Source organism: Thamnophis sirtalis, unplaced genomic scaffold, assembly GCF_051295495.1.
Source record: "Thamnophis sirtalis isolate CommonGarterSnake01/CBP01778 unplaced genomic scaffold, rThaSir2_p1.2 scaffold_14, whole genome shotgun sequence".
Taxonomy (NCBI): Eukaryota; Metazoa; Chordata; class Lepidosauria; order Squamata; family Natricidae; genus Thamnophis; species Thamnophis sirtalis.
Window position 1 is genome coordinate 43,177,995 of NW_028261394.1, and position 69,985 is coordinate 43,247,979.

The 69,985-nt window shown below is 42.5% G+C and overlaps 2 protein-coding genes and 1 non-coding gene across 4 annotated transcripts; 2 read left to right on the forward strand and 1 right to left on the reverse strand.

Moving 5' to 3' along the window:
- The first annotated feature begins 8,334 nt into the window (after positions 1-8,334).
- On the forward strand, positions 8,335-8,441 carry LOC148042819 (U6 spliceosomal RNA). The gene has a single exon (XR_015695098.1). It is a non-coding gene; the product is annotated as a U6 spliceosomal RNA (small nuclear RNA).
- A 3,592-nt stretch (positions 8,442-12,033) lies between these two features.
- Positions 12,034-18,619, reverse strand: SNX20 (sorting nexin 20). Its single transcript, XM_087728997.1, has 3 exons — positions 18,436-18,619; positions 14,651-14,793; positions 12,034-12,721 (listed from the first exon to the last, which is right to left on the reverse strand). Exons 1-3 carry the CDS (start codon positions 18,596-18,598, stop codon positions 12,053-12,055), a joined length of 975 nt encoding a protein of 324 aa, XP_087585123.1. The 5' UTR covers positions 18,599-18,619; the 3' UTR covers positions 12,034-12,052.
- A 12,419-nt stretch (positions 18,620-31,038) lies between these two features.
- Positions 31,039-57,069, forward strand: CYLD (CYLD lysine 63 deubiquitinase). 2 transcript variants are annotated; one of them, XM_087729338.1, is made up of 17 exons: positions 31,039-31,178; positions 35,641-36,311; positions 36,978-37,280; positions 38,315-38,420; positions 40,683-40,778; positions 42,124-42,234; positions 43,948-44,330; positions 46,388-46,553; positions 47,131-47,272; positions 48,179-48,301; positions 48,966-49,057; positions 49,458-49,524; positions 50,333-50,465; positions 52,047-52,155; positions 53,461-53,579; positions 55,242-55,458; positions 56,619-57,069. In XM_087729338.1, exons 2-17 carry the CDS (start codon positions 35,802-35,804, stop codon positions 56,801-56,803), a joined length of 2,862 nt encoding a protein of 953 aa, XP_087585464.1. In that variant the 5' UTR covers positions 31,039-31,178; positions 35,641-35,801; the 3' UTR covers positions 56,804-57,069. The 2 variants fall into 2 exon arrangements, with proteins under 2 accessions (XP_087585464.1, XP_087585465.1); XM_087729339.1 differs by having other exon boundaries at positions 36,978-37,145.
- Positions 57,070-69,985: the final 12,916 nt, after the last annotated feature.

Below are 69,985 nucleotides of genomic sequence, written 5' to 3' on the forward strand. Positions count from 1 at the left end.
ATTCCAGTTCATTTTTATGTTTTAGCCTCTAGTTCCCTAATCATCCTGGTTGCTCTTCTCTGCACTCTTTTTAGCGTCTCAACATCTTTGTTTTTTTTTTTAAGTGATGGAGCCGAAGGAGCTGTAGAGTTTGGAAACCTCCGATGGGACTTTTGGAGTCGCTTCTGTTATTGTCCTGCTGCTTTCATTTCTCCTGCCCACAAAACAGTGGTGGGATTCAACCGGTTCGCACCTATTCGGGAGAACCGGTTGTTAACTTTCTAAGCAGTTCGGAGAACCGGTTGTTGGAAGAAATCTCCTTTTGTTTTTTTCCCCACTTTACAGGGCTAATCCTGTAAGGAAGGCAGGAAGGAAACATTCTGGTGTTGTTTCTAGCCTCATCTTTATTGCCCTGCTTACATAAACTGCCTCTCCGGTTAACCCTTATGACATTGTAACAGCTAAGGCAAGGCATCCATCGACCTGAGTGACCTTGAGTTGGCCACGCCCACCCAGTCACATGACCACCAAGCCCTGCCTACCCAGCTGGTCATTAGGGCAGAGAACCGGTTGTTAAATTATTTGAATCCCACCACTGCCCCAAACCCCCGCCCTCCAATACTTGGAGGCCTTTGTACCTAACATTTTCTTTCACTCCCCCTCACTTCTTCCCTTAAAAGATTTGATGATGCATTGTGATTTCTCGCTCCCCTCTTCTTCTTCTCCTCCTCCTCCTTCTCCTTCTTCTTTCTTTTTTTTTCTACAGGGGTTTTATTAAGAAGGCTGGAGACAGTTCTCATTAGTCTCAGTGCCACCTTTTATCACTTATCAGAGGAACAAGCAAACGGAGAGCTGATTCCTTTGATCACGGCAAAAGGAGAAAGAGTATTAAAAACCCTATGAAGATCTGCTAAGTAGGAACTGGGAGAGACAGACTGAGGCATGTTTCAAAGGAAGAAACAGGATTGAAAGTTGCCAGATTTGCTTGTACATATTAAAGAACTGTAGACGAAGCAACATATCCAACTGCTCCAGTTTGCGCTCGGTCCTCCTTTCCCTCCCTCCCATCCTCCTCCTTTGGTTTTTCATTTTTTAAAATTTTCTTTTTTGAAACGGGCAAACGGGAATTCATCCACGGGAAGGGCAAGTGATCAACCAGAGCTGGAAGAGGGGGGGGGAGAATAAACCTTGGGAGGTGGGTTTCAAGGGAATTAGGAAGATGTAAGTGAGGAGAGGGCTGGAAAACAAAAGGAGAAGATAAGATTGGCACGTCAGATTGGGCTCCTGGGAGACTAAAGCTCTGTAGTGTTCTTTCCTTTGAGGGAAAGTGGAGTCTCTTTCTTTCTTTCTTTCTTTCTTTCTTTCTTTCTTTCTTTCTTTCTTTCTTTCTTTCTTTCTTTCTTTCTTTCTTTCTTTCCTTCCTTCCTTCCTTCCTTCCTTCCTTCCTTCCTTCTTTCTTTCTTTCTTTCTTTCTTCCTTTTTGTTTTGCAAAATTAATCACGGTATGCGACCGGGTGACTTGAGGGATTTTCTCTACTTTTCTTCCAACATCTACCCATCCTTATCCATCCCTTCAGGTCAGTGGTGAAATTCATTTTTTCTTACTACCGGTTCTGTGGGGGTGGCTTGGTGGGCATGGGAAGGAAGGATACTGCATAATCTCCATTCTCTCCCCACTCTTACGGGAAGGTTACTGCAAAATCTCCACTCCCTCCCCACTCCTAGGGGAAGGTTACTGCAAAATCTCCATTCCCTCCCCACTCCTAGGGGAAGGATACTGCAAAATCTCCATTCCCACCCAACTCCAGGGGAAGGATACTGCAAAATCTCCATTCCCTCCCCACTCCTAGGGGAAGGATACTGCAAAATCTCCATTCCCTCCCCACTCCCAGGGAAAGGTTACTGCAAAATCTCCATTCCCTCCCCACTCCTGGGTGAAGGATACTGCAAAATCTCCACTCCCTCCCCAGTCCTAGGGGAAGGATACTGCAAAATCTCCATTCCCACTCCACTCCTAGGGGAAGGATACTGCAAAATCTCCATTCCCTCCCCACTCCCAGGGGAAGGATATTGCAAAATCTCCATTCCCTCCCCACTCCTAAGGGAAGGATACTCCAAAATCTCCATTCCCTCCCCACTCCCAGGGGAAGGATACTGCAAAATCTCCATTCCCTCCCCACTCCCAGGGGAAGGATATTGCAAAATCTCCATTCCCTCCCCACTCCTAAGGGAAGGATACTGCAAAATCTCCATTCCCTCCCCACTCCCAGGGGAAGGATACTGCAAAATCTCCATTCCCTCCCCACTCCTAAGGGAAGGATACTCCAAAATCTCCATTCCCTCCCCACTCCCAGGGGAAGGATACTGCAAAATCTCCATTCCCTCCCCACTCCTAAGGGAAGGATACTGCAAAATCTCCATTCCCTCCCCACTCCTAAGGGAAGGATACTGCAAAATCTCCATTCCCTCCCCACTCCTAGGGGAAGGATACTGCAAAATCTCCATTCCCTCCCCACTCCTAGGGAAAGGATACTGCAAAATCTCCATTCCCTCCCCACTCCTAGGGGAAGGATACTGCAAAATCTCCATTCCCTCCCCACTCCTAGGGGAAGGATACTGCAAAACCTCCATTCCCATCCCACTCTGGGGCCAGCCAGCGGTGGCATTTGCTGGTTCTCTGAACTACTCAAAATTTCCGCTACTGGTTCTCCAGAACCTGTCAGAACCTGCTGAATTTCACCTTTGCTTCAGGCCCATCAATCAGGATCCAATCAAGATCAAGGGAGGTACTAATAGCGCTCCATTAAGCCTTAGTAAGACCACAGCTAGAGTACTGCATCCAGTTTTGGTCACCACACTATAAAAAAGATGTGGAGACTCTAGAAAGAATGCAAAGAAGAGCAACCAGGAGGATTAGGAGCAGGGCTGAAATTCAGCAGGTTCTGGAGAACTGGTAGCAGAAATTTTGAGTACTTCGGAGAACTGGCAAATGCCACCTCTGGCTGGCCCCAGAGTGGGGAGGGAATGGAGGTTTTGCAGTATCCTTCCCATGCCATGCCCACCAAGCCATGCCCACAGAACCGGGAATTTAAAAAAAAATGAATTTCACCACTGATTAGGAGACTGGAGATTAAAACATATGAAGAACAGTTGCAGGAACTGGGCACATCTAGTATGGTGACGAGAAGGACATGGGGAGACACAATGATAGCAGTCCTCCAATATTTGAGGGGCTGCCACAAAGAGGAGGGGGTCAAGCTATTTTCTAAGGCACCTGAAGGCCAGACAAGGAATAATGGATGGAAACTGATCAAGGAGAGAGTCAACCTAGAAATAAGGATAAATTTTCTGACAGTGAGAACAATCAACAATTATGGAACAGAAGTTGTCTTCGAAAGTTGTGGGAGCTTCGTCACTGGGAGCTGGAAAAAAAAACTCCATTGTTAGATCCTCAAACCCTCACAGCTTCAAGCTTAAACTGTCTACTGTGGACCTCACCCCATTCCTAAGAGGTCCTTCAAGGGGGCGTGCATAAGCGCACCAGTGTGCCTAATGTCCCTGTCCTACTGTCCGCATCTATTTGTATTCATTTCTCACATTTATATCCATGTTCTTATTTATACCTGATGTCTTGTACATGTTTGACAAACTAATAAATACAAATAGAAGAGTTTGGACTGCCATCTGTCAGAAATGGTGGAGGGTCTCCTGCTTGGGTGGATGGGTGGGTTGGACTAGATGACCTACAAGGTCCCTTCTAACTCTGTTAATCTGAATCAGGAGAGGCCAGCTCTGGGTGTCATCTAACTAGGGACTGCGGTCGTAATGGGTAGAAGGTATAAGAAGTTTATTTGAGGGTTGTCATTTCACGTAAGCATAGCAGCTTAAACCATCTGTAGATATCCCAGGTCTTCATCTAACATCCTTGGATATCGAAGATGCTGCAGGATTGGGTTCCCTCTTTTATAGCAATAGCAGTTAGACTTATATACCGCTTCATAGGGCTTTCAGCCCTCTCTAAGCGGTTTACAGAGTCAGCATATCGCCCCCAACAATCCAGGTCCTCATTTTACCCACCTCGGAAGGATGGAAGGCTGAGTCAACCTTGAGCCGGTGAGATTTGAACCGCCGAACTGCAGATAGGAGTCAGCTAAAGTGGCCTGCAGTACTGCACTCTAACCACTGCACCACCTCGGCTCTTTTCCCCTGAGACTGGATTCCAAGCAACCTTGGACAATGAAGCTGATGTTTCCCAGAAGGGAAGGGGGACCTAGTTAAAAGCTACGGGAACCAACCACAAACCCATACATTCATAGTAGGTTCTGCAATCTCTTCAGCTTGGAACCCTGAATGGTTTGGCTGTGGAAGCCTGTCCGATTCCCGTAAGAGGTTCTCCCAGGGAAATAAGAAAATGACATGCTGTGCCAAAGAGAAAGCCAAGCTAAGTTTCCATATTGCACCACCCCATAATGTGGCTTGTTCAGCCACTGTGGTTTAGTGCGCCCTTAGCATTTCATGTAAAGTCAGCCCATTGCATCATACACAACAAAGCATGGCGTAAGAGTGACTTATGAATCTGGCCTCATGAGTGCGTAATAATAATAATAAATACCCTTTCCCCTTCTAATCAATCTTGGTTTCCGGTGACTGTACAGCCACATCCCTGAAGTTGACTTCATCTCATTTTAGAAGTGGTTTGTCAATGTCCGTTGAGATTTATTTGGATTTCCCAATATGACCTTGCTACTTTCTATAGTTTTCCTTCCAAATATTAACCAGGTCTGGCCTTCTTGAGCCAAGAAAAATCAGTCAAGTGCAGATAGAACCTCCATGCTGTGACAGATCGATGCTGCTTTTATCTGAATTAAGGGTGTCCAACCTTGTTGTTGTTGTATGGACAACGTTCCTCCAGGCCTTCCTGTCCTCTACCATCCTCTGGAGTCCATTTAAGCTCACGTCGACTGCTTCAGTGACTCCATCCAGCCACCTCATTCTCTGTCGTCCCCTTCTTCTTTGGCCCTCCATCGTTCCCAGCATGAGGCTCTTCTCCAGGGAGTCCTTCCTTCTCATCAGGTGGCCAAAGAACTTGAGTTTCCTCTTCAGGATCTGGCCTTCTAAGGAGCAGTCACGGTTGATCTCCTCTAGGACTGACTGGTTTGATGGTCTTGCAATCCAAGGGACTCTCAGGAGTCTTTTCCAGCACCATAGTTCAACGGCCTCTATTCTTTGGTGCTCAGCCTTTTGCCCTTTCGGCTTTGGCCCAGTTGCTTCACTTTTTCTGACGCTATTAGTACTAGCCCTCTGCTCTTCCCCAGTAGCATATCGGACACTTTCCGACCTGAGGGGGTTCATCTTCCAGCATCAAATCTTTTTGCCTTTTGGTACTATCCATGGGGATTTCATTGCAAAGATACCGGAGTGGTTGCCCTTTCCTTCTCCAGTGGATCACGTTTTGTCAGAGCCCTCTGCTGTGACCTGTCCATCTTGAGTGGCCCTGCATGGACCATAGCTCATACCTTCACTGAGCTACACAAGCCCCTTCGCCACGACAAGGCAGTAATCCAGGAAGGGGCCCAACCTTGGCAACCTTTAAGACTTGTGGACTTCAACTCCCAGAATTCCCCAGCCTCTCATGCTGGGGAATTCTGGGAGTTGAAGTCCAGATGTCTTAAAGTTGCCAAGGTTGGACATCCACTGGCTCTAGACGTGTGATGGCGAATGTATTGCATGCGTGCTACAGGTGGTACGCAGAGCCATATTTGACGGCATGGTAGCCCTCAGCTCTGTACACGCCAGCCAGCTTATTTTCGGCCTTCCGGAGGGTCAGATGAGGCTGTTTTTCACCCTCCCCAAGTGCCAGAGGTTTTCCTGAAGCCTGGGGAGGGTGAAAAAACAGCTCGATGGGCAAACCGGTTGTTCGTTCCCGACTGGAGGTTCCAGAGGTGGGTTCCTACCAGTTCGCACCTATTCGGTAGAACCGGTTTGTCAAATCTACCGAACCGGTTAGAAGAGGTTCCACCAGTGGACCCGGAAAGCAGGCCACACCTACAGAAGAGGTTCCCAAAAATTTTGAAAGCCACCACTGGTCCTTGGATATGATTATTCTACACTATCATATTTCTCATATTTATAAAACTCAGTGCCTCTGTGAAAGGTAAGGATGACGACTGCGTTTGTGGTGCAATCAGAACATTGCGTGTGTTGAAGTTGTTTTAACGCAAACCAAAGATGCCTTTTAAAAAACAAGTTTATATCATATTCTTATGCATGCCAGTGCTGTGTGTGAGGCAATTTAAGGTGGTTCTGACAAGTGTCGTCAGCATCTTCATATCTGGTCACATGGGTGGCAAGCCACTCCCATCCGGTCACATGGAAGCAAGCCACTCCCATCCGGTCACATGGGAAGCAAGCCACTCCCATCCAGTCACATAGAAGCAAGCCACTCCCATCCGGTCACATGTGTGGCAAGCCACACCCATCTGGTCACATGGGCGGCAAGCTACTCCCATCCGGTCACATGAGTGGCAAGCCACTCCCATCCGGTCACATGGGAAGCAAGCCACTCCCATCCGGTCACATGTGCGGCAAGCCACACCCATCCGGTCACATGGGTGGCAAGCTACTCCCATCCTGTCACATGAGTGGCAAGCCACTCCCATCCGGTCACATAGGAAGCAAGCCACTCCCATCCAGTCATATGGCAGCAAGCCACTCCCATCCGGTCACATGCGCGGTAAGCCACTCCCACAAAGGAGGCCATACCCATAGAGTAGGTTCGAACAATTTTTGAAACCCACCACTGTTGTGCATGCACAGGTGAGGGGGTTGTGTGCGCAGGTGGGGTTTCGGCACACTTTTAGAAAAAGGTTAGCCATCACTGATCTAGACTTTCTGGATTCTCAACATTCAGTGAGGTTAAACAATCTCTGGCAACTTCTGATCCCAGCAAAAAAAAAGAAAAAAGAAAAAGTCAGCCCAGGCACTTGAATCGCAACTGTCCTCTGAAACGTGCAACGAGAAAGAGAAAAAGGAGAAAGGCAGAGAGAGAGAGAGAGTTCACTTTTGTTCTTCTCCTCCCCTCATTATCTGATAGTTCTTTAAAGAGTTTCAAGTTTTACTTTGCCTCCTTTTGATCAGGAGGAAATGGCAGTCTAGGGAAGGAAGCGCAGCTGTGCCTCTGGCTTTGAACTCACCAGGTTTAAAAGTCTGCAAGAATATTTCCCCCCCCCTCCCTTTCAGCTCGCTGCAGCCTCGCTCGCGCAGCCTCGTGATAAAGGGAGATATTAAATTGTCCACCAGGATTACTAGAAAAGTAAATCCTTCAATCCAAAGCTCACAGTGGAATGGTGTTGGGTCTGTAGTTTTCTTTTTCTTTTTGCTTTCAAATTTAAATCCTTAATAAAGTAAATGGCCTGTTTTTTTGTTTTGTTTTGTTTTAATTGCAGGTCTCAATTCCAATTGTGTTTCCCTCCCCCCCTTTTTTTGGGAAAAATAAAAAGTTTAGCTCCCCCCCCCCCAAAAGAAGAAAGAGGCTGGTTTTACGGCAGGCGTCTAGAACCACAGATGGCATTTAATGTGGCAGCACCATCTAGTGGCGCCATAAGTTCATAATCAACTCAAGGTTGACTCAACCTTCCTTCCATCCTTCTGAGGTCGGTAAAATGAGGATCCTGGTTTGTCTACGGTCATTCTCAGTCATCCAGATCGGGGTTGTCCCGAATGTGCTTTTTTTCAAGAGGCAACTGGACTTCCTTGGTTTTTCTCTGAAGATGTTTCGCTTCTCGTCCAAGAAGCTTCTTCAGCTCTGACTGGATGGTGGAGGGATGGAAGGATTGATATTCCTTGCAGACAACCGGTCATTTGCAAGAAGGCTCCACATCTATTTGCAGCACTCAGGTGATTCTGAGGACACAGATAATCCTCCAAGTGGTCTCAACGGCCCTCTAAAAGGATGCAAATGGCCAGCTGTCTGCAAGGAATAGGAATCCTTCCATTCCCCACGATCCAGTCGATCCAGTCGGAGCTGAAGAAGCTTCTTGGAGGAGAAGCCAGACGTCTTCAAAGAAAAAACAAGAAAGTCCAGTTGCTTCCTGAAAAAGCACATTTAGGACATCCATGACCTAGATGACTGAGAATCCCTACAGACTTTCAGCTATACAATTTGGGATGAAGACCCTTTGAATGGTATGGGAGTAGGAATGAATTTCGAGAGGAAAAAATTGCATACTACAGGAACCAGGAGCACCACTCAAGTGACCCTGAGGACAGCGATAAACCTCCAAGTGCTTCAAGGACCCTCTATAAACGGATGCAAATGGCCAGCTGTCTGCAAGGGGTATCAATCCTTCCATTCCCGTGCTCGCTTCGGCAGCACATATATTAAAATTGGAACAATACAGAGAAGATTATCATGGCCCCTGCGGAAGGATGACACGCAAATTCGTGAAGCATTCCATATTTTTTGGACTTGTAAAAAGGTAAAAGCATTTTGGATAAAAATATGGTGGATTATGCAAAATGTTCTTTAAAAAAGGATGAAGTTTACCCCTCAGTTATTCCTGTTAGGTATAACTACTGATTGTACTGTTATAGAGACGAACTTGATTTTGTATTTAATAACGGCAGCAAGACTGTTGGTGGCGCAATACTGGAAGAAGGAAGACTTGCCTACTATTCAAGAATGGACATTAAAAGTCACAAACTTAGCAGAGATGGCTAAAATATCAGCATATCTCAAGGACCGCTCAAATGAGAAATATAAACTGGAGTGGAGAAGATGGATTGACTATATTCAAAATAAATATGAGACTACGAAATTCCAGATAGTTTATGACTGAAGAAGCGAGGAATGATATAATCTGTTTAGAGCTAGCCTAACAAAAGAGGAGTTAAAACTCAAATAAAAGATGATACTAACTTTTTTTTAAGTTTATTTTAGAACATCTTTGTTAAAAGATGTTCGTGGGAGAGGGGAGGTAAATATTTGTAAAAGCTTTTTTTCCCCAAAAAATTTTCAATTAAAAAAAAATCCTCCCATTCCCCTCCATCCAGTCAGAGCTGAAGAAGCTTCTTGGATGAGAAGTGAAACTTCTTCAAAGAGAAACCGGAAAATCCAGTTGCCTCTTCAAAAAAGCACTTTTGGGAGGATGTAGATTGTTTGGGGCAATAGGCTGACTCTATAAACTGCTTAGAAGGGGCTGTAAAGCACTGTGAATCAGTATATGAGTCTAAGGGCTATTTGTCCCCCTGACTTTCAGAACAGATAATCCAGTGGTGCTTTCACTTCGAGAAGGATGGGCATCTTTTCTAAGTCTATTTAGAAAATGTATTTACGCTGGCTGGGGAATTCTGGGAGTTAAAGTTGCCAAGGTAAAGAAATACTGTCCTAGCATCTTGGGTTACTCTAGACCAGTGTTTCTCAACCTTGGCAACTTGAAGATGTCCGGACTTCAACTCCCAGAATTCCCCAGCCAGCATTCGCTGGCTGGGGAATTCTGGGAGTTGAAGTCCTGACATCTTCAAGTTGCCAAGGTTGAAAAACACTGCTCTAGACCAGTGTTTCTCAACCTTGGCAACTTGAAGATGTCTGGACTTCAACTCCCAGAATTCCCCAGCCAGCATTTGCTGGCTGGGGAATTCTGGGAGTTGAAGTCCAGACATCTTCAAGTTGCCAAGGTTGAGAAACACTGCTCTAAACTTCTTGGCCTTGATTTCTGGCTTAGCGTTTCATCTTATCTAACCGTATTCACACAACATTCTCAACATCTTTACCATCAAAGGTGAATATCTCAATTCCCAGTAATTTTAACGGATGGGAAGATGGGCTCAAACATGAATAACTTGTTGCACGGATCCCAGAGGACGTTCAAACTGTTCCAAGCCAGATGTTACACGCTCACGATGGTGTCATTGGGGGTTTCTGTAAAACATCAGGCAGATTTTAGCCATCTCCTGTCTCTTTTGAGATGAAATAGCATAGGATTTGCATTTGGTCTGTCACCCGTGATTGGTTTCTTTACAAAAGCTCACAGAAGCTTCTGAAGTGCCAACCCCAAACTAAAAACTAAAATCCTAATCAAAGCGAACAGTTTATCTCTATATTAGTATACTTGGCCCTTCACTGCTTATCCTGATATGACCAAGCAGAATTAACTCCATTGCTAATATGGGACATTTTCTAGGTTTCGGTGAATCATAAATTAACCACGTGGACTGCTGTAGAACACATGAAGCCATAAAAATCTCTCTTAAAGTAAAGGTTCCCCTCACACATGCGTGCTAGTCATTCCCAACTCTAGAGGGCGGTGCTCATCTCCATTTCAAAGCCAAAGAGCCAGCGCTATCCGAAGACGTCTCCATGGTCACGTGGCCGGCATGACTAAATGCCGAAGGCGCACGGAACGCTGTTACCTTCCCACCAAAATGGTCCCCATTTTTCTACTTGTATTTTTTACATGCTTTTGAACTGCTAGGTTGGCAGAAGCTGGGACAAGTAATGGGAGCTCACTCCGTTACGCGGCGCTAGGGATTCGAACCCCAAACTGCCGACCTTTCTGATTGATAAGCTCAGCCTCTTAGCCACTGAGTCACTGCGTCCCTATGTATTCACACAACACAATTAACTCGGTTGGTAATATGGGACATTTCCTGAATTTCAGTGAATCATAAATTAACCACATGGACTGCTGTAGAACACAGGAAGTCATAAAAAATCTCTCCTACCCACCCATAAAATGTTAAACATTATCCCAGGGTAATATTGCAGGATCATACATACATACATACATACATACATACATACATACACATACAGACACAGACACAGACACAGACACAGACACAGACACAGACACACACACACACATTTGTTTTCTAAGGTTTTCACGGGTGTTGGTATGTAACCCAGCCTATGGGAAACCATAGCCGGTCACAAGCCCGGATAAATGGGGAGTGTTGGTTCCCGTGGCGACGGAACCGTGAAACAAGCTGAGAACCCAATGGCAGGACAACACACGGATAAACAACTCTGTAATCCGTGACGTTCTGCCTTTGGCCTTCACAATGCAACGGTCACTGCCTTGTGGACGTTGACATTTACGAAGATTAAGTCCAAGTAAGTCCAAAGTAAGTTGGTATGTAGATCTTTAGTTATTCGGGTTTTCTCTTCCTAAGGAGAGAAACAGCCGAGATCTCACATTGCTCCTGGAAGCACGAAGCCTGAAGATGACGAATGAGACTTCGTCGAAACGTCGCCAAGACACCTCCAATTTTACGCGGGAGAAAACCCAATAACCAAAAACAAACATACATACATACATACATACATACATACATACATACATACATACATACGTTCTGACCCCCCCTCCTCCATCCAGTAACGAAAGCCAAGATAAGCTTAACTGGAATGTACTTTAATAGCAAGAAACCAAAACCTCGGTGGCTGAAAGCCAAGCATAGCAAACAGATAAGGACCTTGGCAGCAACTCAGGCAAATCTTGGCAGCAATCCAGCCTGCCAAGTTAGTTACAAAAGTTCTCTTTAGTCAATGTGTTGACTTCTGCAAGAGGAGTGTGTGCACAAGCAGTCTTTTTATAGTCTGGAGAGGAGCCTAATGACCACCAGCTGAGTGCAATTACCTCCTGTAACTGCTCAACTGTTCCTGACGCCTATTAGCTCTTCGATTCCGAGCATCCAGGAAGAACTCACTGCTGGCTTCTGGATCACTCTCCCTTGTCTCCTCCCCACTGATCCAAGGCTCAGGCGCCACCTGGTGGCCAACCAGTCTCTCTGCGCCCTGCTCAGAGCCGGAACCCTGTCCAGGGTCCTCCACATCCTCCAGAGCCGACTCATAGGGCCCCTCGCTGTTGGAATCTGGTGGCAGCTCTCCAACGGCTCCTGCTGGGCCACAACATACATACATACATACATACATACATACATACATACATACATACATACATACATATATTCCCCCTTCTCTAAGTTCCCAATATCTTTCAGTCTTTCTACTATTGGGAAAATGTTCCTGTCTCGTCAAAACCCGCATTATATTTCTCCCCCTTTCTTCTCCTCATTGCACATATTCCTGTACTGTCAGTTCCTTCAGTGTCAACATTTTCCGTGGTAGCTTTCTGGTCTTCCTCTCTTCCATCTTCTTTTGGAAGAACAAGAAGTCTCTCCCCAGCTCGTAGGCTAAGGAGATCATCGTTTCTAGCAATGGCAGGTAGTAACGGTGGCCAGGGTGTTTTTCTAACCGTTGTAGGGCCTTTTCTCCAAATTCGAAGGCACTTTTGAAGTTCTCCAGATCTTTGTGACATACAAGGATGGCGCAAAGGGTGGGAGCCAGCAGAATGGGTCTGTGCTTTGTGAGCTTCTCTTGCAACGCTATGGCCTCCAGAAGACCTTGCAAAGCTTTAGTATATTGTCCTCCCCGAAGGCAGCTGTAGGCCTCCTCCAGCTCCGGCTTCGTTAAGAAGTCAATGAACACCTGTGAGGTCCTGATGAACTCCATGGAGTATAGAATTCGCAGATAATCCTGGAAAGCTAGTTTCCTCTCCAGGATGACTTCGTCCAGGAAATTGCCAGTCAGGATCTTTTTGGGAAAGACAATGTCTTCCATTTCGTCATAAAACTCCCTAAATAGGCTCGTGTGCAGCTTTTCAAAATCAGAATACCGGCGTTCGATCGTTGATACGTTACTGTCGAAGCTGCCAGTCTGGAGGATGATGATTTGGTACTTCTAGAAGAGAAACACAAGGAAAAAATATTTTAGGAATGTCAGATGGAAAAGGAGACTCAGTCAACTGGGTCTCCTTTTCAAGTTACCCTCAATATGGTTCGTATTACTTTGAATATTTGCAATTTTAGTTTAGCACAATATGCTGGTTTTTCGCCATGGTGGATGGTTTAATCTTATGTGTTGATTTATATCCCGTGGTTTATTCAACAACCCATGATCCAAGTACTTAGGGCTTAGTGCTTTGTGTGAATTACTGGCTCACACATAATGCTATGCTACAACCTATGGTTTACAACTGGGGTACCACCCTATTCAAAACCACGTTGCTTGTGCTAAGGTGCAATGTAGCTTAATCCAGTAATTGCTATAATCATTATATTTGTGTCTTATAATGTGGCATTAAGCTAACCATTGTATTCTTAACCATGATTTAGTACAACAAATAAAACTATCTTGTCCTTAAAATGTTTTTATTTTTTCCATTTTTCATTTTCATACAGTCACAGATATACTGTTCATAACCGGGGCCATACAACATTAAACAATAATCACAGCAGTTCCTCTTGTCAGCAATACCCCCAGAAATATAAATAAAATAAAACTCAAACTCAAATAGAAACCCAATATACCTCTTCCGCTCTCCATACACCTCTTTCTTCCGCCCCCTTCCAACTTACTATCTTCCCTCCATCATTCCCCTCTACCCTACTTCCCCTCCCCCTCTACCACTCCTCTCTCCCAGTCCACTCCCTCCCTTCCTTCTCACCCTCCCTCCCATCCTCTCTCCCGCCCACTCTACCCCTCTTCCTTCTATCCCACTCCTCCTCCCCTTGGTGTATTTCTACTATATGTCAATGTGTTCAGCTTGTCCTATTTTTACGGAGAAATTAAAGAGAGACAGTATACATGTGAAATCGCGTTACGCTGAAATCTAACTCATAGTATATGTCCCCCCTCCCCTCCCCTCCCCCCTAACACCCCACCTCCCTCCCCCCCCCCGACTTCCCGGAGCCCGTACACGGTATAGATTTTTAACAAACACAGTCTAAAATATATTGAGACAAAAGAAATAAAAAAAGAGGTTAATAACATCTCTACATTGATCTTAGCTTCTTCCTGTTACACTAACTTTGAACAGTTTAACGCAAAAAAAAACAACAACAACTATCTTGTCCTAATGAAGTAGTTGTGATTGACTCAACTGATGAAATAGGATTTATTCAGATAAAGATCTGAGACACGTTAGGTCAAAACAGGTTGTTCAAGCCCAGGGACGTGCAGTCAGGGGAAGCAGGGGAGGCGGGGCCTCACCAGTCTGATAAGGAAAAGAAAAGAATTTTTAAAATAATTAAAAAGGCCAAGGTAGTTGCTGCCAGACTCCAAGTCACAGTGACTCTGAGTCTGCTTAGTGCTAACTGTAGGGTGAGGCGAGAGAACTATGGGCCTCCTTTGCATAAGGAATTTTTTGCCTTTTAAGAGTTAAGCAAGGTTTAAAAGGTGAAAAATTCCATATGCAAAGGAGGCACCTGATTCTCCCGCCTCCTGATCTGGGAGCAACAAATCATTCAGCGGGAATGGCCAGCCCGGAAGGCATGCTGGCACTTTAAAGTTCCAGCGCGCCTGTCCGCCATAGAGTGGGCTTGTTCTCTGCTTTAAGTGGGTTTGAGTGGGAAGAGGGGCTCTGCTTGGCTTTCCCCCCTCTCCTCAGGTGCAGCTGGGGTGAGAGGGGTGGATGGCGGGTGCGCGCGCACTATTCTGGCTGGTGTGGGGAAGGCGAAATCCTGCCCGCTTGCCTCACTAGTGGTGAACCTCACCGCACGTCACTGTTCAAGCCCTAGGCTGCTTCATCATCATCATCATCTTCACCACCACCACCATCCTCATTTCCTTCTTCTTCATCATCACCCTTTTGTTAGCTTATTAGCTTACCACGTATTTCGAGAAAGGCTTCTCTACAATTTTGGCTGATGGGATTTCAAAAAGCACCTTGACTTCTCGGCAGTTTCGCTTCTCATTCCGCCAGTACTCCTGAAGTTCTTTAGTTGTCATGGAAGAGTTGGGATTCTTTTCATCTAAAATTAGAATCGCGGATTATAGACAAGGTGCTGATTTAGAATAATGGTGTGGCTGATAAAAATTTTATATCACCTTTAGATCGCATGGAGGATTCGTACAGTTTTAACCCCAATCAAATAGAGACGGGCCTTTTCTAGATTTTGATTTGACCCCTTATCCTCAGTTGCACTGTAGGAAATATTTCATAGTATCCCTTATTCACCGTGACCCGTCAAAACCGCGGTAGACTAAAGCGCGCCCGATTAAAGAGCGTACGTGACGTCATCAGCAGCACGACAAATACGACCGCGGAGAAAAAAGGGCGCTTTAAAAAGGGCTTTTAAAGCAAGCCGATTCACATAAAGGTAAGGGTTAGGTTTAGGTTTAGGTTTAGGTTTAGGTTTAGGTTTAGGTTTAGGTTTAGGTTTAGGTTTAGGTTTAGGTTTAGGTTTAGGTTTAGGGTTAGGGTTAGGGTTAGGGTTAGGGTTAGGGTTAGGGTTAGGGTTAGGTTAAGGGTTAGGGTTAGGGTTAGGGTTAGGGTTAGGGTTAGGGTTAGGGTTAGGGTTAGGGTTAGGGTTAGGGTTAGGGTTAGGGTTAGGGTTAGGGTTAGGGTTAGGGTTAGGTTAAGGGTTAGGTATAGGGTTAGGTTTAGGGTTAGGTTAAGGGTTAGGCTTAGGTTTAGGTTTAGGGTTAGGTTTGGGGGGGTTAGGTTTAGATTTACGTGTTAATTTTAAGTTTACCGCTCACAGCGTGCTGTTTTTGTCGCGCTGTGATGACGTCACGTAGGCGCTTTCGTCGAGCGCGCTTTAGTCTACCGCGGTTTTGTGGTGGAACCCTTATTCACAAAACTTTGCCTATGTGGTACTCAGGAAGTAGAAACTCTATCTTATATTCCCATATGGTGTTCTTTCTGTGATCCTCCAAGATCTGCTCTGATCCACCCCAAATCAGAGGTGGTATTCAGCAGGTTCTGGAGAACCAGTAGCGGAAATTTTGAGCAGTTGGGAGAACCAGTAAATGCCACCTCTGGCTGGCCACGCCCCCCATCTAGTCTCTGCCTCCCGAGTCCCAGTTGATCAGGAGGAAATTTTGCAGTATCCTTCCCCTGCCACGCCCACCAAGCCACATCCATAGAAGCGGTAGTAAAAACATTTGAATCCCACCACTGCCCCAAACATTTCCCAATAGAAGGGTCATACATTTTATGCTTTTATGCTCCTCTCTGGGAGGAGGTTTTGAAGTATTTCCAGCAAGTCTGCCAGTTTCTATAGCAGCTTTGTTTCCTACGCCATCCGTCTGGTAAACTCGCAAGATTTGTTTTTCTCGCCATTTACATGTATACATCCGAGATAAACCACATGTCAGGCCTGGAAGTCATCTTTTATATTGAGCCGAGGTGGCGCAGTGGTTAGGGTGCAGTACTGCAGGCCACTTCTGCTGACTGTTATCTGCAGTTCAGCGGTTCTAATCTCACCGGCTCAAGGTTGACTCAGCCTTCCATCCTTCCAAGGTGGGTGAAATGAGGACCCGGATTGTTGGGGGCGATATGCTGACTCTGTAAACCACTTAGAGAGGGCTGAAAGCCCTATGAAGCGGTATATAAGTCTAACTGCTATTGCTTTATTGGACCTTCCGGTCTGCCACATTTAATGCTGTGGGAAATTGGGGGGGGGATTATATGGAGTATGGGAGAGATATAGTCAAAATAACATTCCTTTTTCAAAGAGTCAAGGACATCCTGCCCTGCACCTGGAGGGGTGTGACTGGGAGGCATCTCCAGTTGGGATAGTGCCTGATTGGACCATGGGATGGACATGTGGGTGCTGGGCAGGGACTTGAACTTTCGTTTGGGTGGGGAAAACCCGGAGGCTTTCAGATTCGGGTTTTCCCAGATGTGCCAATATGACACTTCTAATAAAGTGGAACTTTGAGGAACCTCAAGCCTCGGAGTCTTCTTTCATTGGGGGTGTTACTTTGAACCCTGACACTTGATGTTTCTCCATATCATACAGTATATGTGGGCATGTGGGTATATGCATAATTTTTTTTTCGTCATGTTTACGTAGTGTATATTGGAGGTGGTGACCCTTTGAGAGCTGTATGCAATGAAATTTCATTTTAATGTATGCCGTTTAGTGTACATTCAAAGTGAAAATGAAGTTATTCTAAGTTCTGCTTATTATTTTTGGAGAGATGCTAACCCTATACTCACATACCAGCAGGCCAAATATTTCCCTCCAGTTACACAACTATGGAAAAGTTTTCTCTAGCTAGGCTGTTCTATTGCCCTTTGACTATTTTGCCTCTTCCTTAATAACTGCTGTATTAAACCATTTCTCCTTTTTACTGCACTCTTATTGCAAAGCTGAGTCAAAGACTGTAGTAAAGATATTTGATATTATCTTTAAAGCAGTGGTCTCCAAGCTTGGCAACTTTAAGACCTGTGGACTTCAACTCCCAGAGTTCTTTGCTGGCTGAGGAACTCTGGGAGTTGAAGTCCACAAGTCTTAAAGTTGCCAAGCTTGGAGACCACTGCTTTAGAGCACTGAAATAACTTTAACTTGGAATTCTAGGGGAAGTTTTTATAGACTACATTTAGTTAAGTCACATGGTTTACAAACCACGATTGCCGGAGGCGTGCAGTAAACTGAGCAGAATTGTCATCTTCTATTTATTTTCGAACCTGCCATTTCTCCAAATATTTTAATATTCTCTAGCAGGTCTTGCAAAACCAAAACCAAGTCATCAACAAAACCATGAAGTTTATACTTGACGTGCTTTAATTTGTATTCCTTTTACTCTTCTCTAATGTCCCAGTTTAGCAGTTCCAACACAAAGTTAAATAATGGGGATAAAAGGCACCCCATTTTGTTCCTTTCTGGATTTATTCAGTTCTGTCAAATCCCCATTCACCATCGTCCGAGCCAGAGGTGGGTTCCTACCAGTTCGCACCTATTCGGTAGAACCGGTTCGTCAAATCTACCAAACCGGTTAGAAGAGGTCCCACCAGTGGACCCGGAAAGCAGGCCACACCTACAGAAGAGGTTCCAAAAAATTTTGAAACCCACCACTGGTCCTTGGATATGATTATTCTACACTATCATGCTCATATTTCTAAAACTCAGGGCCTCTGTGAAAGATAAGGATGACTACTGCATTTGTGATGCAATCAGAACATTGCGTGTGTTGAAGTTGTTTTAACGCAAACCAAAGATGCCTTTTAAAAAACAAGTTTACATCATATTCTTATGCATGCCAGTGCTGTGTGGGAGGTAATTTAAGGTGGTTCTGACAAGTGTCGTCGGCATCTTCATATCCGGTCACATGGGCGGCAAGCCACTCCCATCCGGTCACATGGGCGGCAAGCCACTCCCACAAAGGAGGCCACACCCACAGAGTAGGTTCGAACAATTTTTGAAACCCACCCCTGGTCCGGGCTTTCTGGAGTGTATACATGAACTTCAATCCCTGTAAAAGGGATTCAAAATCCAATTCAGAATCAGAATGAACCAAGAAGGGCCACTGAATTCAGAACCATGGGTAGGTAGTTGTGTTGGATCACAGTTCTTAGCCGTGCCTTCCCAATGGTGGGGCTGATGGGATTTGGGATGCAAAACATCTGGAGGGCAGCAAGTTGCCTATCCTACAAAATGTCTTACCTGGTTGGTTGGTGGCCTCTTTTGCTTCTTGGGTTGCTTGACATGAATCCATGTTTTCATAATCGTCTTCTTCACTGGAATGGGTGACTTTAGGAAGTTTGGATGTCTCTGCAGCATCTTCCTGTCCTTCTCCTGCTCCTGAGTAGGACTGGTTTTCATCCATCGTACAGCTTCCAGAGACAAATGTAATTCAGTACGTATAATGGTAGGTGAGAATGGCCTTGAAAGGTGGAGAGAAGAGATGCTGTCTAGGGAATGATCAGATAAGAGAGGACACGGCCCACAGATGCATAACAGGCAGAAAAAAATGCCTCTCCAATTTATCAAAGAGATGGCGGGAGATTTCTCCTATCAGACTTGCAAGGTTTAGTTAATGTAGCCTTACAGTAATGTAGAATTAGCTCATCTGGACATGTTTCTTGTTTGCTGTAGCTGAGAAAGCTTGCAGTATATTACAGTGTGGAAAGTTATCATCCAGCCCTCTCCCAGAAAAATGAAATATCCTAGGAAATATTGAAAAGGCAGAATATTTCTCTGGATGTGAAAAGAAAGAAACATGCTTTAAAAGACAGAATAGTTGCCTGTAGCTTCCTGCCCATCCACACTTTGTCAATAGGGCCATTGAGAAGGCCAGGCTAGCCCACTTTACATAATAAAGACTTCTCCGCTGCAGCTGTAGGGAGAAGGGCTATTACTCAACTCTCCACATGGCATCTGAGAACTCATCTATGGATTCAAAACAGCCTAGAGAGTAGCCCCCTGCATGGCACCATGGGAGTCTGACAACCAATCAGAATACATTTCTTACACAGGAAACAGAGAGGTGGGACTAAACAGGGTATAAAAAGCCTAGCAAGCCCCTCCCTCAGCCCTTCTCTTCTTCTCCATCAACATTGAAACATGTGATCACCTTTTCTGTTCAGGGCTCAAGCCATGTGGTCCTGTCCAACAATAAACCATCTTTCCAAGCAGCCTCCATGTCTCCAGTGTCTTCTTCCCCACTTGGAGCTGAACCCAGAAGGACATTTCTTACAACAACAGGAAGCATTTTGGACATGTTTTCACCATGTTAAATAAGGTGCAGTTATCCTTTTGTTGAGTAAAGGGCAGTAGATTGGGTTCACACAAAACACACAATGGATGGAACTCTCTTACAACCATGTCTAGCCTACTGACTCTCTGTAACAGGACCAAACCATACAGTTAGGAATAGACATAGTCCTAAGGAAAAATCGCACGCAAGCACATCCCACCAGTTGGAAACTTACTCTTAATGAAGACAGACAAAATCCTGCCCTGATAGAACCCTGGGAATGATTTGACGTGTTGCGAAGCTCTTGCCTCTAAAACGCGGTGAAAGCAACACTTCTGCCTTCCTTTCGAGCTCTCCCGAGGCAAATAAACATCGAGTTTCACTTTAGATATCTTGGTCAACTTCTCTATTTTATTCTAGCGAAGGAAGTGTAGCTGAGCTTCCTCATTTTTCATCTCATCTGCGCTGTTTTAAGAAGGTGGTTACTACAAAAAGGCATGAGTTCTCTGAATGTTTTTGTTTAAAATATGTGGTCTCGGCACACTCCCAATAATCTGGTCAGTGTTGAGAAGAGCAATCTTCAAACTGTCTTCATGTAATAGTGAAGCTGGAATATGGATGGATTGCCCCGGTTAACTAGTTTCCTACTTTTCTATGAATTTTTTTTGCCAGAAATGTCTGGATTTATTGAGCTAAAAACCAGGACTCCAGAAACTAATGAAGAGCACATGGTTTTTTAAAAAAAAACTTTTAAGACTGATGGATTGATATAGCTTTATCTCACATGTTTTGGCTTCTTTGTTCTTAGGGACTGTGCCTATTGATCTTTGAAAGATCAAAACTCAAATTCAAAATTCAAAACTCAACAATAACAGTAGGACAGAATGAAGATACTTACATTCATCATAGTTAATTGATGATGGTAGAATCTGGAGCGTATCTCAGGCTTTTACGTCAAATGTTTATTTGGAAGGAGATTCACTTCGTTTGGAGAACATCTCAGATAAATACGGTCTTAGAAGGCCTACCCAAGGAAGGACAACTCACAATGGGCTTTATGTAGAACAGCTTGCTTGAACTTGTGAATGCTCCAACATTGGAGGTTTTTAATAGCAATAGCAATAGCAGTAGACTTATATACCGCTTCATAGGCCTTTCAGGCCTCTCTAAGCGGTTTACAGAGAGTCAGCATATTGCCCCCAACAATCTGGGTCCTCATTTTACCCACCTCGGAAGGATGGAAGGCTGAGTCAACCCTGAGCCGGTGGGATTTGAACCGCTGACCTGCTGATCTAGCAGTAGCCTGCAGTGCTGCATTTAACCACTGCGCCACCTTGGCTCTGAAGAAGAAGAGATTGGACAAACATTTGTCTAAAATGGTATAGGGTCTCCTGCTTGAGCAGGGGGTTAGACTGGAAAACCTCCGAGGTCCCTTCCAACTTTGTTATTCTGCATTTTGATTTTCTGGATTGCCATTCGTTTTTTTGATCAACTGCCTCTTGCCGAGGGCTCACCAAGTCAGATTTCTGTCACCAACGAGACATATTTCTAGGCTACAATTACCCAGATGTACCAGGTCCCCCTTGAGCTTGTTAAAGTAGATGGAAATGAAGGAAAGAATCTCCATCCATCCTCTGCATTTTTAAAGGATTAATATTTATCAGTTGCTGCCTGTTAAGCAGGCCATGGTTGAAATAAGCTCTGCTGTGAGCAGCCAGCTTTCTGGCTATAAATATAACGTTCAAACTGCTTCCTGTCAAAACTAATAAAAAAAAAACCCAGTAGCCAAGAACTTTCTGATTTACCAGTCTCTAATCCAATCTATCAGCAAACGATAAAAATGGCTTAAAATAGCTGCTACCATCTAATAATAGAATTGTGCTACCAGAACTGTGTCTCGCTGTTGTTTAAATTTCTGAGAACTCGGGCTGGTAATTTCCATTCCAACATGATACATTTTCGGCTGTGGTAACCTACAGAACCTTGAAATAAGTTGTTTGATGTTGGGGTGAGGTATTTATTTTCGAAATATGAGATTTGGGGCACTAAAGGATCCCCCACCCAAATATGATTGTGGGGAGACGGTCTTCATTTTGCAGAATTCAGAATTGTTGACTCCCTTAAAAATGGAGTGAGCAGATCATTTCTTCGAATCATAGAGGGAAATTTTTCAAAGAAAAGGGATCTAAAGTTATTTCTTCAAACCTAGATGATACACATATACACACAAAAACCCCAGCATCTTGGGTTTATTATCCTTTGGGTTTAGTTTGTTAAAGGTAAAGATTCCCCTCGCACATATGTGCTAGTCAATCGCGACTCTTGGGGGCGGTGCTCCTCTCTGTTTCAAAGCTGAAGAGCCAGCGCTGTCCGAAGACGTCTCCGTGGTCATGTAGCCAGCATGATTAAACTCCAAAGGTGCATGGAACGCTGTTACCTTCTCACCAAAGGTGGTCCCTATTTTTCTACTTGCATTTTTACCTGCTTCCGAACTGCTAGGTTGGCAGAAGCTGGGACAAGTAACAAGATCTCACTCCGTTTCGCGGCGGTAGGGATTCGAACTGCCAAACTGCCAACCTTTCTGATCGACAAGCTCAGCGTCTTAGCCACTGAGCCACCGCGTCCCATCAGTTTCTAATGTGACTTCCGACACTGTGAATTGTCGGTAGATGATGATGGTTTAGATCCTGCATGTATACACCCCTTATTCAACAAACTGGCTTTTCAGAAATGATGAACTAAAATGATAAGCTATCATTGCATATGAACTAAGACACATTCTTCTATTTTGTGTCACTGTTTACAGGCATAGAGCAATTCAACTTTTTATAAATAATATCTACTAAAAACCCCTTCTCACCTCAAGTTGGAAAACAGATTCACATTTTAAAAGATGCTTGATTTTTTTAAATATACAGTGTGAGATGAGGTGAGAACCAAGGTGGCGCAGTGGTTAAGGTGCAGTACTGCAGGCCACTTCAGCTGACTGTTATCTGCAGTTCAGCAGTTCTAATCTCACCGGTTCAAGGTTGACTCAGCCTTCCATCCTTCCGAGGTGGGTGAAATGAGGACCCAGGCCACTTCAACTGACTGTTATCTGCAGTTCAGCGGTTCGAATCTCACCGGCTCAAAGGTTGACTCAGCCTTCCATCCTTCCGAGGTGGTTGAAATGAGGACCCAGACTGTGGGGGCGATATGCTGACTCTGTAAACTGCTTAGAGAGGGCTGAAAGCCCTATGAAGCGGTATATAAGTCTACTGCTATTGCTATTGAACATCCTTGCATATAAACTAAGATACATTCTTCTATTTTGTCTCACTGTTTACAGGCATAGAGCCATTCAACTTTTTATAAATAATATCTACTAAAAAAACCTTCTCACCTCAAGTTGGAAAACAGATTCACATTTGAAAAGATGCTTGATTTTTTTAAATATACAGTGTGAGATGAGGTGAGCCAGATTTAAAGAATACAGTTTCAAATCTTCTGATAGAATGGAAGCCTATTGCCCTTATCGATATTGCCCTTATCGATGACAATGGAGCGTTATATTTCCCCCCTTCCTTTTCTTGTGGAATTCTTCAGCATGTCTGCGTTTACTTACCTTCCTTGCATTTCAAAGAACTAGACAGATTCGAGGGTTTTTAAAGCGTTTATTTTAAAAAAGGAAACAAACAGGGCAGAAATGCGGTACGACGCCATCATCAGTCAACGAGAAATCCAGAATCGGCAAAGACGACGTATATTTTAAGGGTGCATAGCCTGCACCTTGAGTGCTACCTTTTCCCAAAGCTGCCTACAAGCCCAAGTTTAGACTCCTGAAGAGAGTGGTCCATACTAGTCTGCTCTGAAAGAACGGAGAAAATGAATGTCGGAACAGTAAGGAAGTACAAGGAGACCATAGTTAATTTCACCCACTGATTAAGTTCTACCCACACGGGACCTTCTGCAGAAAACGTCACCCATCCCTGCTCTAGCTTCAGTGTTAAGGGGGGGGGGGAAAGATATGAAAAATGCCTTGCTGATATAATCAAATAAATAATTTGTTAGGATTTGCTTTAGGTTGAAGATCTGAAGACTTTCCCTGATCTTAATCAACCGGGTTTTCGGACCCTGAAGTAACGCTTGTTTATAAGCCAAGATTCCTTCGTCTAAGAATCAAATAGCTTGCATAAGAATCTTCTTCAAGGCCCGATACTACATGCAGATCTGTCCTTCTTCCCCCCCCCTCATTTCTTATCCTTCTCCAGGTGGCCCAGAATGACTTCTAGTTTCTTCTCCCTTTTCTTTAGATTCTTCTGGTGTAATCTGATCCATTGGGTTCACTATTGCCTCATAGGCTTGGAGGTCCCGGCCTGGAAACGTACTATATCCTTTCCATTCATCCAGGTAGTCTTGGAGATCGACGGGCATGTTGCTTAGATCTGGCTCATCGTCTAGGTTTAGATCTGACGCGCTATTCAAAAGATCGCCGTCTTCTTTCGCCTCGTGCATCATCGCAGTGATTTCCATGCTATCGTCGTCCCTGATATCTGGAATGCTGTCCGATAAGATGTCATGGACTATCACTGGTTCCAGACCGGGCGTGTACCACTTGGCTCCAGAAAACTCCAGGATTTTTTCCACTGAACTGCAGGGAAAAGCAAATCATTTCAATCAGATGGAGAACTGATTTTTCAGGCTGCCCAACACAGATGGGCCAGTGGGCCAGTGGTGGGATTCAAATAATTTAACAACCAGTTCTCTGTCCTAATGATCAGGTGGCTAGGTGGGGCTTGGTGGTCATGTGACCGTGTGGGCATGGCCAACTCAACATTACTCAGGTCAATGGGCACTCTGCCTTAGCTGTTACAATGTACAATGTAACCGGAGAGGCAGTTTCTGTAAGCAGGGCAATAGAGATTAAGCTAGAAACAATACCAGAATGTTTCCTTCCTGCCTTCCTTGCAGGATTAGCCCTGTAAAGTGGAAAAAAAACAAAAGAAGATTTCTTCCAACAACCGGTTCTCTGAATCTCTTAGAAAGTTAAGAACCGGTTCTCCCGAATAGGTGCAAACTGGCTGAATCCCACCACTGCCAGTGGCCCACAGAGGATGGGATAAACCAGTCATGGCAAACCTTTTTGGCAAATGAGTGCCCAAACTGTGGCAACATGCATCTGCCATGTAAACACTTAATAATACAAAATGATGTTGGTTATGTAATAGCATACATGTGATTTATATGTTGTGAAAATGGAAAAAGATGCTACATATTTTCATATATGGTGGCCTTGCCGAAAGGTTAAGGCATTTTGGATAAAAATATGGTGGATTATGCAAAATACCTTCAAAAGAAGGATAAAGTTTACTCCTCAGTTATTTTTGTTAGGCATAAGTACTGACTTTACAGTGGTAGAGACTAACTTGATTCTGCACTTAATAACGGCAGCAAGACTGTTGGTGGCACAATACTGGAAGAAGGAAGACTTGCCTACAACTCAAGAATGGACATTGAAAGTTACAAACTTAGCCGAGATGGCTAAAATATCAGCATATCTTAAAGACCATTCAAATGAAAGATATAAACGAGACTGGAAAAAATGGATTGACTATATACAAAACAAATATGGGACTAAGAAATTCCAGATAGCCTATGCTTAAGATCAGGAATGATTTAAATTGTTCAAAGGGTTCCACCACAAAAGCGCGTAGGACAAAATCGCGCTCGACAAAAGCGCGCTGTGACGTCATCACAGCGCGACGAAAAAGTTCGAAAAATGTAAAAATAAAGCGAAAACCTTACCCTAAGCCCCCCAAACCTAACCCTAAACCTAACCCTAAACCTAACTCTTAACCTAACCCTAAACCTAACCCTAAACCTAACCGTTAAAGTAACGAAAAACCTAACCCTAACCCTTAACCTAACCCTAACCCTAACCCTAAACCTAACCCTTACCTTTATGTGAATCGGCTTGCTTTAATTTAATTTTTATTAATTTTTATTTGAATTTTTCGATCTTTTTCGTCGCGCTGTGATGATGTCAAAGGCGCGATTTTGTTGATCGCGCTTTTGCCGTCCGCGCTTTTGACGGGTCACGGTTCAAAGTTAGTGTAACAGGAAGAAGCTAAGATCAATGTAGAGATATTATTAACCCCTTTTTTAATTTCTTTTTTCTCAATATATTTTAGACTGTGTTTGTTAAAAATCTATACCGTGTATGGGCTCTGGGAAGTCGGGGGGGGAGGTGGGGTGTTGGGGGGAGGGTGGGGGGAGGGAGGGATATATACTAGGATAGATACGATGAAAAAAAGAAAAGAAAAGAAATATCCTGAAGTAGAATAAGAAATATTCTGGATTGTTTTATAGGCTATTAGAATATAGTATCCTTGATTGCTTCTCTAAACAAAGCAAAACAAAATGAAATATTTGCATATTATCATTTCGTAAAAGGTGGCAATGGAGTTAGTCTTTTCAAAACTCTGAAAGCATTTTTGGAATTTTATATATTGATTATTATTATTTTTTTGCATAACACTTAAGAAAATCCTCACATTTACCTTGGGCATCAAACAAACATTTCATCTGATAGTGTTTTGCGATATTACTTCTTTTACTGATGTTCTTTCCAAGTATCATTGCTTTGTATCATGGATTGTTTGGAAATCAGTTAACAACCGTTTGAACAATATTCTACAGGTTGGTCAAGAACCCAACCTGTATGATTCTTTCATCTAGAATCCAAAACTAATATTGAATATTTCATTTCATTTATTTCATTTATTATATTTATATGCTGCCCTTTCCCCCCGAAGGGGACTCAGGGCGGCTAACAAATCAAATCAGGGAAGGGGGGGGGGTACAGACAAAAAAATAAAAAATAAAAACGATACATAACAATACATAATTTAAAAACACACAACAGTCATACCATTCGAGACGGGGGCAACAGCTCTTTAGCCCCAGGCCTGTCGGAACAGCCAGGTTTTAAGGGCTTTGCGGAAGGCCTGGAGGGTGGTGAGGGTTCGAATCTCCACGGGGAGTTCGTTCCAGAGGGTCGGAGCAGCCACAGAGAAGGCTCTCCTCCGGGTAGTCGCCAGTCGACACTGGCCGGCGGATGGAATTCGGAGGAGGCCTAATCTGTGGGATCTAATCGGTCTAGTGGAGGTGATTGGCAGCAGGCGGTCTCTCAAGTACCCAGGTCCAATACCATGAAGGGCTTTATAAGTGACGACTAGCGCCTTGAAGCGTATCCGGAGACCGATAGGCAGCCAGTGCAGCTCGCGGAGGATAGGGGATACGGGTTTCTCCAAATTGTCCCTATTTGTCAACACTGTTTTAGCAAGCCAAAGAACAGAAATGAGAACCGGTAGTACCTTCTCCTCGTCCTAAAACAGCAAAGGCAACACAAAATAGTTCCATGGAAGCATCTCCAGCACTTCGCTGTCCTCATTTGTCTGAGCTTCGGAGGTGGCAAACCAAGACCTCTTGGAAAAGACACCTGAGAACAAGAACTTCTGCACCTTGCAGTTAAGTCTACTAAGTCAGTCCTATCCCCAGACCTCACCCTCCCAAAGCTCCCTCTTGGCTTGGATGGAGATACCTGAGTGAATGCCCCACCTCTATGACCCTGGACTGCCGGGTGTGGCCTTTGTGACACCTTTCAGCTCATGCTTTCTGTCTGCATTGTTCCAAATAATTTGCATACTGGCATCACATTGGTGCAGGTGCCAAGCAAAGTAGCATCTTTCTAAAGCTAGGGTTGAAGAGGAGCTGGCAGCAGATTCGGACAGTGAGGAGGTTGGGGAGGAACATGGGCCAGTCCTGGAGGCTGGGGAAGGCTTGGACAAAAGCTCTGCGTTGGAGGCAGAGATGGGGCCAAGGGTATCTGGCAGTTCTCAGCTGCTAGACAGCAGTGAGGCAGAGGAACAGCTGGAGCCTGTTCCCAGTGTGCGCATGCGCAGAGCTGCCAGAAGAAAAGAACAGATAAGAAATAAGAAATGGCCCCTCCCATAGGAAATAAAAGAGGAGCGAAAAGGGAGTGGGCTTTCGCAGGAAACAATTTATTCATTTGTGTAGCAATAGCAATAGCAGTTAGACTTATATACCGCTTCATAGGGCTTTCAGCCCTCTCTAAGCGGTTTACAGAGTCAGCATATCGCCCCCAACAATCTGGGTCCTCATTTTACCCACCTCGGAAGGATGGAAGGCTGAGTCAACCCTGAGCCGGTGAGATTTGAACCGCCGAACTGCAGCTGAAGTAGCCTGCAGTGCTGCACTCTAACCACTGCGCCACCTCGGCTCCTATTTGTTTGTTTCAGGAGTGTGAAGATCTGTCCGTGAATCTCAGAGACTCTGTGCCAAATCTTTCCTTGAACAGCACTGCATCTGGAAAATATTTATATGGCAGCTTTCCAAGCTAGATAAGGTCTGTGGCCATAACTTCACCTTTGAAAGACTGTTTAGCAAGCCTTTGCTGAATGTGAACGAGAGGAATTCACATTCGTTTAATAAAAGGGGTTTTGTCAGGATCAGGAGTCTGCTTTGTGGGTTTTTTGGGGGAAGCTTAGGTCGGAACAGTTTTGGGGAGAAGAACCAACAGACTCAGGGGCCCATCTGTAGATGCAAAAATGCAGGATGCGTGGGAAGAAAAGAATACCTTCTCTCGCTTATGTGGAGATACTCAGCAATTAAGTCAGCAGGAAGCGAATCGTGATTGACTGACAGTTCTTGGGTCTTCTGCCATAGGTCAATTTCATTGAAGGAAAGACGGAGAGTGACTTCTGCAAATTCTAGGTCAAGAGTCCCCAGCTTTTTTGGTACCAGCAGTGGTGATTTCGGCACCGGGAATGGTTTCTCACACAACCCAAATCCCATACATACACAAATGAAGCTTTGTGTGCTTTGGTGGCCCAGTTTCCAAAGGGTCCAGCAGCAGATTGGGAACCCCTGGTCTAGATGGTTCCATCACAAAACCGTGTTCGACTAAAGCGCGCTCGCCGAAACTGCGTAGCTGACGTCATCACAGTGCGACGAAAAAAGCACGCTGTAAACGCTAAAGCTAAAATTAACCCCTAAACCTAAACCTAACCCCCCTAAACCTAACCCTAAACCTAACCCTAAACCTAACCCTAAACCTAACCCTAAACCTAACCCTAAACCTAACCCTAAACCTAACCCTAAACCTAACCCTAAACCTAACCCTAAACCTAACCCTAAACCTAACCCTTAACCTAACCCTAAACCTAACCCTTAACCTAACGCTAAACCTAATGCTAAACCTAATCCTAACCCTAAACCTAACCGTAACCCTTAACCTAACCGTAACCCTTAACCTAACCCTAAACCTAACCCTAAACCTAACCCTTACCTTAACTTGAATCGGCTTGCTTTCAAAGCGCCATTTAAAGCGCCCTTTTTTCCCCCGCGGTCGCTGTTGTCGCCCTGCTGATGACGTCAGCGACGTGGTTTAATCGGGCGCGCTTTAGTGGAGCGCGGTTTTGTCGTGCCACGGGTCTAGATCAGTCTTTCTCTACCTTGAAGACATGTGGGCTTCAACTCTCAGAAGTCCCTAAGTTGTCTCCATTGGTTGTGTTTATTTGTAATGTATATAATATAATGACAGAGTTGGAAGGGACCTTGGAGGTCTCCTAGTCCAACCCCCTGCTTAGGCAGGAAACTCTACACCACTTCAGACAAAGGGTTACCCAACATCTTAAAAACTGCCAGTGTTGAAGCATGAGATTGCAGATAGGTGTAAGAAAACATTAGAATTGCTCAGCTGGATTAGTATAAAGATTTATTTAGACTGGCAAACTGTTCCAACAATGGCTGCACCACTTCAGACAAAGGGTTATCCAACATCTTCTTAAAAACCTCCAATGTTGGAGCATTCACAACTTCTGGAGGCAAGTGATTCCACTGATAGTTGTCAGGAAATTTATCCTTAGTTCTAAATTGCTTCTCTCCTTGACTAGTTTCCACTCATTGATTCTTGTTCTACCCTCAGGTGCTCTGGAGAATAGCTTGACTCCCTCTTCTTTGTGGCAACCCCTGAGATATTGGAAGACTGCTATCATGTCTCCCCTAGTCCTTCTTTTTATTAAACTAGACACACCCAGTTCCTGCAACCGTCCTTTATATGTTTTAGCTTCCAGTCCCCTAATCCTCTTTGTTGCTCTTCTCTGCACTCTTTCCAGAGTCTCCACATCTTTTCTACATCATGGCAACCAAAACTGAATGCCGTATTCCAAGTGTGGCCTTACCAAGGCATTATAAAGTGGTATTAACACTTCATGTGATCTTTATTCTATCCCTCTGTTGATGCAGCCTAGAACGGTGTTGGCTTTTTTTGCAGCCTGCTGCACATGGCTGACTCCTATTTAAATGGTTGTCCACTCCGAGATCCCTCTCGCAGTTACTACTATTGAGCAAGGCACCATATATACTATACCTGTGCATTTTGTTCTTCTTGCCTAAATGTAGAACCTTACTAATTTAAATTATTAGCTACCCAGCGCCATGTGTATGAGATAGGTAGCCATCTGTATCTATCCAATTGATAAATAAATCCTTGGTTTAAAAATATCCCATTAAAAACAGAAATGTAATGTATATTGGAGGTGGGGAGCCTTTGAGAGCTGCATGCAAAAAAATGGCATTTCAATGTATGCCGATTAGTGTACATTTGAAGTGACAATAATTATTCAACGTCTAAGACATAAATTACATCTATTTTCATTATCTCTCTCCATCCACCCAATTTTATATCCATTATATTATATAATTATATGTGTGTGTGTATTTCCTGTTTTGTCTGTCAACGTTTAAATATAGTGCATCTTCTATGCAAAGACTTTAATACATTTTTGGAAGAATCTACACGAAAATCTGCAGATCTGCATAGATTTAAAAAGAAACCAACGAATTTCTCTCCCCTTATGCATTCATACGCATTTTTATTCTTTGCTTTTCAACTGTGCCTTGTTATTTTTATTATTATTATTTGGGGGGAGAAACAACAGAAATCAAAGAATCCCCCCCCAAATAAATTCTACTGTAAATAATTATAAGCGCCCATTACGGATTAATATGTAATACCAGCACAGACAACAGGCCCCCCCTCCGAATGACGTCATCAATCTGGGGGCGGGGGCAGGAAGAGGAGGAAGAATGGTAAGGTTTTACCTTTTAGAGCCCCCGCCCACTTTTCCCTCCGCTCTTTCGCTTTTCATCCAATAGAAAGAAAGGCAGGCGAGTCCTGGGAAAACCCGCCCAATCAAATCAACCGATCACGGCGCGTACGAAGGAGGTGTGTGGGAGGAGGGAGAGGCATCGGGAGGGCCTTTCTTCCCTTTCTAGCCACTCCTCGAACAGAAACGAAGCCGGCCAGCCAATCCAACGACTCGTCGCTACTGTTCAACCTAGCATGCTGGTGAGGGAAAAAGATGGAAATTCCCTCTGCCTGACAGAAAGCGAGAGCGAAAGGGAGAGGAAACCAATCGCAAGGAGAGACGCCTGCTGCCGCGTGTTCTGATTGGCGAAGCGCGGGGACGGGGCGGGGCGGAGCGGGCGCTGCCAACCCAGACCGGGGGGGTTAGGGTGCGCTCGGCGAAGCTCCTAAGGGGATGGAGATGGTGGCGGTCGTCGCCGTCGCTCCCCGTCTTCCCCCACGGGGCGCCGGGAGGCCAAGAAGCCCCGCTGCGGCCGCCTGCGAAGGAAGGAGAGAACGGTAAATGGCGGGAAACGGCCGGAATGGCAGCCGGGCCATGGCGCTGAGGGGGGAAAAGCGTCGCGGCGGGTTCGGTCCCTTCGCCCTCCTTCCTTCGGGGTCCTCCGTGAGTCACGGTTCCCCCTCAGGAAAGACCGCGGCGGCCGGCGAAGCGCTCCTTTGAGGTCGCTGCACAACAGCCCTGCGAGGTAGGCTGGCCTGAGAGGAAAAGCGGCCGGCCCAGACTCGCTGTCGGGGGAGACCGGGGTGGTGGTGGTGTCTCAAACGGGGCTTCTGCTATTTTATTTGAATGATTTATTTTGTCAGTGCACAACATATGTACAATTATCATCATCATCATCATCATCATCATCATCATCATCATCATCATCATCATCATCATTCTCTTATTCATTAAACATGAAACTCAGTCAACTGAACATTTAAAATATGTCTAGGAAATTATTATTTTTACTATTATTATTATTATTTCATTAAACATAGAACTCAGTCAACTGAACATTTAAAATGTGTCTAGGAAATTATTATTATTATTACTGTTATTAGTATTTATTCATTGAACATGAAACTCAGTCAACTGAAATAATAATAATAAAAATAAAAATAATAAAATAATAAAAATATACTTTATTCATTAAACATGAAACTCAGTCAACTGAACATTTAAAAATGTCGCAAATACCGTTGACTATTATTATTATTATTATTACTACTATTATTATATACTTTAATCATTAAACATGAAACTCAGTCAACTGAACATTTAAAAATGTCGCAAATACCATTGACTATTATTATTATTTCATTAAACATGAAACTCAGTCAACTGAACATTTAAAAATGTCGCAAATACCATTGACTATTATTATTATTATTATTATTACTACTATTATTATATCCTTTAATCATTAAACATGAAACTCAGTCAACTGAACATTTAAAAATGTCGCAAATACCATTGACTTATTATTATTATTACTACTATTATTATATACTTTAATCATTAAACATGAAACTCAGTCAACTGAACATTTAAAAATGTCGCAAATACCATTGACTATTATTATTATTTCATTAAACATGAAACTCAGTCAACTGAACATTTAAAAATGTGTCACAAACACCATTGACTATTATTATTATTATTACTATTATTATATACTTTAATCATTAAACATGAAACTCAGTCAACTGAACATTTAAAAATGTGTCACAAACACCATTGACTATTATTATTATTATTACTATTATTATATACTTTAATCATTAAACATGAAACTCAGTCAACTGAACATTTAAAAATGTGTCACAAACACAATTGACTATTATTATTATTATTATTATTATTATTATTATTATTATATACTTTATTCATTAAACATGAAACTCAGCCAACTGAACATTGAAAAATGTGTCACAAATACCATTGACTATTGTTATTGTCTGTGGTTAGAGTCACAGTCTTGAGACTGGTGGGAAATTTAGTAAGTCAAGTTCTAACCAAGGAACTAAGGATGGTTAAGGTTTGAGGACAGGGATAGTTCAAAGCGGGGTTTGGGGTTTTTATGTAAATTTAGGGTGTATATGTCTGATGAATTCATGAGTGACTTTGGGCCAGTCCTCCTCACAGGGTTGTTGTGATGAGGAAAAGGAAGTATTAGCTATGTTTGCCACCTTTCAGTTATTTATAAAAAGCAATAAAGGCAGGCTACGTAATAAATTAGATCTATCTATCATCTATGTATTTCTATAGCTATTCATTTCAATCAGTTTGTATCTATCGGTCTGTCTGTCTATCTATCTGCTATCATCTGTCATTATCAATCTCTCATCTCTCTCTCTTCTGTCTGTCTGTCTCTAGCTATTTTTCTGTCTCTCTCTCTCTCTCTCTCTCTCTCTGTCTGTCTGTCTGTCTCTTGTCTGCCTGCCTGCCCGCCTGCCAGCCCGCCCACCAGAGGTGGGTTCCTACCAGTTCGCACCTATTCTGTAGAACCGGTTCGTCAAATTTACCGAACCGGTTAGAAGAGGTTCCACCAGTGGATCCGGAAAGCAGGCCACACCTACAGAAGAGGTTCCAAAATTTTTTGAAACCCATCACTGCCACACATACAGACAGACATACAGACAGACAGACACAGGGAGAGAGAGAGAGAAAGAGGAAGAAAGGAAGAAAAAAAGAAGAAGAGAGAGAGATGAAAGAAAAAAAGAAAAAAGAGATAGAGAGACAAAAGGAAGGAGAGAGAGAGAAAGAGAAAACACATGGCCGGCAAGCCACTCCCACAATAGAGGCCACACCCATAGAGTAGGTTCCAAAATTTTTTGAAACCCACCACTGCCGCCCGCCCACCCACCCATCTTCTTTATCTTGCCTCTCTGCCTGTTGATACCTATTTCACTTATCTATCATCCAACCATGCTAGGAAGTCCTTTAAGTATCGCTCCGAGGGCTCTAATCATAATTGGTATAATGACAAATTTCTTTTTCCATAAGCGTTCAACTTCAAATTGCATGTCCCAATATATAGCAATAGCAATAGCAGTAGACTTATATACCGCTTCATAGGCCTTTCAGGCCTCTCTAAGCGGTTTATTTGTAAGGTTTTTCCCCAATGGGTTTTCCTCTGTCCTAGCATGACCCAGAATAGCAATGTCAACCAACCAGGCCTTCTTGTCAGTAACTGTTCTATATCAGGCACGTAATGAACAAAGATTGCTGTCTGATCTTAAAAATCCCATAAGATCTTAACCTGTTGTTTCTCCAAAACCTTCCCAGCTTGAGGGTCCCAGGAAGTTATTATTTTTTTTAAGCTATATTCAAATTCAAACTTCTGGTGAAGTTTCCAATGAATAATTCTGCAAATTAGTCATGTGGTTGCTTGAGGTTAGATTGTGAAATTGTTCTGCAGCCTCTGATCAAACAGTCAATTGTTTTATCCTTTTTCACTACAAAGGCCACTGTTTGCTGTCCTTTGTTTCATGTTGAATTTTCGCCTTCTTGCAATTAGTTGGCAAAGCTACTCTTCACATTGTTATGGTGGTGCTGGCAGCTGCTCCCCCTCCTCATTGACTCTTTTCCTTTAGGTTGGCTTCTCCATTACCTAAGCACACACCTCTCTGTGTTTGAGACATAGAGGGAGCTCCTTAAAATGTTTGGGATATGCTTTGTGTACAATTTCAGAGACAGGTTTCTCCCTCCTCCCCTTTCTGGTTTCACTTTCTCATTTAGGGAGCCACCTTTTGTGCTGGGCAGGTTGACAAACGTGCCTAAAGTTTGTGTGTGTATATGTGTATGTGTGTCCATGTGTCTGTATTTGTCCATATGTGTATCATATATATATGATAAACATATATGAAATATATGTGTGTATGTATATATTTATGCCAGCCAAATGCACATCATTTTTCATTTGTTTTCTTAAGGGTGATGAAACAAAAATAGGATCTTGTTTACTTCTAGGCAGGTTTAAGATTTTTCACTTAGAAAGCTGTTAACTTTTCTCTGGATATCTTATACTTAAAAACAGACAAAGGTTCTGTGGTTTTGTCCTTTTAAAATGTCTACTCTATAGAACAGTGGAGGTTTTTGTGTGTGCATGTCTATATCTATTATAAAAATATTTCTTTTTATAGTACTTACATTACTTCAGCCAGAGTTCTTGGGTTCGTCTTTTGCAATCAGAAAACAAATACTGAGGTCACACTATTATATAACAGAAAGAGATTTATAGGGGAATCACGATCATGCCTGTTCTGGAATAAAGACTATTAAGTTCAGTCGTGCTTCATTGTGAGCTAGCCTGCACAAAAACGGCAGCTGTGTTGTGGCAGAAGCCATTGTGGACTAGAATCTGTTTCTGCACCATAAGCCAGGGTGGTGTCACTGGTTTGCTCAGACTGAAACTTCAGGCTGAAGTGGTTCATGTCTTAACTTAGTGAGCTTAAATATGTATATGCAAACCTTATGATCATATGGAGTCTCTCTGCATAAGTCATACTGAACAACAAAGTTAGCAGTGAGCTGTAGCTTTCCCCACACTAAAGGTAAAACTTTGGTTTTCTCTATAGTCAGATTGTGAGATTAACAAAACACTTGCCTCATTTTTATTTCCCCCCCCCCAAGAAAATTCAACTAAAAGAGGGGGGGGAGACTCTTATTTGTGAGAGCAGCTGTCCACTCAGTTCAAGATATTAATAAGGATTGCAAAGATAAAATCTACATGGTCAGTTTTGTGGTGGCGGTGGTGTGATGATGAATCTGTTAGGTAGTCAATTTTATTGTGCTGAGAAATTCTTCAGCATGACCTTTGGAGCTATCTAAACATGTCCTCATTCTTGCCAGCTGGATGTTGTCATAGGTCTATAAAAAAATCAGTGATGATGCTTGCTTTCAAAAGTGTCTTGTTTTCCTGTCCTTCACTCCTTTAGCTTCTAATGATGTTCTCCCTTTATTTTTATGCTTCAGCTCATCTATTCTGGATTTAGCTCAGTAGGACATGAATGAAGAAAATTACGTCATTGGAGCTGGAACTTTGAAAAAACACACTCTCATTTACAGTTATGCTGCCAACTTAAGTTTCTTTTGAAGATTCTTCTTTTTCGCCTTTACACAAAGCTTGAACCACAATGACTTCGGGTTTGTGGAGTCAAGAAAAAGCGAGCTCTCCATATTGGGAAGAGCGTATATTTTATTTACTTCTCCAGGAATGTAGCATTATAGACAAGCAGAGTCAAAAGCTATTAAAAATACCTAAAGGTAGTATTGGTCAGTTTATTCAAGACAGGTCTTCCGGTGGCCACATCAGGAACAACCCTTCGTCCAAAAGCAAGAAGCTACAAATAGGAATCAAGATTTTGGAACAGCCCCACGTGGTCCTGTACGTTGACGATAAAGAGCTCGTTGACATAGATGAAAAGCGAGCCGAGCTGCTATTGGCAATCACCAATTGCGAGGAAAGATACAGTATATTTAAAAGCAGAAGCAGGCTGCGTAAGGGCCTCCACATCGATGTTGGTTCCCCAGTGAAAGTGCAGCTGAGATCAGGAGAAGAGAAATACCCTGGAATAGTTCGCTTTAGAGGACCCTTAATACAAGAGAGATCTCTGTCGGGTATATTTTTCGGGGTGGAGCTTCTGGTAAGGATTCTCTTCCTTTTTTAATGTGCATTGGTGAAGCATGCTTTCTGGTATGGTTGTGTGGGCCATTCTCAAAACCAGCAAAGCGTTAGGTTTAATTCGTTCATTGCATTTGTATCCCTGCCTTCCTTTTAAGATTGAAGGATTGTGGGGGATGTTTTATCCACACCATTTTATCCTTGCAACGTAGCTGAAGTTGAGAGAATGTCTGCATGCCAGACATGAATGAATATCTTTGCATAAATTTCAATTTATCATTTGCTGGATTCCTGCAGTTTGTTGAGCTAAAAATAAACTGATTTATGGCAGTTCAGCATACTGCTGTGAAACAGGCCTCCCTAATCTTAAGATAGCAATAGCAGTTAGACTTATATACCGCTTCATAGGGCTTTCAGCCCTCTCTAAGCGGTTTACAGAGAGTCAGCATATCACCCCCAACAATCCGGGTCCTCATTTTACCCACCTCGGAAGGATGGAAGGCTGAGTCAACCCTGAGCCGGTGAGATTTGAACCGCTGAACTGCTGATCTAGCAGTAGCCTGCAGTGCTGCATTTAACCACTGCGCCACCTCGGCTCTTCCCGTGAGTTGGAATTTCTGTGAAGGTTAATGCACATTTGGCCGAACTTCACCATTCATTTTCATCTTTCCCTTTTTTGTAAACACAGGAAGAAGGTCGTGCTCAGGGCTTTACTGATGGACAGTACCAAGGCAAACAGCTGTTCAGATGTGATGAGGACTGTGGAGTGTTTGTTGCACTAGACAAACTAGAACTGATGGAAGATGATGACAATGAGCTGGAGAATGACTATGCAGCTCCAGTTGACTCAATGCAGGTAGACCTTCCTCCTTTGGAGCTCAACTCCAGGGTTTCTGTGAAGATAGGGAAGAATATAGAGTATGGGACAGTTATATTCTGTGATGTCATACCGGGAAACGAGAGTTTAGGATACATTGTTGGAGTGGACATGGTAAGAAATCAAGATTTTTATGATTTTTTTGCATGTGTGTTTAAAGTAGTACATGCAATATTGCTGGTGGGTGGAATCCTTGAAAGCTACTTATGGCGGTTGTTGCCATGTGTAAATCACTCTAGTATATTTTTAGTATCAGATAAAATGTATGTTAATTTGCTTTTGGGGAGGATAATCATGCTTCTTGGATTACAGCATAGTAACAGAGAATCTTCTCTAGGGCGTTTGAATCTTACACTACAGTATTACTTTGTTGGACAACAAAAGTGAACAAGATTACATATGAGTTTAACGGGCTTTACTTATTGTTCAAAATGTCTTGCCAAATGTCAAAATGTCTTGATTCTAATGATAAGCATGTTTTATTGAACTCCGTTCATTTCTGAGAAAAATGGTGACGTATGTCAGCGTTAGTCTCTTTAAGGGCTATAAAAAGACTCTTCGGTATGAATTTGAACCTCTCCATTTGTAATGCTCAAGAGCACTTCAATAATACTTCCTGTTCCTCACCTTTGTCCTGAAATTTGTTTCTATAATTGGAAGACATACAATAGTTTTGAAGTAGAAATACTGAAATCAAATGTTCTACTTGGCAAAATATGCATAGGTATTTGATGTGGCAAAATGTCGTTTGCACATTGAATATAATGGGTTGTGCTTGCATAGCCTCACTTGGTTCCACTTAGAACAGTTAACTTTCTCCTCAACCTTTCTATTTTCTCAGTAACCAATGAGAATGGCTATATTTGTGTAAGTTCTCTAATTGCTTACAAACTGGGCTTTGTACCTCAGTAATTGGCAGTTTTTTTTCTTAACTCTGACATATGATTATTAGTAGACAAATTGTGTTTCTGTCTGCGAGAGGTGGGTTGCCAGCATTACAAGAATCTGCCTTTTGTGTGTGATGGTTTGTGCTTTCAACCTTAGCTTTGCATAGCCTTTGCAAATTTTAGTAACATCCTGGTTTTCTTGAATGCATTCAGCTGTTCTCTTGGGCTATAAGGATAAACATGTTATAAAATGCTTTTTAGGATAATCCAATTGGAAATTGGGATGGAAGATACAATGGACAACAGCTCTGTAGTTTTGCAAGTGTTGAAAGCACGCTTCTTTTGCATATCAATGATGTTATCCCAGGTAATATTTTATTTTGATTTTGAGAAGAGTTTCCAGATTTTAGCAGGTTGATTAATGTCTGGTTCTAGTTTTAGATTTGCTTAAAATTTGGCCTTTTGCAGTTCATTCTTAAAGTAGATGTTTCAGTATCTACTATATTACTTGGCGTTGGTATGTGTGTGTGTGTGTTTTCTTTTGGTAATGTGCATTTCCTTTTGATTCTGGAAATGTTTTCAGAATCATTAAAATGTCATGTATTTTGTTTCATAAACTCATTCAGAAGTGCTACAACAATGCATTACAGGTAGTCCGTGACTTATGACCACAATTGACCCCAAAATTTATGTTCCTAAGTGAGACAGATGTTAAGTGAGTCCTGCCCCTTTTTACATCCTTTCTTGCCACACAGTTATTCAGTGATCACTGCAGTTGCTAAGTTAGTATCATGGTTGTTAAGTGAATCCATTGACTTTGCTTGTCAGAAAATCACAAAAGGTGGATCACATGACCCTGAGACACTGGATTTTGATTGATTTTATTTGATTGATTTGATTTTATTTGATTTTATTATATTTATATGCTGCCCTTTCCCCCCGAAGGGGACTCAGGGCGGCTCACAATTCAAATCAGGGAAGGGGGGGTACAGACAGAAAATAAAAGACAAAACATAACAATACATAATTTAAAAACACACAACAGTATACCATTCGAGAAGGGGGGCAAAAACTCTTTAGCCCCAGGCCTGTCGGAACAGCCAGGTTTTAAGGGCTTTGCGGAAGGCCTGGAGGGTGGTGAGGGTTCGAATCTCCACGGGGAGTTCGTTCCAGCGGGTGACCATAGAGATGCTGCAACAGTTAGTGAAAAACCATCATTTTTTTTAATGCCCTGGTAACTTTGAACAGTCACTAAAGGAACTGTTTGTAAGCCAATTATATTTGTCTTAATAGGATGCTGGCCTTCACAACTATTTCTAGGTGATAAAGCTTGAGGGCTGAAAGTCCCATTATCTGGAAGTGAATTTTCTACTTCAGAAATTGGCTTTGTTTAGTAGGATAGTGTGTGGGCTAGGGAACTAGAACAGCGTTGAATGGAAATGATGCGGCTGCAGTTCACATTCGTGAGTAATTATGCATAATGATTTAAAGGCTAGTTAAGAACACTTAAAAACCTGTAAGAAACAATGCATAAGGTCTCTCCAGGTGATTCTGTTTTTTTTTTGTAAGCGTTTGTGTATTAGATGATGGGATTGTTTCCTTACACTTTCTTTAAAAAGAATATGTTCAAATGATGCCCACATATGCTCGGATCAAAGAATTGATGTTTGTGAGAAGGGTTCGTCACCACAGGCAATCTGTTCTTTTCTCCATATTATTAGAGTGCCAGTTTTTCTATTCACAAAGCTTTAATAATACTGTAACCCCTGTGCTGCATGCATGAGTCAACTGCTTGCACTGGAGGTATATAGTGACTTGGACAGGATCTACTGAGATTAGCTGACTTGCTTAGCAAGAAACCATAGAATCTTATGTTACTAGACAGCTCTATGGTTTTTCAAACTTGACATTGGCGATGAAACTATTTAGTTGGCTGCATTGCCAAGGAAACTGAAATATGCGAGCAGCCTTTGGAACCAGCAGCTCATACATTTCTAGGGAAAGTACAGCTGGATTAGGAGACTTACCTTTTGGCTTCGTCAGGACTAAGACAGAAGCTTTGTAGGTGTAAATTGAACCTTTGGCTGAATTTGAGAGAGATGAAAACAGAATAACAGAGTTGGAAGGGACCTTGGAGGTCTTCTAGTCCAACCCCCTGCTTAGGCAGGAAACCCTACACCACTTCAGACAAATGGTTACCCAACATCTTAAAAACTGCCAGTGTTGAAGCATGAGATTGCAGATAGGTGTAAGAAAGCATTAGAATTGCTTTGCTGGATTAGTATAAAGATTTATTTAGACTGGCAAACTGTTCCAACAATGGCCAACTGAGAAAGTTCTTATTTAATATTTAATCATTAACCGTTTAAAAAAAACAAACTTACACATTGTTCCTGGATAATGGTAGTTCATATTATAGTTTCATTATGACAGGTATTATAATTGAGGCATCATGTTACTGTTCGGTTTATCTCTACATGTAAAATCTTGTATGTCAGGACTTTCAGCCCTCCTGAGGAATGTCTAATGTGTCTCCTATTTTTGATTAATGTTTTGAAACTAACACATTGCATTGTTGTATAGGGTGCTCTTATCTTTTGTGAAATATCTAAACTCTGCTCTGTTTTAGAGGCCGTGTCTCAGGACAGGAGAGCTCCCAAACTCGCTTATACTTCCAGAGGTGGTGGTGAGAAAGGTTTTGGTCATAGCAAACCAAAATCTACAGGTACTTTGACTCGACATTTCAGTGAAACTTAGAGTGTTAAATGAGGATCTCCTCATGTTGCTATTCAAAAGCAAGTGTGACTACTAAAACGGTCTCTCCATCAACATCAGTGAAGATATTTAATGTGTACTTTATTGTGTTCCTTATAAAGATTTGAACATATCAGCATCTTTAATTGCTCTCCATATATATGGAAAAATAAATGTGTTACTGCACCAGTTATGATTGGAGCTCTTTGAGTGATACTTAAAGGACTTTCTAGGATGGTTGGATGATAGATGAGTGAGATAGTTATAGACAGATAGAGAGGGAAGACAGAGAGGAAAGATAGAGGAGAGAGAGAGAGAGGGAGAGGGAGAGGGGGGAGGGGGAGGGAGGAATGGAAATGGATAAATTCATTTTCCATTGAACCCTCTGGATTCACTGCTTGAATTTCCTGTGCTTGATCCTTCAAGTGGAATACAAGGAGCCAAATTGCTCCTCACTTGCAAATGTGATCTGTAAAATAGCAGCAAGAAGAGGGGTTTACGTTGAAGAGTTAGATGTATTGTAAAAGGATGTCCAAATTGCAGCAGGAATCATAAGAACCTTTGCATAGGTGCATATTTCTAGGATTATCCCAATTTATGTGTATCAATCTGTGAAGAGATTCTGGTTGCACCCTTCTCAACCGGTGGATCTTTCTAGTCTACTGAACAAGACAATTTAGACAGTTTCTGCCTTGCATATTAAGATTACGATTACAGTTTAACAGTCCATATTTCACATGTTCAAAGGATGTATATGAGTCAAGAGTTTTTGGGATTTGGTGGCATGTAATTTTAAATAATCTACTGGTTATGGTTATGGTTTTGGTTTAATTTATTTGTATGCCGCCCTTTTCCCTGAGGGGACTCAGGGCGGCTCACAACTCAAAAGGGAGGGGAAATACAAACAGAGTAACAAAAACATAAAACCATACATAGTTAAAAGTACAACAATCTGAAGTTCATTCCTTCTAAGATATTAAGATATTAAGTCTAAAATCACTGATCCGTATGTGGTATTAATTTTATGGACATTATTGAGAAAACAGTTTCATTAAGCTTAAGCAGAATGTTTACCTGATGTAGCTTTGTTTTCTAAAAGTTACTATGTGCATAGCTTGAGATGTAAGCTGAGAACAGAGTTATTTGGTTTAAAGGCTTGGGACCGCATGAGATCATGCAGCGTTGAAGTGATTGGACCAGACAACCAGCAGTGGTGTTTCTTCCATAAAAGTCATACAGTTCTGATGCAGACTTTTCTAAGAACATCAAAGCTTACTTGTATATATTCTTCCTTTCTGACATGGCCTCTTTTTCAGGTGCACTCTCTGATCCTGGAAACAGAAACAGAACAGAATTTTTCTACGCTTTAAATGGCTCCTCAGTAGATTCTCAGTCAAAATCAAAAAATACATGGTATATTGATGAAGGTAACAAACTGGATTTTGATCACAGATGTAGTAACAAAATATGACTGTAATGATGCAGAGAATTCTGACAACTGTATTGACCTATATTTTTGGATGCGCTTTGATGCATCCTTCCCCCCCCCCCAAACTGCAGCTTTCCTTGTATTGCTGCTTTGAGTCAAGATGAGCATGGCCCATCATCCACTACTTGCTTCCACAACCTCTGAGGAATTATTTTACACTCTCATTTGATCCAGCAACTTATTACAAACAGCTTTTGAAAGTTGCCCTTGACTTTTTTTTTGTAGCAATTCCTTGTAGTAGCAGTCACGTGGCTTTAAGAGGATGGGGAAAGAAATCCAAATCTCGTTTGGTTAATTTCCAGTTCCTTAGTTCATGGCTGTAGTTTGTCAGATAACTGAAGACTTTTTCTTCGGTTTTTTCGGGTTTTTATGGTAATTTTTCAGTCGTGGTAGAAAATGCCCAACATTGCCTGACAGCTTGATCTAACTCTCTTTATTAAACCAGTTGGGTTGCAGGCAGAGCGTGCAAGAGTCTTATAAATAGTAATGTGCTATTATACCAGCTTGTGACCTCATGCACTGAGCTTTGACTCATGATTTATTTATGTGTCTTCAGGAGACAAGTTGGTGAATGTGTCCTTTAGGGCCTCTCCCTCCGCCACTGATTGTACAAATTCACGAGAGGGGTAGATTTCATTTTTCGTTTCCTGGTAAATCTTGGCCTCCAGATTACTAGCATCTCAGCACTGTTTTTCAGCAACTGTGTGATGCATAGATTTCAACTCCCAGAATTCCCTAGCCTACACAGTCCAGAACAGCAGTTTTAAGCAAATAGTTTGAAGTTGACCAATAACTCTTGAATATTAATTAAAAAAAGACCAATAACTCTTGAAGAGCCAAGGTGGCGCAGTGGTTAAAAGCAGCACTGCAGGCTACTGCTAGATCAGCAGGTCAGCGGTTCAAATCTCACCGGCTCAGGGTTGACTCAGCCTTCCATCCTTCTGAGGTGGGTAAAATGAGGACCCAGATTGTTGTTGGGGGCAATATGCTGACTCTCTGTAAACCGCTTAGAGAGGCCTGTAAGGCCTATGAAGCGGTATATAAGTCTACTGCTATTGCTATTGCTATTGCTATTAAATAGTCCTTAAATTTGTTGAATAAGATGGAATTGTGACTTCAAAGGTTTTTATGTTCAAGGGCTTTTTGTCATTGTCACATCAGCTTTTCTGCTGTGTCCAGCTGCCATAGAGTGTAGGAGTCTGAGAAAACTTAAGGGACAATACCCAATTTATTTGGAGCAAGTATTAAGATCACATGATATTCTGTATGAACCTGGAATGAATCCAGGATCCCAGTTTCTTCCCCCCCCCAAGTTTGGAATTGGTGTCACCTGCTATAATCTATCACTGAGAAACTTTGTAAATTATTTATGAAATTTTATTTGGTTTGCTGATTGGTGTAGCGGCAGAAGCTCAGATTCTTGGTTATAGTCCTTGATTACAGTATTAGTAAAATCTACCTGTTAGCAAGTGCCAATAAACTGTTTGAAAGCAATTTATTCTTACATGATAGGAGAGAGAGAGAGGGAGGGAGGGAGGGAGAACATTTTACTCATTTTATGTGAGAAGTGCATCACATCAATTCAGGTACCTTAATAAAAGTTGAAGTTTGTAATCTCTGCCTATTTCTTTGCTTGCCTCCAATTCAACAGTGGCTGAAGATTCTGCAAAATCACTCAATGACTCCTCTTCCGGCTTTGGAAATTCTTCCCCACCCCTCCAGCCTGCGCCGTCGAATAGTTTATCTTCCGAAAACAGATTCCATTCCCTGCCTTTCAGCCTAACCAAGATGTCAAGCACCGCCAACAGTTCCATATCACACAGCCCGCTCTCCTTATCTGTCCAGTCGGTCATCGGAGAAGGGACTTCCGGTCCCACACAAGAGAGTCCTCCAGCTACCGTGGCCCCTATCAACATGCATGGCCTCGAAGCTGGCTCTTTAGCAGAAGTGAAAGAAAACCCTCCCTTCTATGGAGTAATCCGTTGGATCGGGCAGCCGCCAGGGGTCAACGAAGTGTTAGCCGGGCTTGAACTGGTAACTACTGTCGGATTTGAGAACCTGTGTGGGGCAATTCCTGCCCATCTCTAACCCTGCGTTATCTTTTCATTATTGCCTTTCTCTTAAATTTCCTGGCTACTGCTTGACTGACATCAGACCAGATGAAAACTTAACCGCCAGGCTGAAGCCAGCTCAGAATTCTGATATACAGATAGTCTTCGAGTTACGACCATAATTGAGTCTGCAATTGAGGTTGTAAATCATGATAATGTACCGTATTTTTCGAAGTGTAAGACAGACTGGAGTATAAGACGCACCAAGATTTTGAAGAGTCAAATTAAAAAAAAAAGTAGGTAGGTAGATAGAGGGATAGAGAGGGAGAGAAAGGGAGAGAAATACAGTAGTAGGTAGGGAGAGAGAGAGTAGGTAGGTAAGTAGATAGGTAGGTAGGTAGATAAAGGGAGAGAGAGAGAGAGAGAGAGAGAAATATGGTAGGTAGGGAGAGTGTATGTATGTATGTATGTAGGTAGGTAGGTAGAGGGATAGCGAGAGAGAAATAGAAAGAGATAGAGAAATACAGTAGATAGGGAGAGAGAGAGTAGGTAGGTTGGTAGGTAGAGGGATAGAGAAATAGAGAGAGAGAGAGAGAGAGAGAATACAGTAGATAGGGGGAGAGGTAGGTAGGTAGAGAGAGAGAGAGAGATAGATACAGTAGATAGGGAGAGAGAGAGTAGGTAGGTTGGTAGGTAGAGGGATAGAGAAATAGAGAATACAGTAGATAGGGAGAGAGGTAGATAGTTAGATAGAGAGAGATACAGTAGGTAGGGAGAGAGAGTAGGTAGGTAGGTAGGTTAGATGTTTCCAGGTGTATTTATCCATGTGCTGGAGAAGGAAATTGCTGACACAGCACTTGATCAATGTAATTCTCTTCAGTCAGTTAAAGAGCTTTCCAAAAGGAAAAAAAAAAGTTTTTGCACTCTGCAAAGTTCCCAAAAATGGCCCGTTTTTTGCAAAAACGGCTCTGTTTTTTATTTTTAAAAAGGCATGAATAGAGTGCAGAGTGTTCCGGGGGGGACGGGGACAAAATGAGTAAAAAACAGCCCATGTTTTGTCAAAAGAAAAAGCATGCATATCCTTATGGAGGCTGATAGAGTGCTGCTGGGGGTGGGGCAAAAAACAGCCCATTTTTTGCTCATTTCTGCCCTCCCCAGCCCCCAGGATCTCTCTGAAAACCTCCATAAGGATATGCATGGCCATTTTGATGAAGGGGCGTGGCTTTGGGAGGCAAAAAACGCTATATTCAGTGTATAAGACGCACCCAGATTTTCAACCTCTTTTTTGAGGAAAAATGTGCATCTTATACTCCAAAAAATACGGTAGGTCTCCACAAGATCGGAAGCGATTTTTTTTTTTGCAGCCGTTGTTAAGTGAACCCATAGTTTGGTATGGGGCAATTTTGGGGGGAAGTAAATGTCTGAAATTGTGGCAGTGGTGAAATTCAAACATTTTTATTACCAGTTCTGTGAGCGTGGCTTGGTGGGCGTGGCAGAGGGAGGATACTGCAAAATCTCCATTCCCTCCCCACTCTGGGGCCAGCCAGAGGTGATATTTGCTGGTTCTCTCAACTACTCAAAATTTCTGCTACCGGTTCTCCAGAACCTGTCAGAACCTGCTGAATTTCACCCCTGAATTGTGGTTGTGTGTGTGTGTGTTTGTGTGTTTGTCTGGGCTTTGGAACTTCAAAACCGAGTCACAAGTCCCATTTGGCTTTGTTGTAATTTTGAACAGTCACTGAATGAGTGAGTGATTGTAAATCAAGGACTTGCAGTTCTGTGACCCATTGTGCTAAGTGGGGAGGGACGGATGTAAAGTAGGGACACTACATCAAAGGAGATGGTGATCTCACCAGGAGCCACATTTAAGCTTTGTAGTTTCATCAGAAATCGTGTGGATGATGTGAGTGTGCTATTCAAGGTTTGGGTCGGGAAGCTTTAAGTGCCATTTAGCCAGGTTACACGCAGGAGGACGTCCCGTGGTGCTACAATTTCTATAGATGTGAGCATTGACCACAAAGTGCAAATTTGTTTTCCCAGGAAGATGAATGTGCAGGTTGCACCGATGGGACATTTAAAGGGACTCGTTACTTTACCTGCGCACCAAAGAAAGCTCTTTTTGTCAAACTGAAGAGCTGTCGACCCGATTCCAGATTTGCTTCGTTGCAGCCGGTGTCCAATCAGATCGAACGTTGCAATTCCTTAGGTATGGTCTCCCTTTCTCTCTCTCTGTACAGTTTTGCTTTCGTTCTGAATTGGGGGTTGGGGGACCATTTCCAACGATCTCTGTGCATGTGGGTGTGTGCTTCTGCCTGTAAGCATGTATATGAGATTGAGATAAGAGATTGAGATTTGTTTTATTTATATGCCGCCCTATTCCCAGGGGGACTCAGGGCGGCGAACAACTCAAGGGGAAAAGGGAACACACAGTACAATACAAACATTCAAAATAGCCAACAGCCACACAGGTCGAGAGGGGAAGGGAACTCATCAACCCCAGGCCTGCCGACACAGCCAGGTTTTAACGGCTTTTTGGAAGGCCTGGAGAGAGGTGAGGGTCCGAATCTCTGTGGGGAGTTCGTTCCATATATGTGCACGTTTCTGAGAAATAAGTGTACGTGTTTCTGTCAAAACAATGTTGGTCACAAGAATGGAGAAATGGGTGGACCTGTGACTTTCCTGGACTTCGTATCGGGCTTTTGATATTTCCATTGTGCTTGTTGCTAATGTGGGATTATGAAAGGGTACAGATGTAGCTTGAATTCCCTTATTTGTTTTTTCAGCTTTTGGAGGCTATCTCAGTGAAGTGGTTGAAGAAAACACTCCTCCCAAAATGGAAAAAGAAGGACTGGAAACAATGATCGGGAAGAAAAAGGGTATCCAGGGACATTATAACTCCTGCTACTTAGATTCCACCTTATTCTGGTAAATAAAGGGGAAAAAAAACTGCATTTCAAGCCTGAGATGAAGAAAACACAATGATATGATTTTTGCACATTCAACGAGGTTACATGAACCTAATAGCGTGCGCATGTTATTTTTGTGACATGCCCAAAACGTGATCACTTGACTGTGGGGGATACTGTGAGAGTCATATTCAGTGCCTTCGTAACTTTGAATCGTCATTAAACAGGGGAATACTGTGTATATTAGGGATTTCTTTTAACCGTGTAAGTTGGCCAGAGCTTAGTTTACAGTTTGGGAAAGGCTTTATGTTTAATTGATAGAATCAAAATTAATTACTTCTTCTCCTGGGTTTCTTTTTCCATTCCAAGTATTCCCGTCTCTCTCTCTCTCTCTCTCTCCTCTCTCTCTCTCTCTCTCTCTCTCTCTCTCTCTCTCTCTCTCTCTCTCTCTCTCTCTCTCTCCTCTCTCTCTCTCTCTCTCTCTCTCTCTCTCTCTCTCTCTCTCTCTCTCTCTCTCTCTCTCTCTCTCTCCCTCCCTCCCTCCCTCCCTCCCTCCCTCCCTCCCTCCCTCTCTCTCTCTCTCTCTCCCCCTCCCTCCCTCCCTCCCCCTCTCCCTCCCTCCCTCTTTCTCTCTCTCTCCCTCCCTCCCTCCCTCCCTCTCACACATTCTCTTTTCTAAGGCAAAATTGTCCCAAATTCGACTTAAACATGGTGAGTTTAGCTGCTGGCAAGGTTCAGATCACACACTTTCAAAATGTAAGCGCTGTTCCTGGAAACAGATATTTGTCAGGATCTCACAGAATCCGTTAAAAGCATCTCTTTCTGTGTTAGATTTTAGGACAGTTCTCAACCTGAAGGTGGTTTCCTCCCCCCTCTCCCTCTTCTTTTCCCATTTGAAATTTATTTTTTCCCACTACTCTTTCAGCCTGTTCGCATTCAGTTCTGTTTTGGACACAGTCTTGCTTCGGCCGAAAGAGAAGAATGATGTAGAATATTATAGCGAAACTCAAGAACTTCTACGGACAGAGATAGTGAATCCCCTTCGCATGTAAGTACAAATGAGCTACCTGTAAAACATGCCAGTTTTGGTGGGAAATATCGAAAGCGTCTTCTACAGACAGGAAGGTGTTTGAAATGGTTTCTGGAGGGTGGAACAAGAAGCTTGAAAACCCCTGCTTCGGTTTGACTACTTCTGGCCCCTCCACAATTTTTAACTGGTTTTTACCTCTGTTTGCTTGTTTTTCCTTTTGGTTTGCGGATGGCAGATCAAGTGGTTGTAAATGATACTAGCCGATAACCCGGCATTGCCCAGGTATTTATTTGTAGGGGGGAAATGTCCGCACCAAACTTAATTTCTAATGTTGGATTTTCCCCCTTACCAGAGGGATCCCCCTTGTGGAGGATTGTGAAGCCATTACCATGGCAACTCTACTGCACTGTACAGTGGAAGCCATTTTATGGCAGTACAGTAGAAGCCATTTAAAGGCACAACAGGCTGCATATTAACAGAACACACACCCCGAGGGGTGTCTTACCCCCACAGTATTTTTCTCCAGAGAGAGTAAGTCATCTGTGTACCAAGTTTGGTTGAAGTTGTGACTCTGTTCCAGAGTTATGCTAGAACATACACACACACACAGACACACAGACACACACACACACAGCCATATGTATATATCTTTTTTTCAGGCTTTTCATCTTTTATCTTCTAGATATGGATACGTGTGCGCCACAAAAATAATGAAGCTGAGAAAGGTCCTGGAAAAAGTTGAAGCTGCATCAGGATTCACCTCGGAAGAAAAAGGTAGAATTCATTCTGTAATATTGTTAATGAGGAAGAACTGAAAGAATGTTTCACGTTATTAAACGTAAGTCGAGATCAGATCTTACCATCACCATAATAAACCCTTTTAAGTTCATTTGGTAGCCCGTCCTTGTTCTAAAGGCTGTGCTTAAAGTGGCAAATTAATGAAATTCTACATATGCAGAGTCTTCAAACGATTAAAGACAAGTGTCAGACCATCTCCAAATAATCTAAAAAAACATTGGTTTCCCAGTTACGTGGTTAAGAGTTTACCATTTTTAATTGCTATTAACAGTTTTGAGACTTGGTTTCTTGCAATGTTTTGTAATTTTGTATTTTTGCTCTTAGTTTTTTTGGTTGTCTGTCTGATACCCTGATGAAACTCTTTTTTTTTTCCCAGATCCAGAAGAATTTTTGAACATTTTGTTTCATCATATTTTAAGAGTAGAACCACTCTTAAAAATAAGGTAAACACAGTCCTTGGCTCACACAAGAGGAATTTTTAAAACCACAAGAGTTATTTTATTATCTATAATTTATAATCTTGAGGATAATTTCCGGCAAAAAGTTATGTCTGGGAGCACCCTGCAAGCATCTCCATTACTTTTATTTGTGTTTAGTTTTGTAACGTGTGAACATTTAGCTGTGCCTTTATCTTGAGAGCTTGGGGATATTTCAAAAGCTTTTATTGCTGCCTCATCCCGCTTACTTAACTTCACTGATAAATGTCAGTTATGTCTCAAACTTGTATCCGCTATAATAGCATCAGGTGTAGAGAACTTGTGGTCAGCTCAGTATTGCTAAATTTCAATTTGCAGCACTTATGGGCTCAGTCTCTCTCTATAAATATAAATGTACAGACTGGTAACGTATCAGCTATTTAACTTTAAACTAAATAATCTCTTTACCCATTTGGGGAATAATTTATTCCAGGATCAAATCTGGGTCAGTCATCGGGACTAAAGGTTTATTCTTCTGAGTTTTTAGACTCGTGTTGGAGCCTATCTTCAGGGAACCTTTCTCTAGCAGGAGTCTGTTATTTGTTATAAATATACGAATGAATAATAATTTATTCTTATATTTATGACTAAAGCTTTGGAAAGGATTTTAAATTCCATGTGATCCGGCTTCTTTCCGGATGCCGGAATCCATTGCTACATGATTCTGCTGTAACCCTGAAGACAAATCTGGTTCCAAGAGGAGTAGTAGGCTGTCTTTTTTAAAATCAATATGAAGCGTCCCCATTGTCAAATCCACTTGCGTCTCTCTTCTTAGATCGGCAGGGCAAAAAGTCCAAGACTGCTATTTCTATCAGATTTTTATGGACAAGAATGAGAAAGTTGGAGTGCCCACCATACAGCAGTTACTGGAATGGTCTTTCATCAACAGCAATTTGAAATTTGCAGAGGTTTGGAGAACGATTCCTCTTTTTATAGTTTTACCAATCAGTGCACATTTTGCTGGGTGGGGTTGACCCAACTTTTGAGAAGCTGAAGCATGCAAGTGTCTTTCACAGTAGTTCACTACATTCTTAATTGATTAGGAGGTGACTTCATTATTATTATTATTATTATTTTTACAAATCTTTTTTATTTCCATTTCATTCTATACAATCACATGTTTACTGTGCAACCGAGGCATATAACATTGGGTAATAAACACAGCCCTCACTTTTATAGAAAATGCCCCCTACAATACAAACCCAATATACCGCCTTAGCCCACCATACGCCCTCTTTCATCCCCCTCCAACTTTCATTCTTCCTTCTCTCATACCCCTCTACACCTACTTCCCCTCCCCCTCTATCTAACCCTAACCCTATCACTCCCTCTCTTAATCCATTCCCTCCCTTCCTTCTCCTCCTCCTCTCTCTCACCCTCTCTACTCTCCTTCTTCTTTCACTCAGCTTCTCCCTTCGGTATACTTCTATTACTTTCCAATATATTCAGTTTGTTCTGTTTTGACACTAACATTAAAAAAACCACAGTATACAAGTGCAATCATGCTTTAAAATTTAACACATATTTCCCCCCCTCCCCCTAGATCCCCACCTCCCCCCGACTTCCCAGAGCCCATACATGGTATAACTTTTTTTGACAATCACAGTCTAAAATATCTCTACATTGAACTCAGCTTCTTGCTGTTACCCAAATTTTTAACAGTTTAAGTTATTACTAATTTTAAGCTTAAAATTAGTGACTTCATTATTTTGAATGAGGGATTTGCTTCTTCAGTAGATATCACAAGAACTTCCTTGATGCTTTGCCTGAGCTACTTGTGCAAATGATTTATTAATTAAAGAATAGGCAGGGAACGCAACGTGTCCAGATGTTCCTCGGCTTAAATTCACCGCTGCTTTGTGTGAAACAACCAGTGGAAAAGGGATTCTGGGAATTCTAGTTCAGCATCACCCGGAGGCCCATTAGTTTCCTTCTTGCTTTAGATCAGGGCGTCAAACCTTGGCAACTTCAAGATTAAGAGGTTGCGGAATTCTAGAGCCGAGGTGGCGCAGTGGTTAAATGCAGCACTGCAGGCTACTTCAGCTGACTGCAGTTCAGCAGTTCGGCTGTTCAAATCTCACTGGCTCAGGGTTGACTCAGCCTTCCATCCTTCCGAGGTGGGTAAAATGAGGACCCAGACTGTGGGGGCAATATGCTGACTCTGTAAAACCGCTTAGAGAGGGTGAAAGCCCTATGAAGCGGTATATAAGTCTAACTGTTATATAAGTCTAACTGCTATTCTGGGAGTTGAAGTCCAAAACTCTAAAAAGTGGCCTAGTTTGACACCCTTACTTTAGATGAAGATGAAGTCAGAGATAGGACGAACCTGTATGACTGATTATATGTATACCAAACTTTAAGATTTTTTTTTTAGTTACTTGCTTTTGAGAGAGCTGTTACATTAAGGGGCATCAGGATTTAATAAACTGAAACAGAGAGAATGAGGTTTCTTGGCTAAAACATACATCCTTTTCTGTTGGTTTTACTAGGCCCCCTCATGTCTGATCATTCAGATGCCTCGATTTGGGAAGGACTTCAAAATGTTCAACAAAATATTCCCTTCTCTGGAATTGAATATCACAGACCTGCTTGAAGATAGTAAGTTTAAATAGTCTTCATGATAGTGCAATAAGACTGAATTTTCAGTTAAAATGAATTCCATGACATTACAGTTTCAGTTTAGAGTTTATTAGGATTTGAATGCCGCCCACTCTCAAGAGACTCAGGGCGGCTTACAGATGAAAACAGGGAGGGGGAACATATAAATTTTTTTTTAAAACCAGACATTAAAAATTACACAACATTCATATAACTTAGGATGGGGCTGGATAAATCAACAGCCCCAGGCCTGCCGGAACAGCCAGGTCTTAATCGCTTTGCGGAAGGCCGGAAGAGTAGAAAGGGTCCGGATCTCCACGGGGAGATCGTTCCATAGGGCTGGAGCAGCTACAGAGAAGGCCCTCCCCCGGGGAGTCGCCAGCTGACAATGACCGGCAGATGGAATCCGGAGGAGGCCTAATCTGTGTGATCTTATAGGTCTCTGGGAGGTAAATGGCAGGAGGTGGTCCAAATGACATTTGATGAACGAACCTGGATGCTTCATCAATATCGCGGAAATTGTGAATGTTGTGGTTTTGTTTTTAAAGTGTTGTCTTTGTCTAGTTTTCCCCCTTCCCTTGTCTATTGTGAGCCACCCGGAGTCCTTCGGCAGTGGGCGGCATACAAGACAAATAAATACAAATACAATAAAATGAATCACCTTCAAAATAATGCTGTGCACAAAAAAACGTCATTTCAATGCAGATATACAAATAGAATCAGGGTCTGAAATCTTCATTGCAGACTTTAGCAGGACCATACTAGTGGTTGATTTCCAGACTGCTCCAGGTTTGATCATAATACCTTTTCTCCGCTTCCTAAAATGAATGAGTTCCTAACCACCAGGAAATAAAGAATACAGATATCCTAAGTCTTTAGCAGATAATCTGTTACCAGCCTGTCTGCTGACTTAATTTTTTCTGTTGGGATTTTGGTGGCAGGTTTTTAAGTTGAATGCCCATTGTGTCAACGCAGAATGAACAAGACTTAATTTTTCCAACAATTCCTGGAGAAATTGTGAGGAGTCCCCCCCCCCCCCAGCTTCAGCTCTTGCTTCCACCCATTCCTTCCTGTCTGCCACACCTGTTTAATTCTCAATAGAAAAAATTTAGAACTCTAAACTTCCAAATATGACAGGGCACATTCTTTAAATTAGTAATACCTGTGCACAAATGGAGCGAGCTAGTTTTCTTTTACTCAAAAGTTTTGTTGCCTATTTAAAAAAAAAAACATAGATGTGGACTTCCGTTTATTCAGAATGGTAGCCTCCAGTACAACGGGTGTTTTTCCTCTTGTAAATTGCAGCCCCAAGGCAGTGTCGTATCTGCGGAGGACTTGCAATGTACGAATGTCGGGAATGTTACGAAGATTCGGACATCTCCTCTGGTAAAATCAAGCAGTTTTGCAAAACTTGCAATACGCAGGTAAGGGTTTTTCTTTTTCTTTCTTTCTTTCCCAAATGTCCTAGGACAGGGATGGCAAACCTGTGGCACACGAGCCAGAGGTGGCACACCGAGCAGTCTCTGTGGGCACCCGCGCCGTCACCAACTGGTCTTTGCGGGCACTGGAGTGCCAGAAAACAGCCTGAAAAATGGCCCAAAAGCAGGCTGTTTGGGGGGCCGTTTTCACACCGTTCAGGTCATTTTGGGGCTGTTTTTGTGGCATTTTCTAGGGTGTTTTCAGACTGTTTCTTGGGCCGCTTTCAGGCCATTTGCAGGCCATTTTTCAAGCTGGTTTTGGCCCGAAAAAACAGCCTGGAAAACGCCCCCCAAAACAACCTGAAAACGCCCCCCCAAAAACATCAAAAATAAAAAGGCATGCGGCATGCGCGCACCGGCCAGCTGGTCTCCCGGTTTCTGGCACTCTGGCATGGACACATGCATACACGTGTTGTGACTCAGCAGAAACCTCCTGTGAGTTGTTTCAGGATGCAGGGCTGATCGACTCACAGGAGAGGATAACGAGCAGCTGTGGCTCGTTAGGATCTGCTCCTACGGATAAAAGACTGATGGTGCCACGCCCTAGTTGCAGAAGTCAACGTTCCGTTCCTATTCTAGTCAAGTCTCTGTTTGTTTGCAATCATCGAGAAAAAGCACTTGGAGAAGTGATTTGATTTATATAAACCTGTTTTGCTGTAGTTTACTTTTGCCAGAGAATTTATCTATATTTATTTTGGGCTCACAGCCAGCAAGAGCCGGGACTGATTAAAAACATTCCTTTGCAAGCTGTGTGTGGCTGTAGTTTCTTTTAAAAAAATAATAATAATAATTTTTATTTTGTTACATAAACAACACATACCCACACCAGTGGGAAAAGAAAAAATCAAAACACAAAAAAGACAAAAAAAACAAAAAACAAGGCAGGGGGGAAAAAAAGGAAAAACAAAAGAAAAAAACGAAAAAAAACACAGGTATATATTATAAAAAAGTATATCTGCTGGTTACAACATGTTTTGGTGCATCTCTTCCATTAATTCATATTAATTCAAATATCTTAACTCAAATGTTTACCATATTGACATCATCATACCTCCACTTTTAGTTGACTACAGTTATTTATACATCTTTCATCCTTAACTATGCCAAAGATTTAATCCATAACCACATGCTAACATTTCATTTACTTGTTTGTAAAATCCTCTATTAACATCAAATCCTCATATCCTGTTTTAGCTAAACATCCATAATATTTAATACCAAAAATTCCATCTTCCATGTATATAGTTTATTATATTCTCCTTTCTTTATGTAATTATATTGTATATCATAACATTTTCCCCATATTAGTTAACATTTAACTGTATATAGTTTTATTTTATTTTTTAATAGTGATAATTATTGTGATTAATAACCTTTGTATATGGTCCAAAAATATTTCCACCTGTGGCTGTAGTTTCTGAACGGACAAGTTGGAGTTCAGAACACACATGTACGCACATTCCAATTTTGGGCACTTGGTGCCGAAAAGGTTCGCCATCACTGTCCTAGGAATTCGTTTTTGATACTGCTGTCTTGTGTGAGAACTGGGTTCTTTCAGGCATGGTCCAGAAGGTTTGCTAAAAGTTTCTTCCCTCTGTCCCCTGATAGGTTCACCTTCACCCCAAAAGGCAGAGTCACAAATTCAACCCAGTGTCACTTCCGAAAGATTTACCGGACTGGGATTGGAGGCACAGCTGCATCCCTTGTCAGAAGATGGAGCTCTTTGCTGTCCTTTGTATAGAGACGAGCCACTATGTGGCTTTTGTTAAATATGGCAAGGAAGATTCCTCTTGGCTCTTTTTTGATAGCATGGCTGATCGGGATGGTATGTATTCTCTTGTGAACGCTCAACTGTTAGCCTGGTCCTTAAATGAATGAACTTTTTTAGTACTCAACATCTGTCGTGAGACTCATAATGTCACGGTTGAAGCAATAATGACCCAGTCTTTCAACCATGGCATATGCTTCTGTCAATGTTCCCCAGATTGTAGGGCACCTCGTTGAGAAAAAAACCAGGTTAATGCTGTAGGCTAAGACCTAAAAAAAAATCAAATATCTGCTCAGCTTTGGGAATTCCAAACGTTACATCCAAAAGTGAATTTGGACAGTAGCAGGATATGGAAAGTTGAAGGAGACAATATAATAGAATAAAAGAATTGGAAAGGACCTTGGAGGTCTTTGAGTCCAACCTCTTGCTCAAGCTGGAAACCCTAAACCATTTCAGACAAATGGTTGTCTAGTCTCTTCTTAAAAACCTCCAGTGTTGGAGCATCCACAGCTTCTGGAGGCAAATTGTTCCACCAATTAATTGTTTTCATGACCAGGAAATGATAGTTATAGGTTGGTTTTCTCTTTGATCGGTTTCCACCCATTGCTTCTTGTCCTGCCCTCAGGTGCTTTGGAGAATAGCTTGACTCCCTCTTCTTTGTGGCAACCCCTGAGATATTGGAAGACTGCTATCATGTCTCCCCTAGTCCTTCTTTTCATTAAACTAGACATACTCGGTTCCTGCAACCGTTCTTCATATGTTTTAGCCCCCAGTCCCCTAATCCTCTTCATTCCTCTTCTCTGCACTCTTTCTTTTTGTGAAACTCATGTGGTTTATTCCATAATGGATAATTTTGGACACAAGTTTGAGATTTAAGTTGGCATGAAGTAGAATGCTTCTTACCTGGGATTACATCATCTCCCAAAAGTGCTTTTTTCAAGAGGCAACTTGACTTTCTTTATTTTTCCTCGAAGACGTTTTGCTTCTCATCCAAGAAGCGTCTTCAACGCTGAAGCTTCTTGGATGAGAAGAGAAACGTCTTCATAGAAAAACCAGAAAGTCCAGTTGCCTCTTGAAAAAAGCACCTTTGGGACAGCCGTGACTTGGCTGCCCGAGAATCTCCATAGACCTGTGGTCATCTCAGAACAACATAGTTTGGGCTGTCTTATTGTCCTGCTGGGGTAATGCTTTGTCCTGCCTTCTTTTCTCTTCCCAAGGAGGTCAAAATGGTTTTAACATCCCTCAAGTGACTCCGTGCCCGGAAGTCGGCGAGTATCTGAAAATGTCTCTCGACGAATTGCACTCTCTGGACTCGAGGAGAATCCAAGGCTGTGCGCGGAGGCTCCTTTGCGATGCTTACATGTGCATGTATCAGAGCCCTACGATGAGTTTGTACAAGTAGGACGTGGAGGACTCTCGTGGGAATGGAGCCTTTTCCCAAGGACTGGACGGTGGCCCAAGAAAGCTCAATGGAGCTCTCTCAGCTTGTGCGTCTGTTGCTGGCAATGGATGCCTCAAAAGGGTATGGAAATCAAAGAACTAGAAAGAAGAAGAAGAAGCTATTTTAACAGAAAGGGGGAAATGGTGCGGTGTTGTGTTGCTAAAACATTCAAATGTTTTCGCTCTTGGACCTCTGTGTGTGTGTGTGTGTGTGTGTGTGTTTGTTTTTTTTTTAAAATAAAAAAAGTCTAAATGAAGCGATTGTAATGTTTAGGTTGTGTTTCAGAGAAACTGTTTACATAGATCGAAGATTACACCCTCCACCCCCACCCTCTAGAGCCTTCTGATGCTTCTGATCCTGCACAGCCTAATGGAAGAGGACTATATATTTTGGAAGTTGTACGTTTCCCAGCGTTGTCTCCATCGTGTCCGTAAGACCAACCCGTACCACCTTGGCTACATCAAGGTCTTTCGATTCCTTATTTTGACCCGGAATAAGTCAAATCACAAAACCCAAATCATCTCGAGTGCACCGAGTTGAGTGCATCAGTGCAGATATACGTGATCAGTCCACCTTGTTTGCTCTGGACCAAGAATTCTCATTGTTTTCTTCGTAGCAAATGGGTACCTGCCAAGAAAAGGAAGAGTAACGAGGGTGCAACCTTGCAGCCGTACTCAGAGCTCCAGAAGTGGCCTCCCTTGGCCAGATTTGCCGCCTGAGTCCTGTTCCATGAACTCGAAGCCATTTGTAAGGTCGTTTCTGGGAATGTGTGAATGAAACCAGTATGATGTCTTTCCATGGACACACCCATCTTCAAAGCTAATCCTGAAAGGCATGTCTTCAAGCTTGATTTCCATAATGGAAGAATCCCAAAAACCTGTTTCTTTTTTTTTGTTTGTTTGTTGTTGTTTTCTAAATGAGTTTTGGAAACTTTTTCAGCATGTGTTCTGCATGCCCCTTGGCCAATTTTTCAGAAAGTACCCAATTACTCGGAAGGTCTGAGGCTATTCTCCTTTCCTTCAGTGACAGGGAAAAAGCCCCTCCGACACGGCTTGCAATTCAGCGTGGTGAAGGGGATGAGATCAATTCATATCATTTCAAGAGCTGTCGTAGAGATCATTCAAAAGCACTCCATTAAATTATCTTCCTGTCTTCTGTTAGGTAATAGCTTACGTGTTCGCATGCGTCTGCACCTGGAGGGCAGATTTGGCATTACGCAAGCAATCCAGTCGTCTTAATACATTTGTTCCACCGTCCTGACCGAGGGAATATGAGTCAAGTTTAATCTCATCCAGATATTCTTTTGCTGCTTCGCTATCCGCATAGGCTGCCCTTTATGGTTGCATCTGAATCGCCCAATGGGACTTTTAGGTACTGTATGTTGATTGGGTGGATTTGACAGTGTCTTCAGGTCTAGGACAACTTCCCACTTGCGGCGGGACAAGAGTTACACTAATATCGAAGAAAGAGTGGACTAGAATCATTAAAGAAAGAATGCCAAAGGAGGGACAAAACGAAATGTGAACGACAGCAAAATAGTTTTTAAAATTATTTTAATCAATTGAATTGTTGGAACTGTGAGTTGGCCATCGCGAGTTGACCATGGGAAATTGGCCTCATCAAGTTCTCCCATTCCAGTGTCTGCAAAGTAGGATCATGAGGGCAATGTTCAGCAAATTGTACGTTTGGGATAAATGTACCCCATAGACACCATATGTAATAGCAGCATGTTTAAGACCTCGGTTGCTAGTTATTGTGCACTTATTATTATTTTTGTCTCAGGGAATGCCATGGAAATGAAGTGTGTTGTCTATTAAACGGAAGGCAAACATTGTATTTTTTCCCCCCTCCTTCTGCGCTTTAGAACCGATTCATCATCTCAAAGGATATATTGAGCCAGTGTGTAGTTAAATCATTTGACTTGCTGTTCAGTACATGGCAAAACATTACTAGCTTGTTTGAAGTATTCAATGTCGTATTGAGTATTTTTTATGAACTGTAGATAGCAAATAGCTTTTCTGCAATACGGAGGAAAACCTGCTATTGTTGCCTTAGGTACATTTTGAGAACAGTAGCTGAAAACAGTAGCACGTGTGAGGTGAGGAACTCTCCCCCCCCAAAAGAATAATATAGAGATGGATTGTAGGTTATGAAGTAGATCTTTATATATATATATAACCCTTCAGGATGGATGGTGGATGCTGAATGTCTCTTAAGATCAGCTTGCTATCGAGAAACTGATGGAGAGAGTAATTAGGCATCTAAAGCTTTTTTCAATGGTTTCTAATTGCACAGCAGGACTGCCAGCTCGTTGCATTAATTCTCATTTGTGTAACTCGTGATTGGATGCCCTTCTTGTTCCCACTCACCCTGCTTTCCCTTTGAACATTCGTGGGAACTCCGCGCCTCAGAAGACGGCTGAGAAATCGCGGCTTGAGAACGTGTCATGCTCCAGTTGGCTTGGACTGAGAGGGAAATGGCAATCTTGATGGAGCAGTTGGATGAAAGAATGTGGGCAGGTAGTGAGCAGTTAGTCAAAAGAATTCGTGGAAAGAGATACTGATCAGAAAACAGGCTCCGTCTTTTTGTCAGGGGTGTGGAGAATAAGGGCAGGAACACATCCTTGCATCATCCAGAGTTATTCTTGGGTCATCTGAGGATGCGGCTCCAATCCTTGGACAAAGGTTTATGTGGCGGTGAGAATAAAACAACAGGGCCTAGAAAGCTGAATCTTGGGAACTATCTCCCTTTTAAAATAATCACATCGGAGGTGGCGTATGAGACATAGTTTTAGTGGTTTTGATATATAATGATCCTTTCCAGCTTGTTTCCCAATATTGCAGTCGGGGGGGGGGGGGAGTCTTCGCTGGTGACAGAGTCTCCCTTTTTGAATGTGCAGTGCAATAAAACATACGTGGCAAATCGCTCTCCCTCCGTTCCTTTCCTTGCCCTTTCTATTTCCTCTTCTGTTTCATCCGTCGTGATTTTGGCATTTTGATAACCCCGCTCTAAAAGGTCTCCAGCGGCACTGTGAGAAAAGTGAACTTTTAAGCCATTGCCCTGCAGAAGGAACTCGAGAGAAGTGAGATCGTTTTGTTTCGAGATCGTGTTTTTCCACGTCCGCGCGGACTTTTCGATGTGTAAGCAAGACATTATATAAAGTGTCGTCTTTTGGTTTTCCCCGAGATTGCGGAGATTGTCACGAAGGATAACAGCGCTTGAATCAATATGAAAGCTGAATTGGATTTTTATCTTGACCTGAACTGCCTCTTTCGAGGTTTGGGGTTTTAATTTATTCTGCCATTGTAACAAACTTAACGTTCTGCATTGGCTTGCACAATTTTTAGAAGAACGAAAATAAAAGATTTTTGTGGTTTGAGTGCCGTTGTCTCCTCTATCGAGTGTCTCAACCGAGAGCTTAGGAAGTTTTTCAGATTGCATGTGTGAAGCCTTAATTTCTTCAGACGAGGAAAGAAATGATAACCCTATATTATTTCTGTACTTAATATTTAATAAACTCATCATTTTTGTGGCTGTGTCGTTTATTTAGAATGCTGGAAAGGTTTCCAAGGTTTGACCACGTTAAAAATGTTGCGCTTTTCTTTGCTCACTAGTTTTGGGGGTGGAAGAGTGATAATAGAAATTGAAGAAGCTTTAGACTTAAGCATGCAGACTTGACCATTACAGCCTAAAAGCTTATTTATGCCGAATCCTGCGTACAGGGCGGGGCATAACCTTTTCCTAGGGGGTCACAGCAACACTTGTAATAACAACACAAATAATTCATACACCATTCGAAAGCCCATCAAAAACTGAGTTTATTGACACGATTTAATAGTCAGTATGACCACCATTAGCCCTTCGAACAGCATTCAAACGAGGTGGATAAGAACACAACAAATCTTCAAACAGTTCCGTTCGATTTTCCAGATTTTTCAACACAGTTTCCAAATTCATTCTCAAAGTTTCAACCGAATATCGACACCTCATTTTAAAGCCCATAAAAAACTGAATTGAATGAGCTATTAAATGTTAAATTTGTTTCGGTTGAAACTTTGAGAATGAATTTGGAAACTGTGTTGAAAAATCTGGAAAATCGAACGGAACTGTTTGAAGATTTGTTGTGTTCTTATCCACCTCGTTTGAATGCTGTTCGAAGGGCTAATGGTGGTCATACTGACTATTAAATCGTGTCAATAAACTCAGTTTTTGATGGGCTTTCGAATGGTGTATGAATTATTTGTGTTGTTATTACAAGTGTTGCTGTGACCCCCTAGGAAAAGGTTATGCCCCGCCCTGTACATATGCGCATTGGGCTTGGCATTTTGAAAGACTCCAAGGTGGAAAGAAAATGACTGGAACCCCTTGATATGTTCCCAGAAGGAATCCTCCAAAATAAGGAATTGTAATGATTTTTTATTTTTTTTTGTTCCAAATGTTGAAAAGCTCTTCCTTAGAACAGAATAGCCTAGTGCAGTGATGGGGAACCTTTTCGGCACTGTGTGCCAAAAAGGGAGCGCCAGCAATAGCAATAGCAGTTAGATTTATATACCGCTTCATAGGGCTTTCAGCCCTCTCTAAGCGGTTTACAGAGTCAGCATATCGCCCCCAACAACAATCTGGGTCCTCATTTTACCCACCTCGGAAGGATGGAAGACTGGGTCAACCCTGAGCCGGTGAGATTTGAACAGCCGAACTGCAGACCTGCAGTCAGCTGAAGTAGCCTGCAGTGCTGCATTTAACCACTGCGCCACCTCGGCTCGACCCAAGGACATGTTGGGTCTGCAACCCGGAAGAGGAGCTGCCAAGGGGGGCATGCGCACACTGAAAAAAATGAACTTCCGGTTTCCGGTGTGCACATGCGCACTGGCATCCTAGCCTTTTGGATACTGGTGTGCATGTGTGCGCGACGGATCAGCTGGTCAGCACGCATGCTCACGCTGGAAAACAGAAAACCAGCTCTTCCAGTTTCTGGCACTGCCAAAGGCCAGCTGATCATCACGTGCCCGAAACCCGGAAGAGGAACAGGCGATGCTGCAAGTGCCAGGCAACATGGCTAGATGTGCCACTTTGGGCATGCGTGCCATAGGTTCGCCATCATGGGTCTAGTGCAATATTACATTTATAGTTGCAATTTTCAGCTTTGGTGCCTTCCATAAACGAGCATCATCAGCCCGTCCCATCCGGTGGGGAATGGAAGATGGGCAAACTTTGCTTCTAGTGATCTTGGGTAAGGTGGACCGATCGATTAGCTGGATAGTCCAAAATCTGACAGCCAAGATATTTTTCTATGATTTCATGCCTGTTATGGGCTTCCGGCTATTAAAAGCTAGCATAGACGCACAAAACTGCATGTCTTTTCATTGCCTGACAAGCTTTAATGCCCTCCTTACACATTCTCAACACTAATTTCAGCCGTGGGTTTCTAAGCATAGGTGCATTTGTAGCAAACCTGCTTTTTAACTCCTTTAATATATCTTGATGTTTGAAAGACAACCTTGTATACAGTTTCGTTTGCAGCTTCATTAGATTAAAATATATATATATGCTCTAGATGCCACCTTGTGGAATTAATACACAACTGCTGGTTGATTATTAACACACACAAACCTTAAAAGGGGAGGACAACACTGGAATGCTTGGTAGTAGCATTTGGAATACAACTGCCCCACATTAATTTTTCTAAGTGCCAATTAATTTGTTCGCATATACCCAGATTTTGTACAAACCGAGGCAGCAGAATAATTGCTGGGATTTTAAAAATAATGTATCCAAAGGTTTTAGTGCGTGAGACAATTGCACTTGTATTTCATGCTTTTTCAGTAAGGTTCGCCAAAGGAACACCATTAGCTGGTTAAAATATTTTACATCAGCGGGCTAAGGTGTGAATCATGGTTGATAAACCCCAATGGGTGAGTTCCACCTGATATAAAGGTGGATTCCCCCTTCTTCATCATCACCATGCAGCCCTATGTTCCATCATGATTTCAAGTGATGGGTGAACTTAACTGGCCAAAGTAATGTGTAAAGTAATGTTGCAGTTCTGTTTAAACTATTTCAGTTTAAAGTAGGCCTTTTTCCGCCCTGCAAAGAATCCCATCAAAACTGAAACCTGAGCTACAGTCTGTTATTCCTGTTATACATTCTCTCTCTCTCTCTCTCTCTCTCTCTCTCTCTCTCTCTCTCTCTCTCTCTCTCTCTCTCTCTCTCTCTCTCTCTCTCTCTCTCACTCTCTCTCTCTCCCTCCCTCCCTCCCTCCCTCCCTCCCTCCCTCCCTCCCTCTCTCTCTCTATGTGTATGTGTATGTGTACCTACCTACCTACCTACCTACTTATCTATCTACCTACCGACGTTTTTGATCTCAGGACCATGGAAGTGATTTGCAAAAAAAAGAAGAAAGGTATTCTCAGGGCTCGATTACAGTTAACCAATTTCATTGTATTTATTTTGTACAATGACAAGACTATACTATATAATAAATCACTGAATAGGTAATGCATTATGCGGCATTTAAATGTAATAATGAGTTGGGCAATCATAATTATTAATAAACGACGAGAGATGAACCACTTCTTCCTTCCCCCACCCCTCTGTTACCTTTTCCAAAACCAGATAATGATCTAAGATCATGAAAATGGAAGAACAGCTGTTAAAAATATAAGCAAAGCCCAATATCATATGGAACCCTGTCTCTAGCCCCCATTATTGCAATCACGTGGGTTCTTCCCTAATGGTTTTTCTCCCTGAATAGCTAAAGAGGTGGCAGCGTGTAGCTGATTATCTCCTGAAAGAGAAGTCCAGGAGCAAGTTAGCTCTCCTGAGATTTCTGCAGCAAGGACCTCAGCCTTGAGGAGATTTACAAGGAATGCAAATTTGGCGGAAAGAGGTGGGTGAAGGATGTTTTGGAGAAAGGGGAAGCAGGGAAGTGCCACCACATCTCAGTAGCTTTGGAAGTTACAGATTGCAAAGCAGAGGCCTCCAACCTTTTCAGCACCAGGGAACGATTCCATGGATAAAGGTTTTTCCGTGGACCGGAGCAGGTGTGGGTTTGCATGCTGCCTGCATCCCACAGAGGGGGTTTCTCTTGTTTGCATAGCCCAGTTGGTGGCATGCCATGGACCAGTCTGGACTATCCTAGGAGCTTGCTGCTTGGTTCCCGGACGTTTCGTTACCAAACTAGATAACAACATCAGCTGGATTTTTGGATGAAGCGCCTTGTTTGTTTATATAGATGGTCAGCTGGTCTTGTGACTGGTTGAATCTTGTGATTCAGAGTCCCAGATTCAGTCAACAACCTCTCGTCTCAAACATTGCTTAGGATGAAAAAAAAAAGTGTGAAAGATGTTTGTTGCTACTTGCAAAATCGTGCCCGACCCATCGTGACTCCATAGACAATGTTCTTCCAGGCCTTCCTGTCCTCTACCATCCTCTGAAGTCCATTTAAGCTCACGCCGACTGCTTCAGTGACTCCATCCAGCCACCTCATTCTCTGCCGTCCCCTTCTTCTTTTGCCCTCCACCATTCCCAGCATGAGGCTCTTCTCCAGGGAGTCCTTCCTTCTCATTAGGTGGCCAAAGTATTTGAGTTTCCTCTTCAGGATCTGGCCTTGTAAAGAGCAGTCAGGGTTGATCTCCTCTAGGACTGACCGGTTGGATGGCCTTGCAGTCCAAGGGACTCGCGGGAGTCTTCTCCAGCACCAGAGGTCAAAGGCCTCCATTTTTTGGCACTCAGCCTTCCTTATGGTCCAACTTTCACAGCCAGGATTGTAGAACCACAAACCCCTGTGTACTGCTACACACACACACACACACACACACACACACACACACAGACACCCATACACCCATACACCCATAATATTGGTGCTTCAGATCGCTATTCAGACCGTCCTTGATTTACAACCATTTATTTACCAATTGTTTGAAGTTACAATGTAGTGATTTTCACGCCTACGACCACTGCAGTATACTTATGGTTACATGATCAAAATTCAGACCCTTGGCAACTGGCATGTACCTGGGACGGTTGCAGTGTCTCGGGGGTCAGCCGATCCTTTCCCGACATTTCTTGCCACAGGTGTTAAGTGTATCACGTTCTTCTGCCTCACTGATGTCTGACTCTGAAGGCAGCTGATAACTGGCCTATGGCTCTGGCCCCCTCTCTGCCTCTGACACAGAGCCCATCAGAGCCTTCCCCAGACTCCAGGACTGGCCCAGGTTCCTCCCCAATCTCCTCACTGTCTGAATCTGTTGCCAGCTCCTCTGGCCATTGGTGGGCCACAATATTAAGCAACTCTGGTTTTCATGGGCGGGGGGGTGAGGGTGTCACAAAAAGTGACCACATGACCCAGGACACTGCAACCATCATTCCATTCATGCCAGTTGCCCAGCGACTGAATTTTGATATCACGTGATCGTGGGAATCCTACAACCGTCATCAGTGTTAAAACCTCTCATAAGTCACTTTTTTCAATCCCGATGTCACTTTGAACAGTCACTAACTGAACTGTTGTAAGTCAAGGACTACCTCTACTATGACAAAAAGGGGATCATGTGACCACGTGACACCGCAACCGTCGTAAATAAAAGCCGGTTGCCAAGCCTTTGGATTTTGTTCACATAAACAGGGCAGTGGTGGGTTTCAAAAATTGTTCGAACCTACTCTGTGGGTGTGGCCTCCTTTGTGGGAGTGGCTTGCCGCCCATGTGACCAGATATGAACATGCCGACGACACTTGTCAGAACCACCTTAAATTACTTCACACACAGCACTGGAATGCATAAGAATATGATGTAAACTTGTTTTTTAAAAAGCACCTTTGGTTTGCGTTAAAACAACTTCAACACATGCAATGTTCTGATTGCATCACAAACGCAGTAGTCATCCTTACCTTTCACAGAGGCACTGAGTTTTATAAATAGGAGCATGAAAGTGTAGAATAATCATATCCAAGGACCAGTGGTGGGTTTCAAAAAATGTTGGAACCTCTTCTGTAGGTGTGGCCTGCTTTCCGGGTCCACTGGTGGAACCTCTTCTAACCGGTTCGGTAGATTTGACGAACCGGTTCTACCGAATAGGTGCGAACTGGTAGGAACCCACCTCTGGATCAGGGAGTCATTAGTGTGAAAACAGTCGTAAGTCACGTTTTTTTCAGTGCCGTTGTAACCTGGAACAATCACTAGGCAAACTGCTCCGAGTTAAAGACTCCCAGGACACGTTACAATCCTCCCGCCCACCCCCTCAAAAAGAAAATCCCACCCCCCTCCCCCTTCCAGTCATATCATCTTCTCTGCGATCGTGGCTCTTCTCATTCCATTGCACGACTGCTTCTGCTTGTGACGGAATTTGCACCAAGCATGCATCAGGTGACGTGGAGATGACAGAACCAGAAGGCCCAGACCAGCAGCTGAGATCTTTCCTAGCTGTGGCGGCAAAAGTTGCTTTGTGATAAATAGACCTCGGTGAATATATATATATATTTCCTCCAGCCTCCTTCCTTGAACTCTCCAAGTGGGACGCTGTTTTCATGATTTTGTCTTCTCGCCACGGTGTCCTTTTCTACCAAGGTGCCGTATATCAAATCTCTGGAGGTGATGGTGGTCGCTTGTTGTTGAACACAGATGAGCCTGTAATGGTCCATCTGCTTTGATTTTATTTAGGGTTCCCTCAAGGGCCGGGGCGAGGCGGAGAGAGAATAATAATGTTTCATCCCATCTGCTTTTTCCTACAGCCAGCCCCCATTTGAATTATCACATGTTCTGAGTGGCTGGCATATGCTGTGACATAAAGCGACATGGAAGTGTTGTTCTCCAGCTGTTGTGTTTGACATACTTTCCAGCCAGTCATTAACTTCCGAGAACCAGGAAAGGAGAGGTGTAGCTGGCACCAAAGAAATTGGGAGTTGTTTCTGAGAATTGTCAAAAAGGACAATTCCCGTCCTGCCTGTTGTTTATGCTAGATCCCAAATCTGGAATTGACAGTGTCACCCAACCAGGTATGTCGGTGCGTAATAGAAATTATACGGGCCGTCTTCAGCTTACAACTCAGACAGTTCAAACTGTCCAAAGAGTTGCTGATTCTGTTCTACGGAGAAACTATTGAGTCTGTCATCTGCACATCCATAACCGTCTGTTTCGGCTCTGCAGACCAACAAGACAGGCAGAGACTTCAGAGGACAATCGGAACTGCAGAAAAAAACAATTATTACCAAACCTGCCTTCCATTGAGAACCTGTACACTGCAAGAGTCAAAAAGAGGGCTGTGAAAATATTTCGCATCCTGGACGTAAATTTGTTTCAACTTCTACCCTCAACACGAAGCTATAGGGCACTGCACACCAGAACAACTAGACACAAGGACAGTTTTTTCACTGAACGCCAGCACTCTGCGAAACAATTCCCACAACACTGTCAAATAATTTACTAAGACTGTATTACTATTATTCTTCTCTTCTTTCCTAGGATCTATCTCTTCCCACTATAACCATGTTGCTTGTATCTTTACAATTTATATTGTTTTATTTGTTTCCTAGTATAATTTAATTGCTTATTAGTAACCTATGACTATCACTAAGTGTTGTATCTTATGATTCTTGATGAATGCATTCTATTTTATTTTTTCTTTATGTACACTGAGAGCTTCTGCACCAAAGACAAATTCCTTGGGTGTCCAATCACACTTGACCAATAAAGAATTCTATTCTATTCTATTCTATTCTATGCTATGCTATGCTATGCTATGCTATGCTATGCTATGCTATCCTATCCTATCCTATCCTATCCTATCCTATCCTATCCTATCCTATGCCGCCATGCCATGCCATTCCATTCCATTCCATTCTATTCTATTCTATTCCATTCCATTCTATTCTATTCTATTCTATTCTATTCTATTCTATTCTATTCTATTCTATCCATTCTATTTAAAATCACCACTAACTAGCAGCCCAGGGTTAGTACAGGTAGTTTTGATTTACAACCTTTCATTTCGTGACTGTACAAACTTAAAACAGCACTGCGTCCCTTATATACATAGTATATAGATCTCGTACCAAGGTGATTGAAATGATCGTAAAAATGTAAAGCAATATATATGCCCAACTCTCTCTCTCTCTCTCTCTCTCTCTCTCTCTCTCTATATATATATATATATATATATATATATGTATGTATGTATGTATGTAGGTAGGTAGGTAGGTAGGTAGGTAGGTAGGTAGGTAGGTAGGTATATAGGTATATAGGTATACAGGTATACAGGTATACAGGTATATAGATATAGATATAAATCTTACACGGGAAAAGACCTGAATACAACAAGACCAGCACATCTGTGTGTGTGTATATATGCATATGTATGTATGTATGTATGTATATGTGTGTGTGTGTGTGTGTGTGTGTGTGTGTGTGTGTGTATATATATATATATATATATATATATATATATATATATATATATATATATATATATATATATATATATATATATATATACATACATACATACATACATACATACATACATACATACATACATACATACATACATACATACATACATACATATATATATATATATATATATATATATATATATATATTTACATTATTGGTATGTTTAAAAAAACATTATTTTTGAACTTTTCAATATGACTTAACGCTGGCTGTTTTGCAATATGACAGCACCGAGTTCACGCCGGTATGTTGCAATGCGAGTGGCTTTTTTTGCGGGGTGTGTGTGTGTGTGTTGCAATCATTATTTTATTACGTCCTACGACTTATGAGTTCCAGCTGTAGTCCTCGCTTTCATGTACTGTGATCCCCTGGCTACCATATGAATTGTTGATTAGATTCCCTTTGATTCAGTTGATTACCGTGAATAATAGGGCAAGGAATGCTATCAGCATTTTGACTTTAACTATAACTGTTACAATTAATTATAGGTTTAATTAGCATACATGCCTGGCAGCAGTGAATATAACATTTCATAGTTAACAGATGACCCTGAAGCTTTAGCAGGAAGTATGACACCAAAGATCTACAATGGAGAATTATTAATAAATGGCTTCCATTGTTTGATGTCCTTATATATACAAATTAGCAAGCACTACATAATCAACTTAAACTGTATAATTTATAATAATTGATTTCATTTTGACTGACCACCGGTCAGTCTCTGGAAGAAAAATGGCCCTATTAGGATAACTTTAATCCTAAACATAGCTAATGAATCCTATTACTTTAAGGTCATATTTGAAGCTTTTGTTAATTGTCAGAACCATTTTAAATTGATTAGAGCTAAATTAAATCAATGTAATGTTTAGAGAAAACAATATTTCTAATGGATGAGGCTGGGCTGACCTCGAATAAACATATTTATCAACCGATTTCAGTGAATGAGATGGCTACCAGCCGGCCTCATAATTCATGATTGTCTATAATATGGGAAATGTCACTATCTTGGCAATTAATTATGTCAGGTTATAAATCTGTTGTTTATCGTCCACCGTTTGCCAGCCGGAAGACTTTGACAATTTAGAAAGCAAATGGACTGGGAAAGGGCCTAACATATTTTAATATACGAAGTCTATTAGAAGTCAAACTTCTGTTTTGGATATATATATATATACACACACACATACAGATACACATACAGATACACATACACATATACATACATACATACATACATACATACATACATACATACATGTATTTAGTGTCACGACCCCTGGTATGCCCAAATATGGGAGGAAGCAGACTGCTTCCTTTCTCTGTCTATCGACTCGTCACAAGAGACCATCACGACAGAGAGCCATTATTTTTACTGTTGCCTTTGTTACATTTGTGTGGCATTTGTGCTGATAAATAAATAAAGGGAGACTAGTATAGATCTATTTCAAGCTATTTAGCTCTCATCAGCTAGCCATACCCTTACTGGGATTTGAACCTGTGCTTTAACACTAAATACATACCTATTTCCCTGGCTCAGCTGATAAAGGAGGAGAACCTTGTGGCTTAGTGGTTAACACAACTGCTTAATATGTAATACAGCACAGGTTCAAATCCCAGTAAGGGTATGGCTAGCTGATAAGAGCTAAATAGCTTGAAATAGATCTATACTAGTCTCCCTTTATTATTTATCAGCA

Excerpts from the sequence above, each read along its gene's own strand:
- CYLD (XM_087729338.1), top strand. The coding sequence starts at position 35,802 with ATGACTTCGGGTTTGTGGAGTCAAGAAAAAGCGAGCTCTCCATATTGG. Across the intron at positions 42,235-43,947 it reads TACATGGTATATTGATGAAG|TGGCTGAAGATTCTGCAAAA; the intron begins GTAACAAACTGG and ends CCAATTCAACAG. Across the intron at positions 55,459-56,618 it reads TAGCATGGCTGATCGGGATG|GAGGTCAAAATGGTTTTAAC; the intron begins GTATGTATTCTC and ends TCTCTTCCCAAG.
- SNX20 (XM_087728997.1), bottom strand. The coding sequence starts at position 18,598 with ATGGATGAAAACCAGTCCTACTCAGGAGCAGGAGAAGGACAGGAAGAT. Across the intron at positions 14,794-18,435 it reads AGAGGCCACCAACCAACCAG|ATGAAAAGAATCCCAACTCT; the intron begins GTAAGACATTTT and ends TTCTAATTTTAG. Across the intron at positions 12,722-14,650 it reads AGCCTTTCTCGAAATACGTG|AAGTACCAAATCATCATCCT; the intron begins GTAAGCTAATAA and ends TTTCTCTTCTAG.